We start from the raw sequence: 72,089 nt of genomic DNA, 5'->3' as shown, positions 1-72,089 counted from the left end.
CATATATCAAACTAGTAGAAAATATATATATACAATGGTAACACTTTACTTTAAGTGGTGACCATAAATCATTATAAGGCAGCTTAAGCACATTATAAGCACACTGCAAGTACATGATAATAATAATAATGAGAGCATGATATAGTAAACAATGTACAAAAAATGAACTGTATAGATAATGATATTATTAATTTGATAATACAGTTTGATAACAATATATTGATGTTTAAAACTGCTACACATAGCATTAAAGGTGCTATGTGTATTTTTAAACATCAATATATCGTTATCAAATTAATTGTGAAATCTGGGTATAATGACTGTAAACAAATGAGAGGATGATGGAAACGATTGGTCGCCTCTATCTCACTCCAGTAGTATTGTTAGTTCTAGTGTTTCTCCACATTAAGACTACATTTCCCATCAGCCCCGTTGCTTGTTTATCTATGCTTCTAATATCTGTATAATCTGCTTGCAATGCATCACATTGCTCTGTGTTACCTCTGAAATTGTATCTCCGAAAATGTTGTGAATATGGACATTTTTTGGCATCCTTTTGAATGCGTATTTTAGTGTGTGTGTGTGTGTGTGTGTGTGTGTGTGTGTGTGTGTGTGTGTGGTAAACACTAGAGTTAGAGCCCCAGATAAAACCGTGGGCTGTTTCTGGAAGACAAGAAAAGGGAAAAGGATGAAAGAGAAGAGTTGAGGAAAGCCTGAGAGAAGAAGAAGATGAAAAGAGAGAGAGAGAGAGAGAGAGAGAGAGAGAGAGAGAGAGAGAGAGAGAGAGAGAGAGAGAGAGAGAGGAAAACGAGGCAGTAGGGAGGAGGAAAAGGAGGGAGAGAGACATTGATATTGATATTGAGAGAGAGAGAGAAATTATATATAGAGACATAACAGAGAGAGCAATGGATACAGAGAGAGAGAGAGATTTGCAGATAGTACAGTGACAGATAAAATTTTCATAATGTGTGTATGTGTGTGTAAGAAAGAGACATATATTGAGAGAGACAGACAGACAGAGGGAGAGGGAGAGAGAGAGAGAGAGAGACAGAGGGAGAGAGAGAGAGAGAGAGAGAGAGGGAGAGAGAGAGAGAGCAGGACTCACGCGTTGCAGTAGGGCTTCTTGTCGTAGCCTTTGTAATTCTTCATGTTCAGGGTCATTTTGCAAACCTCGCAGTGGAAACATCCTTTATGCCAGTTCTGGACGAGACACACACACACACACACACACACACACACACACACACACACACACACACACACACACACACAAACACACACACAAAATCACATTTCACTATTGATTCAGATAAGTCAGTTTGGGTCCTAACCTCGCTCTCTTGTTCCTGAAGTACCTGCTTTCAGTCTGGGATCAGATTCCAATTGGATTATTAAAGGTTTCACAACTTAATTTATTTAGTCTCCATTAGGGCTGAACAATTAATGGAAATTTTATCGAAATCGCAATATGGCCTACTGCAATTTTCAAATCGCAGGAGGCGCAATATTTGTTAAAGGTGAAATGTGTCAAAATACCATTTTAAATGAAATATTGTGGTGCTGCAGAGATGTCCTGGCCTACACATCATATTCTACAGACTTAAGAAAACATCTTTGTTTGGTACAGATCCCTGCAAAAATCACACCAAAATCATTTTAATAAGTTTTTCAATGAAAATGAGAATAATGATGTAAAAATTATCATTCCCTCTAATATCGCAGATCATATCGCAATTGCAATATCAGTCAAAATAATTGCAATTAGATATTTTTTCAAAATCGTTCAGCCCTAGTCTCCATCTTTGTCCCTCAGCCTCACTGTGGTGTTTCTGCTCTGCACTGCCCACAGATCACCTGTCAATCAAACAGTGTGGGCGGAGCTTGGATTTTCTGTTGCTGCAGTTTGAGTTTCTCTGTTTTCTCTGTCTGTTCAGCCATGGTGGCTATCACTGCTCATGCTAACTACCCAGTTCTTCTTCTTCTGTTGATTCCAAACAAACCGGAAACGTAAAACGCATCACTTCCTGTGCGGCAGAGGAAAGAGCTACCAGACACCGGCTGTTTAGAACAGACAGTGGAGGAGATTTATGAACTGGATATAGGTTGGATCACTGTTGAAATTAGAGCAGGCAGAGATATAGAAAGCAGCAAACAGACATTTATTTAGATCAAAGTGTCATGGATTATTACTGTAAACGGCAAATTGGTAAGTTGGCTACCAGCCAAACATTTGCTGGTTCAGTCTCCAGTTCTGCCAAATCCCCCTCACCCTCCATCTGTCCTGCATTAGGATTATTCAGACAGTTTTAAAGAGCAAATCACATTTCCTGAGCTGTGGACATGCTCATATGGCTTCTATACAGTGAACGGCATTAATCCTGTATTTAATTTCAACCTTTTTTTTTCCGAGTTAAGTCCTGCATCTGCTTCCAGGGGCAGAAACACGTTGTTGCTCTGCTCACTGTGGGCTGAAACTTTTTGTGGCCACGCCTCCATCAGTGATGTCACAGCAGGTATTTCACCTTTAGCAGAGTCTAATGCTTTGCTTTGCGTCCCCAAGTGATCCGTTATCACAGAGCCCCACGCCCCCATTCGCCCTCTCACTCCCCACCTCACTTTTCCACATCTTTCAAAGTTGTAGAAGGAGACACAAGGCAGCTTCCTACTTCCTTGATACCTAACTAGGAACTTTCTTAATAAGGTTCCTCGTTTGACTATAGGTAGCAGAGTTATGAATGGTTTGAGACAGACAGCCTTCTTAGGCATCAAACTTATGTTTCAAAACCGCTAAAGGTCATTTCAGCAGCTTTCCAGAAACAACAGAGTGTACTAAAATGAAGTAAATTGAATCACTATTGACAGTTTTCACATAAAAATGGATTGAAAATGTTACATGTATATAATTTATTTTTTACAATCATATGTTCGATTTGGAAAACATTTCTCTAAGCGGTGACTTTCATCCATCATTCGTTTTAGTGGATGTCGGGGAAGTTTCGTTCGTCTTCTTTTTCACTGATGTTGCAAGGTATTGTGGGATTTCCTACTCCGCAGCGAGGAGCCACTGTATGCTTCATTCAAAATCAGCCAAAACAAGGAACCTTAAAAGGAAGCTTCCTATGTGTCCTACCAGAATGAGACAGGACTACAACTGGAACATTTTTGACTCCCTATACCTAGACATGCTTCTCTAAACCTGAAGCTTCCTTGGGTTTTTGAGATACAGACGTCTTCATCTGCCTCTAGTGGTGACCGATAGGAACTGCAACAACATCGATAGAACTGATCTCCAGTCTTCCCCTTGAGCTACGGTGGCCTGTAACTGACAAAAAACAATGAAGTCACTTTGTCCCAACAGAGAGGAGTACGAGTCCCAAACCGTCACAGCTGAAATGTGGAAAGAGTGACACACCGACTCTTGCAACCTGACTGGCAGCACAGAACCAAACTGATGGTGCCACTTTCTAAAGGACAGCAGGTGACTTTAGTCCTTGGATGACAAAACCATTTCTTTCTCTCGCCCTCACACTCTCTTTCTCACTTTCTCACCATCTACTTCTCTGTTTCTCTGTCGGCCTCACACCTCTCCCCTCTCTCTCTCTCTCTCTCTCTCTCTCTCTCTCTCTCTCTCTCTCTATTTCTCTGACACCCTCAGTCTCTTTTCAGGCAAATAATCAGTCAGGTTTTTGTAACTCGGGTCCTTGGATGACAAAATGGGAGATTTCTACAAGCTGGATCCTCTAGATTTTAGAGATATTGAATGATGAATTAATGATGTTTTGCTTTCAAAATGGATAAACAATCATGTAAAGCCTTGTGGAACAGGACTCCTCTTATTAAAGTGTGACTGATATGATGGCTTCATGTGAAACTTTAGTGTTTACTTGGTGTCATCTGATGCCTCATAGGACAGACAGTGAATGCATGACACTGCTGAAGATAAATGAATAATTGATCGTTATGCAACAGGCCATTATGGAAGTGTTACTGGCAGCAAACATACAAACCACCTATTAGTACTTGCCTATAGACTGAAGTAAAAAGGCGGAGACTTTTATCAAAATGTGTATTCCCAGCGGCCCTCGTGAGAATAGCTGCAATAATCAATAATAGTAATCAATTTTAGAAGGATACTACAAAAATATGCCAGGAAAACTATAAGTCCCTGTAGGATTATTATAGTGATACCATAGGAGATTAAAAAAAATAAAAAGTACCATAAGGATTGACTAACTCTAAACTCACAATTACCATACACACACTATAAGTGACTATAGGGATATTATAGGAATATTAGTAATACCATAGCATATGAAAAGGTACCATACAGTATTATAAGCTCCCACAGGAATACTGGGAATACTATTAGGATAGCATAAAAATGGAAAAAATACAATTAAATGCGATAAAGTCACCAAACTCACCATGGAATACCATAGACACACTACAGGTGACTATAGGAATATTGTAGGAATATTATAGGAATATTATAGAGATATTACGGTGATACAGTAGGAGATAAGAAGTACCATAAAACGTGATAAACTCAATATAAACTCGCTATTGAGTGCCACAGACGCACTTTAAGTCTCTGTTAAAGTTGTATAGTAATTTTTTGACAAGAAATGACAAGAAATCTACCTGGACGTCATATTTAAAAGAAAAAAAATAAATTACGATGAGGCAAACAGCCGCCAGTATGAAGGACAATCAACTCTAGGCTATTTTCAGTGCACCGAATCACTCATTTGTTCATTTATTTCCCCTGAAAGACGCTATCCTCATATAACTTCCATCAGTTTTATTCCTCTAATTCAGATGTTTACTATGAATTTACATCATGATGATTTCTGTAAGGCTTAAAAAAAAAAGGTGGTTAAAATGAGTTTGGATGCGTTTACACTAGATAACATCCCTGCCTACGTCTCTAATAATTTATTCCATTGACCAAATAGGCTAATAATAATATATTTTCAGTTATCAATTTGTCCCCAATTTAGTGGATATATAAGCTGGTTTTGAAGTTTTTCTGGCAGATGATATTAGATGCAGGGTTTGGTGAATTGATTTGGTGATTTCGGATGTTTGTGTGTTTATTTGTTTACAGAAACAAAGTGTGCAGCATCTCACCTTGTCCAGACAGCTGACTTTCTCCGTCGGGTAGACGATCTTCCCACAGCGAGCACACTGGGGGTTCATCCTCCAAACCTCCTCTTTGGTTTCCAACGGCTAATTCCCTTTCAAAAGCAGAGCAAAAATGTTGTCCAAAACGCGCCCAGGGGTCCTCACCGAGCCGCCCGTAACCCTCCGCGGACATAAACAAAAGTGACGGAGCTGAAACAGACAGGGAGACCAGCTTTTACTACTCCAGTGCGCCCGTCCGGTCTGGCGTTAGATGCTGCGTTGGGAATGACAGCTGCGACAAGCTGGCCGGCGTTAGCTCGGACAAGACCGGAAGTGAGATGTTTTCGCCTTCAAAATAAAACCCCAAAGTGTGGCATGTTAAAGGAAAAATCCACCCTCATTTATTATTACACTGTTAGATCTCATCAATATGTGATGAATTCCAGCTGCTATTTTGTGATGAAGTGTTGTAACACTTTCCCTCAACCTGCCTCTTTACTTCTGCTGCAGTTAGTGATTTCCTACATTTCCCAGAATGCCTTTCGACAACGCTTAGAAAAGGGGTGTGGACTTATAATCAAAGGTGGTTTCATGGGCATTTACCTATAGTTAGCTAGCCAACATTTTGTGAACAATGGGGTGTGTCTATGATCGTGGCCGAGTCCCTTACCAACCCCAACCTGTCTCTCTGCTTGCATTGCATTCTGGTCTCTCTCCTGCTCCTGTGGGTGGAGAAACTGGTCTCTCTCCTCTTCTACAATGGATCTCTCCCTGTATGATTGTTGAGCGTCTCTCGGTGCAAAATGGCGGCTCTAGAAAGAAGCCCTCGCTCTTTGATTCTGAGGGACTGACACCAAAAACCTGACGTTTACCGCTGAGGTTTTACATCCTGAAACATTTTCTCATATCAAACTCCACTGGAGCTGCTGGAAACATCTGGAGGTGACGTCACCTCGTCTACGATTGGCCGGTTATCCACCAAGAAGAGAAACACAACAAACTACTGAATGGAAAGTATAGGCCTACATGCAAAGTAGGCCTACAGAAAGCCTATACGTCACCAATAGTTGTTTGTTTTTTTTGTTTTTTTAACAGTATTTAAGTGTTTTAGGGTGGATTTTTCCTTTAACTATCAGGACATACAAAACGAAAATCATGTTGAAATAAAGGACACTTGGAGGGGGGAAAACTATTTTATTTTCATTTACCACTGATCAAGTTTATTATAGTTGACTAAAACAATGCAGTTGAATAAACAATTATATTGTAAGTAAGCCAATGCATACATTGATGGCTGCATATGTTAATGTGTTTATATAATCCCACAATTGTAGTATTTTAGTGCTTTTATTGTTTGAATTGTTATAATTTTTATTGCTTTATTGCTTTCATCCTGCATCCTGTCCCATTACTTTTGCTGCGGCAATTTCTCCATGAGGATCATGTTCATCTTATCTCAAATCTGATTTTGTTGTTGACAAAAAATAAAATAATATAAAAACTGGAGTGATGAACAAACTGAAACTAAATAACACTATAATCACTTCTTCCAAAACTAATAAAATAAACAAATAAAATAAAAATGTTAAAATATGAGCCTACTTTCAGTTTAAGTCTTCCAACTAAAGCCAAATTAAAAGTTGTTTAAAGGAGAATATAATCTAGAAACGAGTAAAAGCCCAAAATGAAATCTATAGCAATAAGTTATTGATACTGAAATGTTACATGTATCACCTTTAAATGCACTAAATATTCTTCATGTTCACTTTGGTGTTTTGTAGTCCTCAAAAAGGTGCAACACATCATGTTCAGCAATACGGATTTTATTTTGAAAATGGTCACCGGAAGTCTTCTATATCATTCTGTCTATCTTGACACTGGTAGAAGTCTCACCGTCAGACTGGAGCTCGGCTCGGCTGGGGGAGTCTGACACGGAGTTTGGAGGGTATGAAGGCCAGTGGAGGAGTTAAGCCGCCGGACACACCGGGATGACAAATCAAACCAACCCCACCTACACCTGCCCCGCCCCCCCGCCCCCATGTTTCCGACAGGTGACCAGGTGTGTGTCCAAACGAAAATCACTGTAAGCTATAGTGAATATCTGTATTAGAGACTATAATCTTCCCATAGAGTCTTATAGTGAGTTTATAGTATTTTATGTTTTTTTTTATGGCATCACTTTAAAAGTCTTACAAGGACTTACTGGTCTAGTTTTGCTGTGATATTTATATAGTATACTGATAAAAAAAATGTTTTATGGGATATTTAAGCTATTTTTCGTTAAGGTGCCCAGAGAGAGAGAGAGAGAGAGAGAGAGAGAGAGGGAGAGAGAGAGAAAGAGAGAGAGAGAGATGCATACTTACATAACACATGCAGTGTGAAAAGATCAAAGGGATTCTGTGTTAGTGTGTGTGTGTGTGTGTGTGTGTGTGTGTGTGTGTGTGTGTGTGTGTGTGTCACACCAAGCCCCAAAACATCACGGTCTCTTACATAAACTGTGTTGTCCGTTGCTGCTACAGACTCCATCATTTGTTCTGTTGTTTTGGTCGACCGCTCACTCTTAACATAAAGAAGCCAAGGACGCCATCTGCTGGTTACTAAAGGTATTAAATCAATTTATTTCAGTTTTATCTCATTCAGTCGAGAATACTATATTATATGTGGACAGCAGAATCCCCATCATTACATAAAACAGGTATTTGTAAAGAGAAAGAAATAAATTCACTTGAAAGAGGCTAATTATCTACTTAAATAAATATTGTCCATTCACAGGACTTATGTGCAGGCTGTTTTGTATTGTCTCCTAAAAAAAAATCTCTGTTGAAATTCTTTAAATCAAACATGAAAATGATAGCTAAGAAAAGATGGGTGGGAGGTTCCAGTGAGTTAAGGTGCTCCCCGGATGTCAAGGCACATGATTTATTTATATTATTTATCATCATGAGAGCAAGAGCTGGGCTTCCTGTGTATTTTGCATTTGGAAAATTCCAGACTTTTTCCTGAACTTAAAGGAATAGTTCACCCCAATATGCAGATATTAGCTTGGGTACTGAGGCACATGAACACCTTATCTCAAGTATTTTTTTGGTCAGTCCAGTTCTACGGTTATCAGATTATTCTGTAAATTCATGTAAATTGTTATATCTGTGAGCAAGAAGATGCATATAATCCAAAAAATTCCCAAATATGACCTCCACACAACTCCAGCTCAGAGCTTATTTTTCCACCTTTTTCCATGATACTGGTGAATTCTCCATTGACACTCACTCTGCTATGAGATATCTATATATTTAACTTTCCATATATCCATGTCCTGACAACTTTCACTATTTATTTTGCACAACTTTACACAGTGGCACATGCAGTTAGGCAGCCAAAGCTGAAGCTGGCCGGCAAAGAGGAAACAAGGAAGTGTTAAAGTAATGGCAAAAGTAGCATCAGAACTGTAGTGAAAAACACATGGCTACAGATAATTTCTGTTTACATCTTTTCACCAACATGTCTCATTACAGAGCGAGCATCAATATGTTGAAAAAGATGAGTGTTCGTTGGCCCGTTAGGACTGGAGAGAAGAGCCACACACGGTGAAGGAATTGATGAGATTTTGGTCAGAATCAATCAGTTATGTTTTAACCAGGATGTGAACTGGTTACCATATTATTCTTTTTAAATGTTCACTCTGCTTAATATTATTTTCTTTACTGAGAAAGGAGTTGAAATGTACACAGAGTGGAAGAGAAAGATCTGGTGGGATTTGATCGAGTGGATGAAGAGGCAGGCTTGAGCAACATGAACTGTAATACTGTGATTAAATAAATTTACCCACTGTGAACTTTAAAATTTTATTATTTAACTGCATTAGTTATCTAATGAGTGTGGAAACATGTTCTCTTTGACCCTCTGCAGGGCAGGTCAGGTTTTATACAAATATCACTGTCTGAAGTGTCTGATCACTTATCAATCAGCCCTGAAGAGAGGGAAAACTGAGCACAGAGTCGTTCCGATCTGGACTGAAGACTATATACTGGATCTGAAGGACTGCTTTGAATGTACTGATTGGGATCTATTTAAAGTCTCATGTTCTGACTTAGATGATCTTGCAGACACGGTCTCTAGTTACATCTCTTTTTGTGAAAATATGGTGATTCCTCGCAAAACATGTACTATTTTCCCCAATAATAAGCCCTGGATTAGCAAATCACTTAAACATGCTCTTAATCAGAAGAAGCTGTCTTATTATGAGGGAGATAACAATGAAAAGTGGGAGGCACATAAACTTGTTAAAAGAGAGATAAAGCTTGCTAAAACCAAGTATAAAAGAAAAGTGGAGGGTGAGCTGAATAAAGGGCACTCCAGGTTGGCTTGGAAAGGAATCAAGTCCATGGTGGGGATGCAGAACAAGGACAGAAGAGTATTTTATCCTGAGAAACCTGATGCTGAATTGGCAGAAGAGTTAAACAAGTTCTACTCTAGGTTTGATATCTATGATTTCAATGATGAGCTTTCTAATTTTAGAAATGGGCCTGCAGGCTGTAAGATTAAAATTGATGAGGTGATTGTGTGTAAATCTTTTGGTCGTATTAAAGAGAGGAAAAGCCCTGGTCCTGATGGCATAGGGGGGAAATTTATTGAAGTGTTGTGCCTGGCAACTTGTGCGGTATTTTTTCATATATTTTCCAGTCCTCCTTGGAACAACAGAAAGTCCCTAGTATGTGGAAGGAACCTATTGTGGTGCCAGTGGCAAAGGTCAAGTCTCCTAAGGCACTGAATGATTATCGCCCTGTGGCCCTTACGTCCCTTGTCATGAAAACATTTGAACATATTGTAAAACCTGAAATTTTACACACAGTGCATGACACACACGTTGGACCCCTTACAGTTTGCCTACAGGGCAAGGAGGGGAGTGGAGGATGCTACAGCTACTCTGTTAAATCTTGTACTGAGGCACCTGGAGGGAAATAAGAACCATGCACGTTTGCTTTTTATTGACTTTTCTTCTGCTTTTAATTGTATTCAGCCACATGTTCTTGCACACAGGCTCTTATCTAATTTTAATATGGATTTTAGTATAGTGTGTTGGCTCACTGACTTCTTGACGAACAGATCACGGAGGGTCCGGGTTAATGGAACCCTGTCCAGTAAACTCTCATCTTCCACTGGATCCCCTCAGGGCTGTGTGCTTTCACCACTTTTATTTGTTTTATATATAAATGAGTGCCAGAGCAATCATGTATCAAGATTTGTCTTGTGAAGTATGCCGATGACTCTGTGATCGTGAGTCTTCTGCAGGGTGTGGAGCAAGATCATGGCCCAGTCCTTGATGAATTTGTTAACTGGTGTGACCAGTCTTTCCTTCAAATAAATGTGGCCAAGACCAAAGAAATGTTTATTGATTTTCAGAGGAGGCCCCTTCCCCCTGCCCCTGCACTGTGTGTGATTAAGGGTGAGCCAGTGTTAGCAGTGCAGCAGTATAAGTATTTGGGCACTGTTCTAGACAAGAAGCTTAATTTTGTTGCAAATACAGATGCCATATGTAAAAAGGCAAATCAACGGTTGTTCTTTTTAAGGAAGTTGCAAAGCTTTAATGTGGACATGACACTGATGAAAATGTTTTATTCTTCTTTTATTGAGTCTGTCCTTTCTTTTTCTATAATTTGCCGGTTTGGTAGTCTTAGTCTTAAAAATAGGAACAAACTGGAAAAAATTGTCAAGCTGTGCCGTAAGATTACTGGTGCTACCCTTACTGACCTTCAGCACCTGTATGAAGTGAGGGCCATCTTAAAGGCACAGACTGTTGTTTTGGACCCTCAACATCCTTTACATGTTGAGTTCCAGATGCTTCCATCAGGGCAGAGGTTTAGTCTCCCCAAAGGTAGCACTAATAGATACAGATTGTCCTTTGTTCCATCTGCTATTGGTTTTTTAAACAAACTATAATTCCGGATGTCATCGCGTCTTTCTTTTTTCCATGATTCATGGTGACAGTGTAGGAGATATGGATCTTGTGCTGTGTTGTGTTTGATGTATTGTATGTATTGTATTGTATTGTGTTGGACTACTGTCTGCAAAGCAAATTGCCCCTCGGGGACATTAAAGTTTTTGAATCTGAATCTGAATCTGAATACAAATTTGCATACAAACACCAGTTTATACGGAAACTACATGTTTTTGCTGATCAAATTCCTAAAGTTTTCGATGAATATTCTATGACATGCAGTATAATTTCCATGACTAAATTTGCCAGCAACATGGTCAAATGTTCCTCATTTCCCTGAAGTCCTCCAGATTTAACAGGATATTCCACCCTCCTCCAGAAACTGAGATTATGGGTGCAAACCTGCTGTTGGAAGTAGGGTTACTTTAATATTTGAATTTTTCAAATGCCTAAATGCAAGTTGCACTTGATCAAAATAAGACTGAATTACACCTGAAATACTATCCACACAAAGGGAACAGTAACACTTTAGTTGGATAGTCCAATGTTGATACTCATTTAGTTATCAGGTGACAAAATGTAGTTCATCAAAGTGTCTGTTGTCTATTTGCTGCATCTCTACAGACTATGTAACCTTAAACCAGACGCTGAATATCTGTAACTAAATTTCACACTAGTTTAAGTATCACCTGAAAGTCAGCAGAGTTTCTTTTGTCATTTAATAGTGAGCTGAGCATCAGGATTGGGCAAACCAAATAAAGTGTGACCAGAAGACCTTTAAACAGAAACACAATGTTCAGAAACAAACACCACTGGTGACTCTAATATCCAGGTAATCAACTATTTGGAACATATGGTCTATCATTTATCTGGATCAATTCCAAAGAGAAATAGCCACATTTTACCCGCTAAAAACAAAGTGCTTCATTCCAGTGAAGTTCTACTGAAGTTTCACTTTCACTATATAATGGAAACTCCCCTCAGCCACAGAGACAGAGACCTTTAAATGCACACACACATACAACAGACACAGCAGACAGCAAATTCCCTTAATTTTGTTAATTTAGAGGTAGCACTGGTGATATCTTTGTAGCCTTACCTCCAAATTGAAATCTACTTAACAGACAAGTAATATACATATAAGATTCACTAGAGCTAAGCACATATTTCCATCTGATTTGCAGTTCTACAACACTGTGCATGGTCTATTGACATTTCCAATCAATTCAATCCTGTGTCTCTTCTCTTCTGCTCTGTTATTGGCTATTTGCACTTACGATTGTCCCTTCTGCACAGGATCATTCTGTACTAACATCACAACATGAAAGCAAAGTCCTCTCATAGTTCCCTCCCTCAAATGGGCAGGCGTAATCAGCTGAGCAACATCAGGAAATACAGTCATGTGAGACCAAGTGGTGTGGTGTGCACTAACCGTTTAACAGACATCTCAGAGAGTGACAAAATGCATGAGAAGAAAAAAAAAAACAGTCTGTGTGTCAACAGCCTTGAAGCAGTTTTCCTGTCTGTTCTGGATTATGGGGATGTGAATCAAAGGCATGGTGCTGCTTCCAAGAGACGTGATAAGCACTGGTATTCATTTATCTATAAAGCCCTTAGTGGAAAATTACTTCTTATGCTTATGCTCCAAGTTCCTCAAGTTAATTCTGAACTTGGAAAGACTGCTTTCATCTTCTGTGCTCCAGATACATGGAACGATCAACAACGCATCCTAAAAACCAATACTCTTGTAACCTTTGGTCATTTTAAAAACATGATCACTACCCTTTCTGTATGCACTTTTTTTTAATCATTTATTCACCCCTTACTGTTTATTCAGTTTTGGTTTTGTTTTGTCATATCTCACATCAGCTGTGAAGAGCAGCAGGCCTCACAATCCAGACACTTTCATTCAGGCAAAAAACAAGGACTTGGCCATCAAACGACAAACCATGATGTTTCTCCAGTAGAACAGACCTTAAATAATAAAAATATTACAAAACGTATGAAAATAGTCAGAAATTCTTAGTGCCAGAACTTCCCAAAAACATGCATGACTGTGTGGTTGATATGTCTGCAAAGTAGAACCCATGACAAACTGAGTCAGCATGATGGGGTTTGGTGTTTGAGGGAAATAAGGGGGTAATGACGTCAGTAAAGTTGTTGAGATAATGTTGAGAGAAATTATATTATTTAATTAAAGCAAGTTTCACCATAAACGGACATCTCAGCCGTACGATAGACCTCTATAGTAAATGTCAAAATGAAAATAAAATTGTTGGACGTTGATATTTGCTAGTGATGGGAATTTAAGGTAAAATAATTTTTTCCTTAGCTCTTTTCAGGTGTGACTGAAAAGAGTTTCATTTCAAGTTCAAGTTCAAGTTTCATATCCATATGCTCTTGCAACAAAACCACTGAAAGTAGCGTGGGAAAGAAACAGTCCTGTGAAAAGAGGTTCTCTGATCCATGCACTTGAGCAAGAACGCACTTTGTAAACCCCAACTGCCCAGTGAGTAACGTCATAAAACTGCTGTTGTACTGAGCCGCACCCAGACAGTAGTGTGTTTTACTGTATGAGTGTGCAGCTGGCATCGAGTGCTCAGTCAACCTCCTCTGGGTACATAAACGTAAAAAAAAAAAAAAAAAAAAAAAAATGATAACACTTTATTGGCAGAATACAATGCTGATAATCAACTATCAACTGAGATTACCCCTCACCCAGAAATTGAATATCGATAGATTATTTTTCATACTTATGTATCACCTGAAAGTCAGTAAACATTTTAGTGACACATTATAGTCACTTGATAGTAGTTGGACTATATGAAGTGTGACGAGGATCTATTTAATAACAACAGAATACCGAATATGACAAACTCTTCTAATGACAGTCGTCTTTCACCATGACCATATACATTGTGGAAAGGGAGGTGAGCTGGATTTCCCCATTGCCGGCCATTTTCTGCAAATCATGTGATCTGCAGTATAATTTCAGCACTTACACATGTACCACAGACCAACCATAGAGGAAGCTCCCTCTAATTTGGAGTTTCTCTGGATTTTCTTTCTTTCATCCTTTATTTACAGTAACCTAAGGCAAGACAAGTTTATTTACTGTATATTGCACAAAGTGCTTTACATTAATAAAAGAAAAATAAAGACAGGTATAAAAAGTGAAAGCACATTAAAATCACATTTAAAAAGACAGTGCAAAAAAAGATGCAAAAGATATAAAGCTAGTTAGAACCAAAAGTGGTTCTTTATGGTGATGCCATAGGTGAACCTTTTTAAGTTCTACAGGGAAACTTTTACTTACTGGTTCTTCAAAGAACTAAATAAAACAAAAAGTAGACCTCAGCATGTGAACATACCCTATACCTATAGGCCTGTCAGGCCGTCCAACCAAAAATTCATCCTCAACCTAGATTGTCTTGGTTAGAAGCAGCACAGACAATGCACAATATCACTCTTTACCGTTACAAATGACACCATAACAGACTTTTCGACACACAGCCACAAGTTAGTCAGCAGGCTAGGCAGAGAATAAACCTGTCTGCAGCCAAGGCTACCTTCTTTTAGTACAGGTTCACCAAGTAAGCCTGCAGACTTTAAACTGGCCCTTAAGCTTTTATCAAAACCAGGTCACATTTCTGCAAAGGGTGACTTAAAGAACCTTTTTGTGCATTCAGTATCACAAAGAACCTTAAATAGCAAGAAAAGGTCCACATTAATTCATCATTAATTCATCAGTAATTCACTGTTTATAAAGAGCTTACAGACATTCATTATTTGTTACCCAAAATGGTCCTCGCCAGCCTGAATTTCAACAGAGGAGGTTGAACAACATTTTAACAAACATGCAGTATGTCCATTTGGGTCATAAGAATAGAATACACTAGGCCATATTAATTTGCAAAGAGGAATTTATTCATAGCATACAAAATATAATAGTAGGCCTGTAAAGTGCGGATTGGTAATAAATCTAAGTCCAGTAAACACAGTCAGTCTCATTGAGATAATGTCAAATATTAAGGAAAACCTTGTAAAAGCAGTCAGTTACTCTGGTGAAAAAACATATGTAGTTATATACAATCTAGAGCTAGACAAGTTAGAAAAGTGCATTTCCAGTAGAAAATGTATGGACTAAATAAAACATCTGGAAGTATGTTTGCTTCAGCTTGTTCAACATGTTCTCATGTTGACTACCATATCCACTGTTCACTCATTAATTTCTATAGGAAAAATTAAGAATACATACTAAATATCATAAAAAGTATAAAGTATGAAGAGTATAAACTAAATGTCTTAAAAAGTATGAACAGTATCACAAAGTTGAATACTTTCACACATCTTCTACAGTACTTGAACATTTTAAAGTTGGACGGAAGACTAATACTATTAATTCATATTATTAACACTGAATATGTTAAATCAGTTGCAACTGAAATTAAAAAAAAATATGACAATACAGAAATTAGGCATATTGTGCAGACTTTACATAAACCAGTACAGGACACTCATGCTATATCATTATAAAGAGCAGTTACATTCATCAGCATGTAGAGTAACGGTTGGTTTGACAAATGTATAGGGAGAGAGGTTAACACAGGACCTTCATATATCCACACAGACAGATATTTCATTAATTTGCAAGGGGGAATTGGGATGTCATTGGCAGCATAATAACATACAGGATAGTAACGATAAAAAAAGACATAATAAAAGATCATGAAAAGATACATATATATACAGTATATACATAGAAGTACTTAAAATGATTTGACTGGAATGATCACAATGATTTGTATGGATCTAGTTATAAAGATCCTAGTTATGTGTTAATGTTTCATCTTTATGACAAATACAACAGTCACATAAAAATTGGATTACAATTCTTTAAAAGCTGTATCAGTTACCTGAAGGTAAATTACAATCCCCATAATCAAGCCAAGTACAATGGACTATTTATTCTCTACACCACATGTTTGTGTGTATGGACACAAACACACACATTTACAGATACACAGAGCACATGGGCAAGCAGTGTCCAGGTGCCTTGCTCAAGGACACTTTGTCAAGGAAGAATACATTGGCTGTTGCAGGAAAAAAAAACTCCAGTTACAGGACAATCTCTCTAACCACCAGATCAACATCCAGTACTTTGTCTTTGTTTTTTGTTTTTTGTTTCATATCAACCCAAGATGCCCACTAAAGAAAGGGTCTACCTTGCACAGAAATGCGATCATCTCTGAGCTTGCAGCTTCCCCTTTCTTCCTTACAGCGTCAATGACAAAACGAGCCTTGTCACTTTTCATTTGCATCTCGTCCGCTGACTCCCTCTCAGAGTCAGTTATCACAGTTTTCTCAAAAAGCTTGTCCAGCAGACTTTTGAGCACAGGTCCTGATATGCCATCGATGAAGCTGCTCCGTATGCGTAACAGTCTCTCCTTTGAAGGGAGACTCAGACCAATCTGAACCTGGGGCTTTCTTACGGCAGCTGACGAAAGACAAACTTGCCTTTCCCATACACACTGGGAATCATTACTGTCTTTCAGAAGGAGCCTGATATCTTCAATGATTTTTTTAAAAGTCACCTGGAATGTGGGGACATAGTTGTTGTCGGATTCACTGTCAAATTCTGCCTCATCTGGTTGTATTAGAATTAAGTCATCTTCAGGAGAAGTGGACAGTGTGTACTCCTGCTTTGGGTGAAGTTTACAGCGTGAGGATATCTCTATATACCTCTCATCTCTATTTTGTTCCCTCCTTCCGTTCAACACCTCACGGAGCACAATGTTTCCAGGAAGCAACAACACATTGAGCACAGATCTGAGATCAGGATCAACTGGGGGGGTGTAGAACAGCAACACTAACGCCCGGATCGGTGCAGGGGGCGAGTTTTCATCCTTGACATTACCAAAATCAGAAAATCCAGTGATGTTTATAATAACATGAGTTTCTGTTATCTTATGGGGAAGGATGAACTCAGTTCCCTCGTCTGTCACATGGGCAACTGACAAGAATTCACATCCACCTGTAGAGCGGATCTCACAGTGTGGGAGATGAAGTTGACAAACAGACTGCTGGTGGCATTTTATGTCAAACAGCGGTCCTGCAGGCTTCTTACTATGGTGGGCTAGTAGCCTCCGGTTCCAAGGGACAGTCCTGTACACCACATCTCCTTCTCCCTCCATGTTAAACACTAGACCTGTCACACTGCACTGGTACAGGCCTGGGTAGGTGCACTGGAACATGTAGGTTTCCTTGTTTTCATGGACAGCAATATCAGGTGTAAACCTCTCATAGCTGTCTTTTAACAGGTTATCAGGTAAGCTATGAGACCGCATTGCTCGTTTATATTTCTTACTCTTTGTGACAGGATCTTGGGAGTGAGAATAGACTGGCAGGATGTCAGGGGTTGAGGGATGGCCGGCTGTGGCCTCTGGCACCATTTCTTCTGTCGAATTGTGGTTCTGCATTGACATGGTTAGTGACACAAGTTCCTTGAATGCATCTGGGCTTTCTTCAGTGCTGATGGGGGAGTCCTGGAGGTGGAGGTGAGAATGGGCTGGCAGGGTGTCTGTGGTTGGGTGGTGGCCAGCTGTGACCCGTCTCTGCTGTTCATAACCACCAAAATATATTTTCCCTGACTGGGGTTTAGGAGAATAACATTGCTGGGAGGCCTCTTGTGGAAGGGAAGAGAAAGTAATGTTGGTGGGAGGTGTGGAAAGAGAGGCAGAACAAACAGGCGGTTCAGAAGGACAGGTACCACTTTGGCCCTGGAAGAAGAGTGAGGATGTGGAAGGGGGGGCTGCAGCCAATCCAATATTGTAGTCTGTCAACTGATCCCAAAGATCCTCGACCACCAAATCTTCTTTGTCCTCATCTGGAGTCATTGTTTTTTCTGAGAGGAAAGTCTGGCTTCTGGGATTTTTCTGTACTGGCTCATCTCTGTGTTCATTTGACTCTTTCTTCTCCTCCTCTGGTGTTCCTGCCTTGCTACAACTCCCTCCATCCACAGAAGGGGGCAATAGTTTGGTTTTTCTCTTATTACATTTCATCTTTTTTTTTTAACTTATCCTGAAATAGGATGTTTAAAAAATTGTTCCTCTACCTTTTTCTCTTTGACTCTTGAGTTTTTCACCTCATCCCAGTCCCTAAAAGAGAGCAGACAATGTTAAATGCAAATCCCCATGGTAAATAAATAAAGGTTTCATATTTATTTAAATGATAAAATACATCTCCACATCGGTCCACTAGAGCACCCATGAGGTCATTTTTGCCTCCCCCATCTTTTCAAATGCATATTTCTGTTTGAATAGAAACCCTGAGGCTCTCAGTCCTTGAGTATGTACTAAGTATGTAAGTATGTATACCTAGAACCGTCACAAGGTCATTTTACCTCCATGCTTTTTTCAATACAAAAGCCTGTAGGCTATTCACGCGGTTATTATTGTTGTTGTATCATTTATATTATATATAAAAACTGTATGAATGTCAAAGAATGAAAGCCTACCAGTCTGGTACCGTCGATTCTATTCTAATCTATTCTATTCTATAAAGTCATTCAATTCAACTTTAATGTGAGCGAGTAGGCTACAACGAACGTTCTTGTGTTAACACAAAGGATAGTTACGATTAGTGGATTAAATAAAATCCACTGGATAACGAAACCAGGAAGAGAAAATTCTCGGAAACAGGAGTTACCGTTTAAAGCAGCTGTCTGTGATGGAGGGGAGGCAAAAAGGTCTCAAGCTACCTGGACTTGCTGAATATGGAACGGGCATCCTGCCTGTTAAAAGACTTTGATAAGGGCCTGGAGGACCACTGGGACATTGTCCGCAAGTTCCTTGTTTCGCCCTAGCAATTAAGTCAATTAAGTGTGGCCTGTAGGAAAATCCTTGCTTATTCTCTGACCACTTTCTTGTAGGCTTGTATAAAGAATGTATAAGAAAGTAAAACCTGTCGAATGTTGTTGCGGGCTCTGGGTGTCACCCTTGCACCCCCCCCCCCCCCCCCCCCCCTCCCCTGTGTTATTTCTGTTTTGCTGTTGTTGTTTGTTTTTGTTGCTTTGTTTTGTTTTTTTGTTGTTTTTATGCAGTGTTGTCTTTTGAATTTTCCTTGCCTATTGTTTGTTTTGTATAATGGTAAAAATGAACAATAAAACTCTTAATATAAAAAAAGGACCCTAGTGTAGGGCTGCAACTAACGATTATTTTCATTGTCGATTAATCTGTCAATTATTTTCTCTGTTTGGTCTATAAAATGTCAGAAAATGGTGGAAAAAAAAAAGGTCTCAAGCTAAAACTAAGTTCTTTATTACCCCATATGGATTCATGAGATGCTATAAAATTACGTATTCATCCATTTACTCATTAATTCATTAATTTATTTATTCGTGTTTGCCACTGCTATTGGCCCTGTTCAGTTATACAAAAGAAATGTCTACCTTGTTAACATTAACTTTAGATAGTGATAGTGATTTCCAGGGGAGTAGCCATAATTTCAGAAGTGAGGGGGACAGATTGTTCAGGACGATTTTTATTGAATGATTTATTGAAAGATCCTCTTATTTTATCTCCCATTCGATTTTCCACAATCATAAATCAACAGATTTCAAATAACTCACAGTATTATGGCCTATTCATCATAACATAGTATATACACAAACTAAAGTCTACAGCCTGTCTTATTTGTTGAGCATAGTATTAATGGTCATGATCTAGCCTAAGAGAAGCACCCAAACGTGTTTCTGCGCCTCTCCTTTGCCGCAATGAATTGCTGAGCAATCAGTCTCCTATTTAGGTTGACCAGTTTATCTTTAAGTGTTGGTGGCAGAGAAAACCCCAAAGAGTTGCAGAGAGGACATGTAAACAGTCACTCTGGAACAACATAAAGTGAATACAGTTGGGCACCACAAGCGCGATTTAGCGGAGGTAAAAAGCGCTGGTATGATATGAGGAGGTGAAACAAAATGCTGACCACAAATACAGCCAAAGAGGAGCCTTGGCTCCCTTGGAGGAGCAGCAGGAGCCTGACTGAGACGCAGGTGCCAGTGTGGGAGGGATGGAGACCTGGTGAAGGTACGGTTACATAGAAGCCACGCACACACCTGTCCACTGTCCTGACAGTTATTACGCACACATGTTTTAGCTGCATTGTGTTCATCAAGGCAATGACGCGGAGACATTGGCTCATAATCAGTGGTGTAGTGGTGCCTGGAGAAGTGGGTATACTCTTAATTTATGCCCAATGTTTTTTTTTTTAAAGCGGCCCGTCCAGCAAAGGATAAACGCCCTGTGTTATAAACAGTGACATGTAAGACTACTCTGCATATTTAGTTCACCCAAAAATGGGCCAGTAGGCTAGTGTTTGCACATTGTCACTTAACTTCTGCTGCTTGACTTCAGGGAGTAAGGATCATTATGGAATTAACATTAGCCACAGAAGAGGTGCAGATTTTGCAATCAATACTGGCCCACAGACTATGAGACAACTACATAATTATGCATGTTGAGTGAACTATTCCTTATTCCTTAGTCCATCCACACATGAAAATTGGAAAACTATTCTCTCACCTTGCAAGTAGTCTATGGGCCAGTAGTTTATTTTGTAAACTGTCACTTGGAACAGCTGATTTGCAACAGATGGAGTAGGCCAGAGTGTGCCACCATTATAAATGTAACATTATTTGTCAAGGGGCAGTTTGCAAATATTATATATTTTTTTCCTAGAGTTAAATTCCACCCGCCGTCTGATTCATCTATCCCACACAGCCTCCATTCCCTCATGCCTCTCCCACCGAAAATATAACACAAAACACTATAGTATTCTTGTAATATTCTTATATGAAGTCAAGTTAATTTATTTCTACAGCCTTTCATCCCGACATGCCTCAAAGGACTTTACAGAGAACAAGCCTATATCAACAATCACAGAACAAGATAAATAATGGAATAGCTCACATCCTGCAACAAAATGAAGCATAAGGAAACAAAATAAAGCAATTAAAAGACACAAAGTAACATGATAGAGAGATATAACAGGCCGACCTACCCCACATCACCAACCTTAGAGCCTCAGTGAAGATAAGGACTCCCCACCACCCCAACAAAATAAATAGAATAATTTAAAAAAAAAAAGAAGCCTACCTCCTTGTGTCGTAATTTCGCAGTAGGCGGGTGGGCTGGTCCGGGAGGGGGGAGCCACATCTAGGAATAGCACTACAACATACTAGTAGAAGAAGGCTACTGTTACTTTGCTGAGATTTCACTTTAAGTTGAAGTAAAATTACTAGTGTAAAAATTGACTGAAGTAAAAGTAAAAAGGTAGGCTAGCTCATTTTATCTGTGTGGATTCATTTCGGTCATCCGGGTAAGATGTCCAAAGAATAAATAGGCTAAATAAATAAGTAAATAAAAAAAACCCTAAATATTAAGTCCAGTGGATTTTGTTTTTATTTTGGACCACTTATTAATTATGAGTTGAGCTGAAATGAGTCAAACACACACACACACACACACACACACTATTTTTACTCTGCATATAAAAAGAATAACTAAAAACATAGACTATTCTATTTTTACAACAATGTCTTTAACATCTACATTTCGTTTTAGTTTTAGTTTTCATTTACGATAATAGGCAGGTTACTGCTGGTTCTCCCAACCAATTCCCAGGCTCCAGTACACAGACTTGATTTATCCAATGAGCACTGTATCTCTGCAGGTGACAAGCGTGATTATTGCAGAAGAAGGAGACGGCAGATATTCAAATCGCTGCAATCTAAGAAAAACATGAAGTTGTCTTACAGTAAGTAACAGAAGGATCTGTATGGTGAACTCAACAAGACACAAACACAACACTTCAGATTTGATTAAAAAGCAAGCCGGGTGTGTTTCACTGACTGGTTTTTATTGGTAAATTTATGTCGCTCCTTTGTCACAAGTTGGTTAACAGAAATGGATAAAACAGCCTTTCCCCATTGTGTTTGTAGGCTACTCAATGCTCAATTTATTATGACATTATTATGACATGAAAACAAAGCAATGCCCAGTCAAATGCCAGCTAGTAGCATTTTCCATAAATGGTAAGACAAGCAGTGGCGAAATCATAAAGCCAAAAACAAACTGAAATTCAGATCAAACGAATCAAAGTCAAATGAAACAACCACTTCAAACTATTACATAATCTAATAGTCTATCATATTTACAGCAGCAAAATTCACCACCCGATATTTTATTCTCCAGTTTTGTGATATATATCAGTTTGTGTGTGTGTGTGTGTGTGTGTGTGTGTCTCTGTCTGTCTCTCTCTCTCTCTATCTCTCTCTCTCTCTCTCTCTCTGTGTGCGTGCGTGCGTGCGTGCGTGCCTGCGTGTGTGTGTACCCGTGAGAGAGTTGAGTGCATTTCTGGACTGAACAATCTAGTTAATTTACAGAAGTTGATGCTGACAGATCTGCTGTATCTGAAATCCCAGATTGATGTATAATTTTTCAGAACCCAATTTGAGTTCGGATCTCAAATTACTACTTTGAAAAAGTACCAACAGTACTTATATTATCAGCCTAAACTAATATAGACTTAGTGAATTTATGGTGACCTTATTGTACTTTATGGTATACATTTTATTTTGTCCCCCATGGTATCACAATAATATTCCCATAAAATCCTTATAGTAGCTATTCTTATAGTGTTATTATAGAATCCGTCCCTCTACCGCAAAATACTGAAAGTACAGAAATCCCAGATTGTTATAATTTTTCAGAACATAATTTGAGTGCAGTACTCAAGTTACTACTTTGAAAAAGTATTAACACTACTTTTATATTGATTGATATTACTATAAAGACTTATAGTGTCTCTGTGCTACTCTATTTATAGTGGATTTATAGTGACCTTATTGTACTTTAATTAATTATATCTTATCTCTAATGGTATCACTATAATATTCCTATAGTATGACAGTATGCCCATTACTTTAGACGACAACCACTGTCTTGTTGGCCTGTCCTAAAATGTACATGTACTGTCAATATTTTGCAGTAGAGGGCGCCCTAACGACAAAGAACTTTCAGAAGGATATTACAAATATCACAGTAAAACTATATGTTCCTATAACCCCCCCCCCCCCCCCCCCATCCACTGTGTGTGTGTGTGTGTGTGTGTGTGTGTGTGTGTGTGTGTGTGTGTGCGTGTGTGTGTGTACCCTAAGGACTGTCCCTGTGTGAATTTATAGTGACCTTATTGTACTCTTTATAGTAGGCTATTCACTTTTACCTCATATCCCAGGGTACTACTATGATATTCCTATAGGGACTCATAGTTTTGCTGTGATATTTGTAGTATCCTTCTAAAAGTGATTAGAAGATCAGTTCTTTGGCGTTAGTGCGCCCTCTGCTGCAAAACTTTGACAGTTACATTTACATACCTCAACTTGGACCTGCAGACAATATTAGCTTCAGAGTCAGCTGTCAGTTGAAAGAGCGAGCTCCGTTGTCTCTTGCTGCTAACAATAAGTCCAAATAAGGTTTGTGACCCTTAACTACAATACTTTACATTCTGTTTGTATAAGTGATGTTAGATACTTTTGAGTGTCCACTTCCATGTATTAGCTAACTTCATTGACTTGTAGTAGTGAAGAAAATACTGTTCCTCAAATGCTTAGAGTTCAATGCAGTTTATACTATTTGAGTCAGGTCTGCATTGGACTTATTTTAAATACATTTAGACATAGGCATTTTGTTCATGCGTCTGTTTTTCAAGACAGATTGTTTATGAACATTCATCACACAAAACAGAGTGAACACACGTTACACATGGAACAATCATGGACAAAGAGTGCAAAACAAAAGAGTGAGGAAGGTAATTATTTAAAACAGTTGCAACTCTCATGGAGAACATGCATATTCAAATCCTCACTTGTGTTTTTAAAGCCATTCCATGACCAAGAGGGACAAAATTACACTTTGTTTGAGAGCTTTGCATGAAAATACCAAATGCAGCAACTGCACTGGACAGAGTTGAAAACGACAATAAGCCAAAACAAATCATTGAAGTTATAGATAAATGGAGGAACATTTTAAATCCTATAACAGGGACCCTTTAAGTTTTGGACTCAACAGAATGTTTTGCAAACATTTGTAAACATTGTGTCTTGATATCATTTGTTAGCCTGACCTGGTAGGTCTGAGACCACAGCTGATACTGGTGTGCGTTGTCTTCAGGGAACTATGCTGAAATGGTATATGTTGGTTTGACAAATTTATAGATCAAAACAACAGTGAGGAGAGAGGTTAACAGAAGACCTTCATACTGGAAATTGATGTAGATAGATGATGATTGTAGATATTTATTTTATTTTATTTATCCTTTATTTAGCCAGGAAGGTCCCATTGAGATACAGGATCTCTTCTTCCAGGGAGTCCTGGTCAAGATGGCAGCTTAAACAGTTTCACATAAAAAAGAAAAAAAACAAAAAATTGATGTATATAGCTGATGATTGTAGATAAGAGGTCCACTCAGACAGACAGAAAGATATTTCATTAACTCCTAAGGGGAAATTGGGATGTCATCGCTACCATAATAAAGTACAGCATAGCAAAGCTAAAACACATATTTAAAAAAAAAAGTATGGATCCACCTACTAAACAACAGTGAGGAGAGAGGTTAACAGAAGACCTTCATACTGGGAATTGATGTAGATGATGATTGTAGATAAGAGGTCCACTCAGACAGAAAGATATTTCATTAACTCCTAAGGGGAAATTATGTAGAATGGATCCGCCTATTAAGATCCCAGTGATATATAAATGTTTATCATTGTAACAAACACAATAGTCACATAAAAAATGGATTAGCCTACTTCAAAAGCTTTATCAGATAATTGAAGGTAAAATACAATCCCCAAGTCAACTGAGTTTTCAACTCATGAAAAGTGCACATGTGCATGCGCACACCCAACTACACACACACATTTACAGATACACAGAGCACATGGGCAGCAACATGCAACATCCAGGTTCAGTGCCTTGCTCAAGGACACTTTGTCAGGCGGGGATACATTTGCTGTTGTGAGGAAAAAACCCTGACCTTCCAGTTACAGGACAATCTCTCTAATCACCAGATTAACATACAGTACCCAGTTGTAGGGGTTTCAAATCAACCCAAGATGTCCACAGAGGCATGGGTCTACTTCGCAGAGAATCGTAATCATCTCTGAACTTGCAGCTTCCCCTTTCTTCCTTACTGTGTCAATGACAAAACGAGCCTTGTCACTTTTCATTTGCATCTCGTCCGCTGACTCCCTCTCAGAGTCAGTTACCACAGTTTTCTCAAAAAGTCTGTCCAGCAGACTTTTGAGCACAGGTCCTGATATGCCATCGGTGAAGCTGCTCCGTATGTAGAACAGCTTCTTGTTTGAAGGGAGACTCAGACCGCTCTGAACCTGGGGCTTTCTTACGGCAGCTGACAAAAGACAAACTTGCCTTTCCCATACACACTGGGAATCGTTACTGTGTTTTAGAAAGAGCATGATATCTTCAATGATTTTTTTAAAAGTCACCTGGAATGTGGGGACATAGTTGTTGTCGGATTCACTGTCAAATTCTGCCTCTTTTGGTTGTATTAGAATTAAGTCATCTTCAGGAGAAGTGGACAGTGTGTACTCCTGCTCTGGGTGTAGCTTACAGTGTGGAGATATCTCTATGAACCTCTCATCTTTATTTCGTTCCCTTCTTCCGTTCAACACCTCACTGAGCACAATGTTTCCAGGTAGCAACAACACATTGAGCACAGATCTGAGATCAGGATCAACCGGGGGGTTGTAGAACAGCAACACCAAGGCCCGGATCGGTACAGGGGGTGAGTTTACATCCTTGACACTGCCAAAACCAGAAAATCCAGTGATGTTTATAATAACATGAGTTTCTGTTATCTTATGGGGAAGGATGAACTCAGTTCCCTCGTCTGTCACATGGGCAACTGACAAGAATTCACATCCACCTGTAGAGCGGATCTCACAGTGTGGGAGATGAAGTTGACAGACAGACTGCTGGTGGCATTTTATGTCAAACAGCGGTCCTGCAGGCTTCTTACTATGGCGGGCTAGTAGCCTCCGGTTCCAAGGGACAGTCCTGTACACCACATCTCCTTCTCCCTCCATGTTAAACACTAGACCTGTCACACTGCACTGGTACAGGCCTGGGTAGGTGCACTGGAACTTATAGGTTCCTTTGTTTTCAGCAATATCAGGTGTAAATGTTTTTAAGCTGTTTTGTAGCAGGATATCAGGTAAGCTATGAGACCGCATTGCTTGTGTATATTTCTTGTTCTTTGTGACAGGATCTTGGCTCAGTGAGAGCATGCTGTGAGAATGAGGCAAGGAGGAATATGAAAGGTGGGAGTGAGAATAGACTGGCAGGATGTCAGGGGTTGAGGGATGGCCAGTTGTGGCCTCTGGAACCATCTCTTCTGGGGGATTGTGGTCCTGTGTTGACATGGTAAGTGATTCAAGTCCCTTACATGCATCTTCTACTGTGCTTTCTTCGGAGTCGATGGAGGAGTCCTGGAGGTGGAGGTGAGAATGGGCTGGCAGGGTGTCTGTGGTTGGGTGGTGGCCAGCTGTGACCCGTCTCTGCTGTTCATAACCACCAAAATATATTTCCCCTGACTGGGGTTTAGGAGAAGAACATTGCTGGGAGGCCTCTTGTGGAAGGGAAGAGGAGGTAATGTCAGAGGGAGGTATGGAAAGAGGGCCAGTCCAAACAGGCAGTTCAGAAGGACAGGTACCAGTTTGGAAGAAGGGTGAGGATGTGGAGGGGAGGAATGCAGCCCCTTCTTCTCCAGTGAGTTGCTGATGATGAAGACGAGAGCACAGATCTTCTTTCCCTCTCTCATTTCTCTTACTTGCAATTTGTATTTTGTCCTTGGTGGGGTGGATGTCACTGACAGATGTGCAATAGGAATAGGATGAAGAGGATGAAGAGGAGTCTGAATCATAGCCAGCAGCACATTCTTGAGAGGAGATATATTCAGGCCAGTGACTTTGCTCTGCAAGTCTGTATTTATGTATTTTCTTTCTCCTGCTTGATATCTGTGTAATGGGGCCAGTGATGGGTTTTTTGGTACTACCGAAGGTAACAGGAGGAGAGGGAGAATAATCCAGAGGTAGCATCACCTGCAGAGAAGGGAGCTGTTGAATTGTACTGGAAGAGAGGGGTTCACACTGAGGGACGGTGATATCACTGACATTAGCTGCCGTCCGCATCGATGAACCTGAAAATACCCTCCCAGAGTGAGGGTCAGAGTTGAGGGATGTTTGCTGATACATGCCTGGGGCTTTGGTCCCTGTTGTGCCTTTGTCATATTGGGATGCCATACCAGAATATCTCTTGGTAGCTCTCACATGAGGTGTGTCAGGATTAGAGGAGGAATAGGAAACTGGCCTGGTTCCTGCTGAAGAGTGCAGCATGAAGCCAGTGTCTCTGACTTGTGTCAAAGACACTGGCTTTGACACAAGCCAGTGTATTTTGTCACGGAAATGGAGTCTGAAGATTCTAGCATTCTGACGGTGGGTCCGTTGTAATCGTCCACATCGGGGCTGAGGATGTCGTAGGCCTAATGGGCCACCATGGGAGAGTGGCCCTCCTTCATCCACAGAGGAGACGGACAATTGCTTGACTTTTCCCTTGACTTTTCTCTTTTTACATGTAATCTTTTCTTTTCTTTTTTTTAACTTATCCTCAAGTACCATATTTAAAAAATTGTTCCTCCGCCCTTTTCTCTTTGACTCCTGAGTTTTTCACCTCATCCCAGTACCTATAAGAGAGCAGAGAATGTAAAATTAAAATCCCCTGGTAAATGTATTCACAGGATTACATTACATCCTGTGGATTAAATAAAATCCACAGGATAATGAAACTACATGGCAATAATGCATCCAGGAAGAGAATCCTCGCAAACAGCATTCACTGTTTAAAGCAGCTGAATGTGATGTAAGGGAGGCAAAAAAGTTGGTCTCAAATTCTTTATTACTCCATACGGACTTATGAAAATTTCTTATTCATCCATTCACTCACTCATTTATTAATTTACCTATTTGTTCATGTTTGTCACTGATATTGGCCATGTCATTGTTCAGTCACAAAATGAATGGTTAACCTACCTTGTTGACATTAACTTTAGATAGTAATATGTATTTCATACACACGCGTGACTATACGAAAATAATTCAACAGTATCATGCACAATGCTCAACTTTTCCCTTGCGTTCCCTTTTCGGAACGCAATTCTAAGCGATACAGGAGACTCAATGCCGCATTTTATAGACTTGTTGGGACACACTCACTCACAAGCTCACAAAAACTTTTCTACTCATTATTAAAGCTATTATTAACATCAGAATAATTTCTGACTGACCCGGTGAGCTTCACAGGATGACTTCAATCTCCAGGTATAATCTTGAAAATGTCGGAGTGAATGTTTAGCTCTTCCGTATGCACTGTGATTTTTTTCCTACAGTTAAATTCCACCCGCCGTCTGACTCATCTATCCCACACAGCCTCCATTCTCTCATGCCTCTCCCACCGAAAATATAACACAAAACACTATAGTATTCTTGTAATGTTCTTATATTAAGTCAAGTTAATTCATTTCTACAGCCTTTCATCCCAGCACGCCTCAGACTTTACAGAGAACGAGCCTATATCAACAATCACAGAACAAGATAAATAATGGAATAACCCACATCCTGCAACAATATGAAGCATAAGGAAACAAAACAAAGCAATTAAAAGACACAAAGTAACATGATGGAGAGACATAACAGGACGACCTACCCCACATCACCAACCTTAGAGCCTCAGTGAAGACAATGACCACCAAAATAGATGAATAAATAAAAAATAAAAATAAACAAACCTTATAAGGAAAAAAACTGGAGGGAGGAAACCTAGGCGGGAGTGGCTGAGGATGCAGAAGGTGCTGGGACAAAACAAAAAAGTGGGCAGTAACACAATTATTATGAGATGAGAGAACAAATAAGGCTGTCACAATCTGTCACAATCTGTCACAGAAGGCTGACAGATAGCCTTCAGACACAACTTTAAGTTTGTACATAAAAGATTGTTTTCTTCACAACTTATATGGTTAGAATTCTTTGGGGAAAAAATAATTCGTGTGTAATGGTGGTTTGCACTATTTTTCATTTTAATAGCCTACCTCCTTTAGTCGTAATTTCTCAGTATTTGCGGGTGGTGTGGTCCAGGAGGGGGGAGCCACATGTTGGCCTAGAACTAAAACATAGAACTGAAGTAGAAGAAGGCTACTGTTACTTTGCTGAGATGTCGCTTTAAGTTGAAGTAAAATTACTAGTGTAAAAATCGACTGAAGTAAAAGTAAAAAGTAGGCTAGCTCATTTAAATTATCTGTGTAGATTCATTTCGGTCATCTGGGTAGTAAGACGTACAAAAATAAATAGGCTAAATAAACAACAAATGTGAATATGAAGTATATGAGTTGAGCTGAAATGAGTCAAACACACACACACACACACACACACACATACATACATACATACATACACACACACATAAACATAAGAGTGCATGGGCCCTAACTTTTTTTTTTTACTCTCTGCATATTAAAAGAATAACTAACTAAAAGAAAAACATATAGGCTCATCTATTTTATTTTGTTAGTTTTACAAGTAGCCTTTAGACGAGGTAGTTTTTCACAACGTCGCATTTCAATTTTAGTTTTAGTTTTAATTTACAGTTTTAGATTTAATTTACGATAATAACCTTGTTAGGCAGGTTTGACACTCCTGGATCTCCCAAACAACGCCCAGGCTCCAGTACAGACTTGATTATGTATCTACGGCCGCATGTAGAGCCCTGACAAGTGTGATTATTGCAGAAGAGAGAGACGGCAGGTATTTAAATCGCTGTGACTGCAATCTGTGAAAAACATGAAGTTGAAGGATCTGTATGGTGAACTCACCAAACCACAAACATAACACTTCAGATTTGATTAAAAAGTAAGCCGGATGTATTTCACAAACTTGCATTTATTGGTAAATGTAATGTTCGCTCGTTTATCACAAGTTTCCTTTTCCCCTATTTTGTTTTTACTCAATGCATTTTAGTGGGGCTTTTTTTTTGTGTGTGTGTGTGTGTGTTTTTTACAGGGTAGACACATTTCAGAGCAGTCAAACTAGTAGAGATATTGTTGTCTCTTTTAACAAACCCCACACAATTATCCCAAACAAACATTATTATTTTTTTGTGATCAACATTTTTTTCAAACATTATTATGACATGAAAGCAAAGCGATGCCCAGTCAAACGCCATGTAATAGCTAGTAGGCTATTTTCTATAAATGGTAAGCCAAGCACTGGCAAAATCATACGGTAACCCCAAATAACAAGAAAAGAAAAACTGAAATTCAGATCAAACGAATCAAAGTCAAATGAAACAACCACTTCAAACTATTAGGCTACATAATCTAACACGCTATCATCTATCTATCACTCTATGTGTGTGTGTGTGTGTGTGTGTGTGTGTGTGTACCCGTGAGAGTTGGGTGGGGCATTGCTGAATTGAACGATCTAGTTAATTTAGGTTGATGCTGACAGATCTGCTGTAGGCAGAAATCCCAGACTGATGTATAATTTTTCAGAACATAATTTGAGTGCAGTACTCAAAATACCACTTTGAAAATGTACTAACAGTACATTTATATTAGATTGATATGACTATAAAGACTTATAGTGTCTCTGTGCTACTCTATAGTGAATTTATAGTGACCGTATCGTACTTTATGAAATTAATTCTATCTTATCTTTAACGGTATCACTAAAATATTCCTATAGTATTCCTATAGTATTCTTAAATTGACAGTATGCCCACTATTTTAGACGACAACCACTATACTGTCTTATTCTAGACTGTCCTAAAATGTACATGTACTGTCAATATTTAGCAGTAGAGGGCGCTCTAACGACAAAGAACTGATCCTAGAGTAACTTTTAGAAGGATATTACAAATATCACAGCAAAACTGTATGTCCCTATTACCCCCACACACACACACCATCCGCTGTGTGTGTGCGTGTGTGTGTGTGTGTGTGTGTGTGTGTGTGTGTGTGTGTGTGTGTGAATTTATAGTGACCATATCATACTCTTTATGGTAGGCTATTCACTTGTATCTCATCTCCCGAGGCACAACTACGATATTCCTAGTTTTGCTATTATATTTGTAGTATCCTTCTAAAAGTTATTATAAGATCAGTTCTTTGGCGTTAGTGCGCCCTCTGCCGCAAAACTTTGACAGTTACATTTACATACCTCAACTTGGACCTGCAGACAATATTAGCTTCAGTCAGCTGTCAGTTGAAAGAGCGAGCTCCGTTGCCTCTTGCTGCTAACAATGAGTCCAAACGGGGTTTGTGACCCTTAACTACAATACTGTACACTTGCATGTATAAGCTAACTTCATTGACTTGTAGTAGTGAAGAAAATACTGTTCCTCAATTGCTTAGAGTTCAATGTAGTTTATACTATTTGAGTCAGGTCTGCATTGGACTTATTATAAATAAATGTAGACTAATAATTACCACCATATGTTATATCAATTGCAATTAAAATTAAAAAAACATGATGATACAAGAAATTAGGCATATTGTGCAGTAATAATCTGAGTAATATTCAAGCCCTGTATTTATAAGGCATGTTGTATTGAGATGTGTGTCTGTTTTTCAAGACAGACTTGTTTATGAACATTCATCACACAAAACAGAGTGAACACACGTTACACATGGAGCAATCATGGACAAAGAGTGCAAAACAAAAGAGGAAGGTAATTATTTAAAACAGTTGCAACTCTCGTTGAGAACATGCATATTCAAATCCTCACTTGTGTTTTTAAAGCCATTCCATGACCAAGAGGGACAAAATTACACTTTCTTTGAGAGCTTTGCATGAAAATACCAAATGCAGCAACTGCACTGGACAGAGTTGAAAACAACAATAAGCCAAAAGAAATCATTGAAATTATAGATAAATGGAGGAACATTTTAAATCCTATAACAGGGACCCTTTAAGTTTTGTAAACATTTGTAAACATTGTGTCTTGATATCATTTGTTAGCCTGACCTGGTAGGTCTGAGACCACAGCTGATACTGGTGTGCGTTGTCTTCAGGGAACTATGCTGAAATGGCAAATGTTGGTTTGACAAATTTATAGATCAAAACAACAGTGAGGAGAAAGATTAACACAAGACCTTCATACTGGAAATTGATGTAGATGATTGTAGATAAGAGGTCCACTCAGACAGAAAGATATTTCATTAACTTTATGTAGTATAGGAAATTATGTAGTATGGATCCGCCTATTAAGATCCCAGTGCTATATAAATGTTTATCATTGTAACAAACATAATAGTCACATAAAAAATGGATTAGCCTACTTCAAAAGCTTTATCAGATAATTGAAGGTAAAATACAATCCCCAAGTCAAGTGAGTTTTCAACTCATGAAAAGTGCACATGTGCACACGCACACCCAACTACACACACACACATTTACAGATACACAGAGCACATGGGCAGCAACAAGCAACATCCAGGTTCAGTCCCTTGCTCAGGGACACTTTGTCAGGCGGGGACACATTTGCTGTTGCGAGGAAAAAACCTGACCTTCCAGTTACAAGACAATCTCTCTGTTAACACCAGATCAACATTTATAGGGTTTTTTTTCAAATCAACCCAAGATGCCCACAGAGGAATGGGTCTACTTCACAGAGAATTGCTATCATCTCTGAACTTGCAGCTTCCCCTTTCTTCCTTACTGTGTCGATGACAAAACGAGCCTTGTCACTTTTCATTTGCATCTCATCCGCTGACTCCCTCTCAGAGTCAGATATCACCCTTTTCTCAAACAGCTTGTCCAGCAGACTTTTGAGCACAGGTCCTGATATGCCATCGATGAAGCTGCTCCGTATGTAGAACAGCCTCTCGTTTGAAGGGAGACTCAGACCGCTCTGAACCTGGGGCTTTCTTACAGCAGCTGAAGAAAGACAAACTCGCCTTTCCCATACACACTGGGGATCGTTACTGTTTTTTAGAAGGAGCTTAATATTTTTCATGATTTGTTCTAAAACCACTTGGAATGTGGGGAAGTAGTTGTCATAGGATTCACTGTCGAATTCTGCCTCATTTGGTTGTATTAGAATTGAGTCATCTTCAGGAGAAGTGGACAGTGTGTACTCCTGCTTTGGGTGTAGCTTACAGTGTGGGGATATCTCTATATACCTCTCATCTCCAATTATTTTCTTCCTTTTGTGCAGCACGTCACTGAGCACAATGTTTCCAGGTAGCAACAACACATTGAGCACAGATCTGAGATCAGGATCAACTGGGGGGTTGTAGAACAGCAACATCAACGCCCGGATTGGGTCAGGGGGTGAGTTTTCATCCTTGACATTACCAAAATCAGAAAATCCAGTGATGTTTATAATAACATGAGTTTCTGTTATCTTATGGGGAAGGACGAACTCAGTTCCCTCGTCTGTCACATGGGCAACTGACAAGAATTCACATCCACCTGTAGAGCGGATCTCACAGTGTGGGAGATGAAGTTGACAGACAGACTGCTGGTGGCATTTTATATCAAACAGCGGTCCTGCAGGCTTCTTACTATAGTGGGCTAGTAGCCTCCGGTTCCAAGGGACAGTCCTGTACACCACATCTCCTTCTCCCTCCATGTTAAACACTAGACCTGTCACCCTGCACTGGTACAGGCCTGGGTAGGTGCACTGGAACCTGTAGGTTCCTTTGTTTTCAGCAATATCAGGTGTAAATGTTTTAAAGCTGTCTTGTAACAGGATATCAGGTAAGCTATGAGACCGTATTGCTCGTGTATATTTCTTGTTCTTTGTGACGGGAACTTGGCTCAGTGAGGGCATGCTGTGAGAATGAGGTAAGGAGGAATATGAAAGGTTGGAGTGAGAATAGACTGGCAGGATGTCAGGGGGTGAGGATTGGACAGTTGTGGCCAGTCCTTCTCCAGTGAGTTGCTGGTGACACTCTGGTTCACCATCAAAGAGCAAAGGAAGAAGACGAGAGTGCAGCTCTTCTTCCACTCTCTCGTTTCTCTTACTTGCAATTTGTAATTTGTCCTTGGTGGGGCGGATGTCATAGGAAAAGGATGAAGAGGAAGAGTCTGAATCAGAGCCAGCAGCATCTTCTTGATAGGTGGTATATTCAGGCCTGTGACTTTGCTCTGCAAGTCCATAGTGCTCTTTATGTATTTTCTTTCTCCTGCTTGATGTGTGTGTAATGGGGCCAGTGAAGTTTTCTTCGGTACTATGTCCAGAAGCATGAGAGAGAGAAAGATCCAGAGGGGGCATCTCCTGCAGAGAAGGGATCTGTTGAATTGTACTGGAAGGGAGGGAATGACCCTGGTGGACGATGATATCGCTGGCATTATCTGGCATTTGTATCGATGAACCTGAAAATACCCTCCCAGAGTGAGGGTCAGAGTAGATGGATGTTTGCTGATACATGCCTGGGGCTTTGGTCCCTGTTGTGCCTTTGTCATATTGGGATGCCATACCATTATTGCTCTTGCTATAGTGTCTCCCATGATGTGTGTCAGGATTAGAGGGGGAAGAGGAGTCTGGGAAACAATCTGGCATGGATCCTGCTGAAGAGTGCAGCATGAAGCCAGCGTCTTTGATATGCAAGCCTTTGTGGACCGGAGAAGCAGGATCCTTGGATGTGAACATGGGGTGGGAAGATTTTCTGGCCACTGCACGTCGTTGTCGGTACTCGTTGAGAGTGGATTGAGAATTTAAGTCTTGATAAATGTCTTTTCCCCTCATCTCACTGTTGAGGGCACAATATGTATCGAAATCGCTACGACTGTGGCACTTTGTGTAACAAGCCTGAGTAGGAGGAGAGGAACGAACACAGAGGCACCATCTGAAGAATCTGGCAATCGAACAACAGGCTCGTCGTAATGGTCCACCTTGGGGCTGAGGACGACGTAATGGTTCACCTTGGGGCTGAGGACGATGTAATGGTCCACCTTGGGGCTGACGACACAGAGGAACATAAAGTCCTATGGGTTTTAGCTGCTGATTTTGCTCACCACAGTAATCTGAGGTGAAAAGAGTGTATTCAGATCCCCTTGAGGAACAAAGTGGAATCAATTGTTTTTCTGAGAGGAAAGTCTGACCTCTGGGATTCTTCTCTCCTGACTCATCTCTGCATTCATTTGACTCTTTCTTCTCCTCCTCTGGTGTCCCTGCCTTGCTACAACTCCCTCCTTCAACCACATCGGAGGGGGGCAACAGCTTGGCATTTCCATTTTTACGTTTCATCTCTTCTTCTCTTTTTTTAAACTTATCCTCAAATAGGAAGTTTAAAAAAAATTGTTCCTCCACCCTTTTCTCTTTGACTCCTGAGATTTTCACCTCATCCCAGTACCTATAACAGAGCAGAGAATGTAAAATTCAAGTCGCCCATGGTAAATGCATTCTGCCATAAAGGTTTCAAATTTATTTAAATCATAAAATACAACTCCACATTGGCCCACTAAGGCACCATGAGGTCATTTTTACCTACCCCATCTTTTCAAATGTAAGTAATTCTGTTTCAATAGAAACCCTGAGGCTGTGAAGTGGACAGCATGTGAAGTGGAATTCATAATTTTATCATAATTTTTAGTTATGCGGTATCTGGAATAAATAGAAAAAAAATATGTTGAGTATTTATACATTGAACCGCCACAAGGTAGCCTAATTTTACCTCCATGCTGTTTTCAGTACAAAAGCCTGTATTCGCACGGTTTGCTATTATGCCTCTTGATTGCCTAGCAGCGCCATTGTTATTTTTTGATTAGCCTATTTTGAATTCCTGTTTTCTGCATTATATTTATTGTTATTCTCGTGTCACCAAAAGTGTCATAGGCCTACTCCTAGGCCTGGCCTATCATAAAAAGTAAAAACCAAATGGCCTACAGATAAGAAATGGAATGACTGAAAAAAGTGTATGAATGTCAAAGGACGGTTATATCTGTGAAAGGAATAGCCTACTAGTCCGGTGGGTACCGTCGATCCAATTCAATTAAATTCAATTAAATTCAATTCTACTAGTGCAGTGCTGTTCCCTTGTTTATTCAAAGTTTATTAATATTGAACGTGTCGCGCGTCCAAATTGCACCAAATCCGACACTGCAATCCTTGGGTCCCCAGTAATACACCCGCCAAGTGTGAAGTAGATCGGACGAACTGTTCTCGAGATATGCGAAGGACACACACACTCACTCACAGACAGACAGACAGACAGACAGACAGACAGCGATCCTTTATAGTTAAATTCTATTCTATTCTATTCTTTAATTGAATTGAACTGAATTGAATTCAACTTTATTGTCAGTGAGTGCTACAATGTACTTCTTGAGTTAACACAAAGGATGGTTAGCCTGTGGATGAAATAAAATCCACAGAATAACGGAAACTAAAATTACCATTCACTCACTCATTTTTCATTCTTTTATTCACGTTTGCCACCGGCCATTGCTCAGTTATAAAAAATAAATGGTTGCCTTGTTAACATTAATTTTAGATAATGATATGTATTTCACACACACGTTTGACTTTACGAATGTAATTCAATATTATCATGCACAATGCTCAACCCTTCCCTGTCAGCTTTGGCTTTTTGGCACGCAATGATAAGTGATACAGGAGACTCAATGCCGCATTTGACAGACTTGTTAGGACACACTCACTCACAAACTCACAAAACCTTTTCTACTAATTATCTATTATTAACATCAGAATAATTTTCGACTGACCTGGTGAGCTGTGCAGGATGATTTAAATCTCCAAATATTATCTTGAAAATGTGGAGTGAATGTTTATCTCTTCCGTCTTCCGTGTCGTACTTTCTGACATTTGTTTTTCTAGGCTAGAGAAAAACGTCAGTAGCCTATAGGAGCGTCGACTCTTAGCCCAGTTTCATTTTTACTGTTAAAATCACACCCGCCGTCTGATTCATTACAGCCTCCGACCCCTCCTCCCCTCAACCGCGCTCTTTATGCATCTCCCTCCGAAAATATATAACACAAAAAACACTATTCCTGTAATAAAATAATATTGAGTCAAGTCAAGTTACTTTATTTTTACAGCCTTATGTCACAGCATGTCTCAAAGGACTTTACAGAGAACGAGCCTACCTATCTAACTGATCAACAATCAATCATAGAGCAAAATAATGGCATACTGTAGCCTACATCCTGCAACTAAATAAAGCACAAGGAAACAAAACAAAGCACAAGACAAGACACAAAGTAGCATGATGGAGAGACATGACAGACTGACCTAACCTGCAGCCTAACCCTGACCCTACAACATCAGCAATCTTAAGCATCGTTGAAGAGAAGGAAAAGAAAACCTCATTAGGAAAAAATGGAAGAAACCTAATTGGGCGAGCAGAGTGGCTGAGGGTGCAGAAGGTGCCGGGACAAGACAGAGAGAGATGGGTCTATGGTTTTGCTATAATAGGCTACTCTTATGATATCACTATGAGAGTCTCCGTGTCGTTAGGGCGCCCTCTACCGTACAGAGCCAGTACAAGTAGCCTACATTTTAGGGCAGGCAACAAGCCAGCACAGCAGTGGTGTAGTGTGCAGACTGCCAATTTATCAAAGTAATCTGAGTGCAGTTTAACTACCTTTTCAAAGTAACGTTACAACAGCGTTTGACACTGTTGTTGTTTAGTTTGATTCGTTTTTTTTAACAGCAGCAACATTGTGTTTTCTTTGTGAACTGCATTTGACCAAATTACTGTAATGTATGAGCAGCCTATTTTCTCCACTGGCGACAAATGAAGCGCTATTGTGCCACAGCAAAATCGTCAGTGTTTTGTGTGTGTGTGTGTGTGTGTGTGTGTGTGTGTGTGTGTGTGTGTGTGTGTGTGTGTGTGTGTGTGTGTGTGTGTGTGTGTGTGTGTGTACCCCTGAGAGAGTTGGGTGGGGCATTGCTGAATTGAACAATCTTGTCAATTTACAGAAGTTGATGCTGACAGATCTGCTGTATCTGAAATCCCAGACTGATGTGTAATTTTTCAGAACATAATTTGAGTTCGGACCTCAAATTACTACTTTGAAAAAGTACCAACAGTACTTTTGTATTATACTGATATTACTATAAAGACTGAATTAATAGTAACCTTATTGTACTTTATGGTGTAAATTGTATTGTATCCCCCATGGTATCACAATAATATTCCTATATCCTTATAGTATTCTTACAGTGTTATTATAGGATCAGTTTTTTGTCGTTAGAGCGCCCTCTACCGCAAAATACTGAAAGCACAGAAACTGACTGATATCATTTTTCAGAACATAATTTGAGTACAGTACTCAAAATACCACTTTGAAAATGTACTAACAGTAGCCTACATTTATATTAGATTGATATGACTATAAAGACTTATAGTGTCTCTGTGCTACTCTATAGTGAATTTATAGTGACCTTATCGTACTTTATGAAATTAATTCTATCTTATCTCTAACGGTATCACTATAATATTCCTATAGTATTCCTATAGTATTCTTAAATTGAGAGTATGCTCACTATGTTAGACGACAACCACTGTCTTACTGTCTTATTCTGTACTGTCCTAAAATGTACATGTACTGTCAATATTTTGCAGTAGAGGGCGCCCTAACGACAAAGAACTGATCCTAGAGTAACTTTTAGAAGGATATTACAAATATCACAGCAAAACTGTATGTCCCTATTACCCCCACACACACACACCATCCGCTGTGTGTGTGTGTGTGTGTGTGTGAATTTATAGTGACCATATCATACTCTTTATGGTAGGCTATTCACTTGTATCTCATCTCCCGAGGCACAACTACGATATTCCTAGTTTTGCTATTATATTTGTAGTATCCTTCTAAAAGTTTTTATAAGATCAGTTCTTTGGCGTTAGTGCGCCCTCTGCCGCAAAACTTTGACAGTTACATTTACATACCTCAACTTGGACCTGCAGACAATATTAGCTTCAGTCAGCTGTCAGTTGAAAGAGAGAGCTCCGTTGCCTCTTGCTGCTAACAATGAGTCCAAACGGGGTTTGTGACCCTTAACTACAATACTGTACACTTGCATGTATAAGCTAACTTCATTGACTTGTAGTAGTGGAGAAAATACTGTTCCTCAATTGCTTAGAGTTCAATGTAGTTTATACTATTTGAGTCAGGTCTGCATTGGACTTATTATAAATAAATGTAGACTAATAATTACCACCATATGTTATATCAATTGCAATTAAAATAAAAAAACATGATGATACAAGAAATTAGGCATATTGTGCAGTAATAATCTGAGTAATATTCAACCCCTTTATTTATAAAGCATGTTGAATTGAGATGTGTGTCTGTTTTTCAAGACAGACTGTTTATGAACATTCATCACACAAAACAGAGTGAACACACGTTACACATGGAACAATCATGGACAAAGAGTGCAAAACAAAAGAGTGAGGAAGGTAATTATTTAAAACAGTTGCAACTCTCGTTGAGAACATGCATATTCAAATCCTCACTTGTGTTTTTAAAGCCATTCCATGACCAAGAGGGACAAAATTACACTTTCTTTGAGAGCTTTGCATGAAATACCAAAAGCAACTGCACTGGACAGTGCTGAAAACGACAATAAGCCAAAACAAATCATTGAAATTATAGATAAATGGAGGAACATTTTAAATCCTATAACAGGGACCCTTTAAGTTTTGGACTCAACAGAATGTTTTGCAAACATTTGTAAACATTGTGTCTTGATATCATTTGTTAGCCTGACCTGGTAGGTCTGAGACCACAGCTGATACTGGTGTGCGTTGTCTTCAGGGAACTATGCTGAAATGGCAAATGTTGGTTTGACAAATTTATAGATCAAAACAACAGTGAGGAGAAAGATTAACACAAGACCTTCATACTGGAAATTGATGTAGATAGATGATGATTGTAGATATTTATTTTATTTTATTTATCCTTTATTTAGCCAGGAAGGTCCCATTGAGATACAGGATCTCTTCTTCCAGGGAGTCCTGGTCAAGATGGCAGCTTAAACAGTTTCACATAAAAAAGAAAAAAAAGAAAAAATTGATGTATATAGATGATGATTGTAGATAAGAGGTCCACTCAGACAGACAGAAAGATATTTCATTAACTCCTAAGGGGAAATTGGGATATCATCGCTACCATAATAAAGTACAGCATAGCAAAGCTAAAACACATATTTAAAAAAAAAAAGTATGGATCCACCTACTAAACAACAGTGAGGAGAGAGGTTAACAGAAGACCTTCATACTGGGAATTGATGTAGATGATGATTGTAGATAAGAGGTCCACTCAGACAGAAAGATATTTCATTAACTCCTAAGGGGAAATTATGTAGAATGGATCCGCCTATTAAGATCCCAGTGATATATAAATGTTTATCATTGTAACAAACACAATAGTCACATAAAAAATGGATTAGCCTACTTCAAAAGCTTTATCAGATAACTGAAGGTAAAATACAATCCCCAAGTCAACTGAGTTTTCAACTCATGAAAAGTGCACATGTGCACGCGCACACCCAACTACACACACACATTTACAGATACACAGAGCACATGGGCAGCAACATGCAACATCCAGGTTCAGTGCCTTGCTCAAGGACACTTTGTCAGGCGGGGATACATTTGCTGTTGCGAGGAAAAAACCCTGACCTTCCAGTTACAGGACAATCTCTCTAATCACCAGATTAACATACAGTACCCAGTTGTAGGGGTTTCAAATCAACCCAAGATGCCCACAGAGGAATGGGTCTACTTCGCAGAGAATTGCTATCATCTCTGAGCTTGCAGCTTCCCCTTTCTTCCTTACAGCGTCGATGACAAAACGAGCCTTGTCACTTTTCATTTGCATCTCGTCCACTGACTCCCTCTCAGAGTCAGTTATCACAATTTTCTCAAAAAGTCTGTCCAGCAGACTTTTGAGCACAGGTCCTGATATCCCATCGATGAAGCTGCTCCGTATGTAGAACAGCCTCTCGTTTGAAGGGAGACTCAGACCAATCTGAACCTGGGGCTTTCTTACGGCATCTGACAAAAGACAAACTTGCCTTTCCCAGACACACTGGGGATCGTTACTGTCTTTCAGAAGGAGCCTGACATCTTCAATTATTTTTTTAAAAGTCACCTGGAATGTGGGGATGTAGTTGTCATAGGATTCACTGTCAAATTCTGCCTCTTTTGGTTGTATTAGAATTAAGTCATCTTCAGGAGAAGTGGACAGTGTGTACTCCTGCTCTGGGTGTAGTTTACAGCGTGAGGATATCTCTATATACCTCTCATCTCCAACTATTTTCTTCCTTTTGTGCAGCACGTCACTGAGCACAATGTTTCCAGGTAGCAACAACACATTGAGCACAGATCTGAGATCAGGATCAACTGGGGGGTTATAGAACAGCAACACTAATGCCCGCATCAGGTCAGGGGGTGAGTTTTCATCCTTAACACTGCCAAAACCAGAAAATCCAGTGATGTTTATAATAACATGAGTTTCTGTTATCTTATGGGGAAGGATGAACTCAGTTCCCTCGTCTGTCACATGGGCAACTGACAAGAATTCACATCCACCTGTAGAGCGGATCTCACAGTGTGGGAGATGAAGTTGATAGACAGACTGCTGGGGGCATTTTATGTCAAACAGCGGTCCTGCAGGCTTCTTACTATGGCGGGCTAGTAGCCTCCGGTTCCAAGGGACAATCCTGTACACCACATCTCCTTCTCCCTCCATGTTAAACACTAGACCTGTCACCCTGCACTGGTACAGGCCTGGGTAGGTGCACTGGAACTTATAGGTTCCTTTGTTTTCAGCAATATCAGGTGTAAATGTTTTAAAGCTGTTTTGAGGCAGGATATCAGGTAAGCTATGAGACCGCATTGCTTGTGTATATTTCTTGTTCTTTGTGACAGGAGCTTGGCTCAGTGAGGGCATGCTGTGAGAATGAGGCAAGGAGGAATATGAAAGGTGGGAGTGAGAATAGACTGGCAGGATGTCAGGGGTTGAGGGATGGCCAGTTGTGGCCTCTGGCACCATTTCATCTGGTGAATTATGGTTCTGCATTGACATGGTCAGTGATACAAGTTCCTTACATGCATCTTCTACTGTGCTGTCTTCAGTGTTGATGGGGGAGTCCTGGAGGTGGAGGTGAGAATGGGCTGGCAGGGTGTCTGTGGTTGAGTTGTGGCCAGCTGTGACCCGTCTCTGCTGTTCATAACCACCAAAATATATTTCCTCTGACTGGGGTTTAGGAGAAGAACATTGCTGGGAGTCCTCTTGTGGAAGGGAAGAGGAAGTAATGTTGGTGGGAGGTGTGGAATGCGGGCCAGACCAAACAGGCAGTTTAGAAGGACAGGTATCACTTTGGCCCTGGAAGAAGAATGAGGATGTGAAAGGGGTGTCTTCTTCACCATAGTAATCTAAGATGTTTGGGTAACAATCCTGAGTAGGAGGAGAGGAACGAACACAGAAACACCGTCTGAAGATTCTGGCAATCCCACAACGGGCCCGTCGTAATGGTCTACCTTGGGGTCCATCTCTGCGTTCATTTGACTCTTTCTTCTCCTCCTCTGGTGTTCTTGTCTCGCTACAACTCCCTCCTTCAACCACATGGGAGGAGTGCAAGAGCTTGGCTTTTCCCTTTTTACGTTTCATCTTTTCTTCTTTTTTTTTACTTATCCTGAAATAGGATGTTTAAAAAATTGTTCCTCTACCTTTCCTCAGTTTTTCACCTTATCCCAGTCCCTAAAAGAGAGCAGAGAATGTTAAATTAAAATCCCCATGGTAAATCCATTTTGGCATAAAGGTTTCATATTTATTTAAATGATAAAATACATCTCCACATCGGTCCACTAGAGCGCCCATGAGGTCATTTTTACCTCCCCCATCTTTTCAAATGCATATAATTCTGTTTGAATAGAAACCCTGAGGCTCTCAGTCCTGAAATAGAAAAAACTTGAGTATGTATACCTAGAACCTAACCCTAGCTCCTTTGTCACAAGTTGGCTACTCAGTGCATTTTAGTGTTTTGTTTTTTACAGGGTAGACACATTTCAGAGCAGTCAAACTAGTAGAGATATTGTTGTCTCTTAACAAACTCCACACAATTATCCCAAACAAACATTTTTTTTTTATCAATATTTTTTTTAATCAAACAAACATTAGGCTATTATGACATGAAAACAAAGCAATGCCCAGTCAAATGCCATTTTATAGCTATAGGCCAGGGCTATTCAATTACAAATTCAGTTGGGCCAGATTTTAAAACCGGGAAATGTAGATGGGCCAGACATTTTCAGCAGCCTATTTAAAACCTTTTTTTTTTAGCTTTTGGTAATGATAAATTTAAACAAACGCAAATGAATGTAGTAAAAAATAGCAATGTTTATTGTTTCACTTTTGAAATAAAAAAATATATTTTTGGTCACATATCTGACCCAGGCACATCACAAAGTGCAGAAACAGATTAAAAAAGAGCTCAATGCACAGAATCATAACAATAACAGTAACCAAGAACACACTCTATTGTGGTGGAAGAAGTACTGAGATGTTTTACTTAAGTAAAAGTAGCAATACAACAATGTAAATATACTCCATTACAAGTAAAAGTCCTGCATTCAAAATCTTACTTAAGTAAAAGTACATAAGTATTGGCAGCAAAATGTACTTAAAGTATCAAAGTAAACGTACTCATTATGCAACTGTCCCCATTTAGAGAGTTATATTTTTCCTAAGTTATTGGAATATTAATACTGATTTCTTGACATACATGTACATGTAAGCAGCATTTTAAAGTTGTCAACGTGAAGCTAATCTTAACAATTTTCTTAACAAATTTTTAACAAATTTTGGGTAGTCTAATCTATAACAATGCTATTTTATAGTTATTTTATAAAGATGATCAAATGTTTTAAATATAAAATATTGATCTGAAAAGTAACTAGTAACTATAGCTGTGAAATAAATGTAATGGAGTAAAAAGTAGACAATATTTCCTTCTAAAATGTAGTGAAGTATAAGTACAAAGTAGCATAAAATGGAAGTACTCAAGTAAAGTACAAGTACCTCAAAACTGTACTTCAGTACACTACTTGAGTAAATGTACTTACTTACTTTCCACCACTGATTACACATAACTACTATTTGCTAGTCCAGGCAGGTTAAACCGACGCTTTTCATTGTCAATTTTACGTTTCAGGGTTGACAGAGACATATTTTCAGAAAAAGTGGGGGTCGTCTTATGTTCGAGGACTAGACAAACGTGTTCACAACATCAGATATTCTTTTTGAATGGATAAAGTGCCGGTGTAAAACCGACTCCTACACGGAGTGTTGCATTATGGGTTGTTTGTAGCCTTAATGTTGCTAGGCTAGCGAGTGTCTTACAGTCTGTTTATAGTGAGTCTGTTAGAGTCAGTCAGCCCCAAAAGTGTTTCGTTAGATCAGTTTAACCTGCAGGAGTTTCTGAAGGCTCGTGTAACGTGTTTTTCTGCCACGGAGGAAATAAATTCATGACGAGTGAAAACGAGTCAAAATTTTTATAAAAACAATATTACAATTAAAATATTAAAATCGCTATTAAAATAGCCTATTTAATTCAAGCTCGCTGGGCCACTCGGAGGTTGCTTCTGGGCCGGATGTGGCCCGCGGGCCGCCAATTGAATAGGCCTGTGCTAGAGTGACCGACACAACCACGTTGGCTGACTTGTGACAAATCCTGGTTGAGGAGTGGAATGCCATCCCACAGCAGTGTGTGACCAGGCTGGTGACCAGCATGAGGAGGAGGTGCCAGGCTGTTGTGGCTGTGTATGGTTCTTCCACACGCTACTGAGGCTCCTGACTGTTTGTTAAATGAATAAATTGTAAAATTGCCAATATGTCTTGTTTCTTCCTTGTTACTGATAGACTTCAATCATCCAATCCACCAAACAACAGCAAACAAGAGTCAATAGCAACAGCAGAATAAGCTGTTTGGCATTGGCAGAGAAGATTTGGCAAATTTTACATGAGCGCAACCCACATACTCAGCTGTGCTGCTCATCTACCAAACACAAATTTCCGAACTTTTTGTTCGATGTTTAGTTAGATGGCTTCTAGTGCCCACACCGCCAGATAAGTTAAAAGCTTATATACTCACCTTTGTGATATTTGTCTCAATTTCCAGGCTGAAGTCCAAAAATTGTTATTCCATAACTAGATAAGATACACATGTAATCGGAACTTTACAATATTTAGAGCTGAACCAGCCACTTAACTGATATAAATGAAGTTTGAGTTGAAATGAGTCAACCAGTCTTTACATGGAAAACCCAGGACTGCCTCAACCAGTTCTGCCACATCTCTTAAAGGAGAATCTCAGCATAAAATGCACTACATAACCAGCTACACCTATATAAATAGCAGCTGGTAAACTCAACTGTGACGTTACCATCATCTAATGAGGAAACATCCAGATTGTTGTGGATGTAATTATCTTGGGTGTGGCAGAGGACAAACGAGCTGATTGTGTGTGTATGACTCAGCTGTCATGGTTTCACATGCCAGAATTTGGACACTTGAAGTTAACCATGTTTAATTTAATATGTAAGATGTTTTACATTTATTTGAAAATTCCAAAAACATCCACAAATTCCTAAAAATGGAAAATTGGTATAACATTTCACTCAATTTCTCACATTAACCATGATACAGTTCTAGCCAGAGAATGTTTGCCTAATTCATCTTGCCTTATCTGTATCATATTTTATTAAAGATATTGTCACTGGTTTTTGTGATTCTGTTTGTTTTAATAATAATGAATGGACAAGGCAATAATGATTTATCAATGTGCTGCTTATCATTTACTGGGAAACTGGTCTCCCATCATATTTATATAAATATATTAAGCAGCATGCTGCTGCCACATTGTATATGGACCATTTGATCAATAGCAATCCTGAAAATGCCCTGGAGAATGATTTCTTCGCAACAAAGGGAACCCTGACATTATGTACTATTTTGATTATTAATTGAAACCACATTTTCATGTGTTTAATAACTTTAGGAGATTAATAAGGGTAAAGGCCCTCCTGCCACCCTGGCCTAAAAACTCTTCCCCAGAATACTGCTGCCTACCAAGTTAACTTAGCCCACACAATGGGTCTGATTGATATGAAACATGCTACACAAATCCAGCTATCTTTACAAATTGCATTGATTGTCCAAATGGGGTCGTTGTAAGTCATCTAAAACTTTGAAAGACCATAACTGCTACAACACTAGTCTAATTTTGATGAAATTTGGAGGGATGATGCATCAAGGTCTGGAGGATGTCCAGTTTGCTGACAATAGGGTGCCATCTGTTTGCAGATGATGTCATCCTTTTGGTTTCATCAGGCCATGATCATCAGTGTACACTGGAGCGGTTTGCAGACGAGTATGACACAGTCGCAGTGAGGGTCAGTACCTCCAAGTCTGAAGCCATGGTCTACTCCTGGGAAAAGGTGGCCTGCCTCATCCAGGTGAGAAGTGAGCAGCTGCCCCAAGTGTAAGAATTCAGGTATCTCGGGGCCTTAGTCATGAGTGAATGTAAGAAGGATTGTGAGATTAAAGACCGGTTGGGTGCATCGGCTGCAGTAATGCAGGCGTTATATCACACCACAATCAGCCAGCAAGCAAACCTCTCGATTTATCCGTCAAGTTTTGTGCCAATCTTCACCTATGGTCACTGGCTTTGGGTAGTGACTGAAAGAATGAGATTGCAGATACAAGTGGCTGAGATGAGGGTTCTCCGCAGGGTGGCTGGTCTGACTCTTTGTGACAGGGTGAGGAGTTCAGCGATCTGGGAAGACGTCAGTGTTGAGCCGCTGCTGATCCACATTGGTGGATGCCACCCGAATGCTTCCCTTTGGAGATGGGGCGAGTATGACTGATCAGGAGGAGACCCCACAGCAGAACCCGAAACCGAGGTGAAGAAAGTTGACAGGGAAAAGGACATCTGGGCTGCCCTGCTGCCCAGTTGCAACCGCAACCCTGACACAGATGAGTAGAAGATGGATAGATATTACTCTCTACAGTAATATGACATATTACTGTAATTTTGGGAATATGTAATACCTACTTTATTGAAGTAACTTGCGCAACACTTGTAACAAGTAGCTATACAGCATGGCAGGAGAGTCCAGTGCATCATGGAGCAAGACAGATGTGTTGATACAAGAGCTGACCAAATATGACAGAAATTTGAATCATGATGTGGAAGCTAATATGCTTCAGTTACCAGCAAAGGGGTTTTTCTTATCAACAGATATGTCACCTCTTTAATGTAAAATATGCTACAAGACTGGTATCTCTGTTCAAAAACATGAAGATAAGATGGTTTGCTGTTGTTTCCAAACCTCCTTGTTGTTATTGGCAGAGTCTTTGCACGCTACAACATTCCTTCACACAAAAGGTAATACTATAGTACATTTAAATGTATTCTGTAGTCAAGTAATAATAAATACCGGAACTTAGGACATTAATAGATCATAAAAATCATATTATAATGAATCAAATTTTAATGCCAAGGTTAAAATTGCTATGCAGTTCTTATTTCAATTAATAGTTGAGAGTTTTTAGTTCCTAAAAATGGAAAATTAGCATAACATGTTCTGCAATTTCTATGATACAATCCTAGCAGGATAATGTTATATATTTTACTGAAGATATTGTCACTGGATTTTAATTTAGACCGTTTTACATTTCCACGTCCAATTAGCCAGTAGTGATTCTGTTTGTTTTAATAATTATTAAATTAAACCACATTTTGTTGTGTTTAAAAAATTTAGGAGATTAATAGGGGAAAAGGCCACATTTTTTGTTAAGCAGCATGACTATATCTACTGCTGCCACATTGTATCATAAAGATTTGATACCATTGATCACAGTATCCTGATAGATTGAGGCATTGGGTTGGTATGTCGGGGACAGCCCTTAACCTGTTAAGCCCTAGCCCTAGGAAAAAAACGCCTAAAATAACATACCCAAAATGAATCAGGAATAGCTTCTCAACCATAAGGCTTATTTGCATATTTTTGGACTACTATATATACATCTCCCAAAAACATTGAAATAGTAATAAACACAGTGAATATTGATCAATATTCATATATGACTGAAGAGCTCCATGCTATACAGGCAGATTAATGGAGAATGCAAGGGTCCTCAGTGCCAAGTAACCTATCCTCAGTTTCGTCTGAGCCAGAGCAATAGACCACCAGATGGCGACAAAGAGCCAGAGCTCCCACCATAGAGCTCCAGTCTGTCTAGACTGAAATGGCTGGTGAAAATCCCCGGAAGATCACTATGAGTCAGAAACAGTCTCAAATTTACGGTAGAAACATGAGTAATTCAAATCTGCTGTTTTTGGCGAAAATAACATAAGCCTTGGTGAAATATTTTGGCAAGAACATCGATTTTTGTCAGTATGACTGTAAATGTGAAGTTTGACTGCTACGTTTCAGAATTTCTAGTTTCCAGTGATACCAAGCATGTTATTGTAGACTGACAAGAAAATTATCCTGGATCTTTTGATCACAACTTGCTCTTATATTTACGAAGTTTATATTTGTACGACTTTATTGTTAAAATACTTAGTAATAAGACATAGTTTGGACAACATACAATTGGTTTACGGATTCTGAAAGCTGAAGACCCCATGTTTTCAAAACAGTATAACATTCATATCTTCTATTAATAGACCATCTTCCATCGCGATTTTTCGTAACTAGGGGGGTGGGGTGGACCCGGTACCAGGTCCGTCAGGCTTTGGTCTTCTTACCTGATGAACAGAAACTTGTGTCCATTACAGTTTTTTCTGAATGCTTAAACACTATCAGTGATTCTTGAAGCACTATCTCTGAAACCATTAACACTTGTAGCCAATGCATTTACCAAGTGTGCCAAACTGAATGCACGTTCTCTGCTTTACACTCAGTTTGCAATTTACACACTTCTAGCAACACTGTAAATTGATGGCCAGATAGATATTTTTTTTCTGTTCTGTTCTGTATCTAGCACAAATGTTTTTGTTTTCTTCTACTGCGCTTTTGTTGTTTGAGGAGTGTTACTGTAGAACATTTTGAGAAAAAAAAACAACTTTTTCCCCTTATTTGTATTGATAGTGTGTTATGTTCGGAATACACATCCACACTTTACACATTTGGATACCTGTGTGTATGTATGTTTACTACATGTATGACAAAACTTTATTGCAAACTGCCATGCCCTGCACACAGAAAAAGCAAAAGCCACAAGTGTTTTTCTTTTATACTATCAGTGTGTAGTTGGTGCTTCATGTACTTATTCAAATGATGGTTTGTGTGTGCTGTATTGACGCAAACTGTACTGTATTTTTAAAAGTTTGAAGAGTTTTGCAAGAATTGTTTGCTTTTGCAAGAGATGTATAATGTTTTGCTGGTTTGGTGTAAGGTTTTGTGGTTAGTGTGTAGAGTTTTGCAAAAATAGCCTGTAGTTTCAAAGATAGTGCCTAAGCAATCAGAAAAAACTATATCTCCACTTCCTTGTCCTTGATTAAGCATGGTGTGCAACAAGGGCCAATTTTGGGACCAATGTTATACTCATTGTATATGTCACTTTGTCATCTCTTTTCATCATTATGCACCCCGCTGTACCTTCCAGTAAAGCCTACTGACCTTAGTAAGCTGGGTTCACTGCATGACTGCCTCGCTGATGTGAAAAATTGGATGTCAAACAAATCCAGATTAACTGAACCTCGTTATTGGCCCTCAGCACATATGTAGACAAATACTGCCATCTCTTGGTTCTTTACACAACATTATTTGTTGCAAGAAATTTTGGAGTCCTATTTGATCCCAACTTAAACACGTTCAGTCATGTTTAGAGTAACAGGTTAATTAAATTTTAATGACACAGAGATCATGCATACCTTTATCTCCTATATTTTAATGCCCTTTTTGCTAGTCTTTATTAGAAAAAAGAAAATCTTTAGACTCCAGATGGTCCACATCTCAGCTGCCAGGCTTCAACAGCAACAGTAACGTATGCGTTTCAGTCCTCGGCCTTCCTCAGCATTTCTATTTCCCTAGTGGGAGTGACCCATTTTTATAAACAACCAGGGTCTGCAGTAACTGTGCATAGAACATAAAGAACAGATGAGCGGTCTCCCATTGCCAGACATTTCACTGCTACTGGACATGAGGTCTGTAGACTATGGGTGCATCCCAAGTCTCTTAAATTGCATCCACGTTTCCCTCACTTGCGTCTTTCCCTTGCGTCTTAGTCCCTCCCACCGAGGATGCATGGAGAGATGCAAGGAAACCATGCGAGGAGAGAGGAAACAAGGAAATTGTATGTTTTTAGAGAAATGAGACGTCCTTTCCTCTGAAGTGTCATGTGAAGCGACGTCCATTTCTGCATGACAACGGGTTGTGGATTAAATAAACGTAATTTAGGTTCCCCATGTTCTTGCATTAACGTTATATATCAAAAAGCATAAAATAACGGGCATTTACACTTGTACTGTTTCTCTGCCATCTCGTTCAAATTTGCCAGATGTAGGGGCGGAGAATTGACGTCATGGCGTTCAGCTGAAAGTCTTCTGGGAAGGCTGCTCTCGTGTATCCTCGCTCATAGCTCCTCAGAGATCCCTCCTCGCTCCTCGCTCCTCGCTCCTCGGAGCAGAAATAAGAGCTTTGGGACGACCTTCAAAATGACGGACCAGAACGACTTCCGGTTCAAGCGAGGATCGAGGAGCGAGGAAATATCAAATAAGAGACTTGGGATGCACCCTATGTTTTCAGGGCATTGAGGTAGTTCTGCCTCTGAGGGGAGGAGACAGAAAACCTCAAAGAGAAGCTTATTGGAGCTACAGGCCGAGTATCCCAAAGGCTTGAATGAGGAGTTAACATTGTCCTGCTTCTATAAAATGTGACCGAGTGTTTTCATATGGATGACTGTATATGTAAATATATTTAGTGCATTTTATGTTTTATGCATGATTGATAATTGAGGGAAATGATAACGCTCAGGAAGGTTGAGGGCTGAAATGCGTACGTTACTGTCGTGCTCTTATACTGGCCTTAGATACTGATGAGGGAGACCGTATCATCATGCAGCATATAACCCTTTTATTGAGCAGAACAAGAGGCTACCAAAAACATACACACAGCTCACAGGTGTACCCCGGAACATCCACACTGAAGCATCATCGCTGGGCGGGGTCAAACTTAAAGCAACACCATCAGGTGTAAAGACTGTAATATCACACAGCTCCCTATGTTACAGTTACTGTTGCTGCACAAAGACTGATATACACATGTGCAGACATTTTTCTATATAGCTTCTGTTCCAGTCGGCACCTTAAGAAGTTGAAGTTTTGAGGTGAGCATGCCTATTCTTTGTTTTAACAAGAGATCTCATTATCCATGTTAACATCCTACATTGGGTGCCTGAATGTTTTAGAATTGATTTTACCAATAATGTTTAAGGCAATTCATGGCCCAACATTTGAGCCTTTAATCCTGTATGAGCCTGTGCGCATCCCGAAATCCTCAGGCAGGGGCCTCTTGCCTGGTCCAGAGTCTAGACTAATGACAAAGGGTGACCAAGCCTTTCCGGCCAGGAAAAAGGCTCTGGAACAACCTCCAAGGAGGTCAGGCTAGCCAAGTAATGTGACAAAAAAAAAAAAAAAAAAAAGCCACCAAGTAGAATGCAAAGTGGATTTTATTCGACAAGAGATTCAATAAAAGGCTCATCAGTTGAAGGAAGTCTTGGAAGTATCTCCAATGTTGTAGTGCCTAAACAGAAAAGCAGTGATTAGTTTCCAGTGGAGAAACTGAAGGCTTCAAATTCATGAGATTTTACTTGCATACCCTATCAATTGCTCTGCTGGTGATGCAAATTTTGGCTGGTTATAGTAGAGCCCTGCATTCTGGCCTGACCCTTTTGTGTGCATAGAAAAAGTCTTAGATCTTTTATTTCAGCTCATGAAAAATGGGAACAAAATCAAAAGTGTTGTGTTTATATTTTTGTTCAGTGTAGAAGCATCTCAGCGGCTCTCCATGGATAACTTCATCTCCATCATACAGTATATTTAAGCAACATATTGATTCATGTAGGCCTATCCTCTATTTTCTTAACTGACATGGTGATAAATGACTACAATAAGCAAACTATTATTTATATACATTTATATTGCTAAAATATGTAACAGACGGATGCGTAGTAGTCCGTCAAAAATAGAAGTCATGCGTATCTCCAGAGTTGTGGCTCCGATCCTCTTAAAAAGCTCAACCGTTTGAACTGACACATTTAATACTGGTAATGCTTTGGAAGTGTTTTGTATGGTGTTGATTTAATAAGCTATTCGAAATTGATCAAACACATTAGGTTTATATGTAGTAAAAAAAACAACAAAAAAAAACACTCGGGCTGAGAATTCTCATAAACCTTAGGGCCCGGACCGGGCTTGGGCCTAAATTTGAGGCCTGAGCAGGGCCATATCCACTCCCCCTGTGGTTGTAACCATAAACTTCAGCCAGTCCAAACGTGGAGGGAAAGAAGCCAGAGTCATTTTTGGCAACCAGTTTAATCAAGCAATGTGACATTCATGCCATTTGGAGCACATCTTGATATTGGACTCTGTCAAGAATCTTGCTAGGCTGAGAAACCTGCGGCTGCTTGGGCTGGCAGCTTGGCTGCTGCGGAACCTGTGGCTGGTAGCTGGGCTGCTGGGGCACCTGCTGCGGTTGGTAGTTAAACTGCTGGGGATAGCTAGGTTGGTACTGAGGGTGTGGATCCCACTGGGTATGTGGTTCTTCAGATTCATGTTCAGGCTTGTAGCTGGCAACAACTCCTCCATTATAGCTACTTCCCTCGCTAGCATATGAACCCGACTGGTCAGAAAGGCTAGCGCTTTTAAGGGTGTTAATTCCAAAGTCAGAGGAGATATAACTTCCAGAGCTGGCTTCAACTGCTGGTTTTATGTCATTGATTGAGCTACTCAAATGTTGTAGACATAACCATTTTGAGACCCTGAGCTTGAACCATAAACAGGAAGTAGCCCATTATTCCATGAGGACTCCTCTTTCGTGTCACCAGAGCCACTGGAGTGAGGCTGGTAGCCTGGAACTGGTTGTTGAGAATCTCCATGCTTCTCAGCATAGGCCCAGGATCCAGGATCCAATGCTATATATATATATGTATGTATATATATATATATATATGCACACACCTTTAGTGACAGTAGACAGTTTTGATGCATTACAAAACAGTCCTTCAAAAATGTTACCTTAGGAGAAAGAAAGCCCATGGCTTCAGCCACAGCTGTAATCTGATGTGAAAAAGCAAAGAACCTTTACCCAGCTCCTACCAACCTATAGAAGTGGACCAGTTTAATAAAAAAAAGTGAACTCTGGAACTCTTTTTAAACTGTCCAATCTTTCCTCATTGATTAATTTGAAACAGGTGGGAGCCTTAAGAGAGGTGTGGTTAATTATTGGACAAGCGAGCTCTGTTGCATATGGAATGTGGCCATTGGAAATTGTAAATTGTGTAAATTTTAAGATTTTTCATTCCTTTTTTTTTGTCTAAAATATAGTATGACATAAAAAACATTCACCTCTACATTAATTCCACAGTTTTCTTTTAAGGATATTGATTTTATCAATCCAGAATATTCTGGTGTTTATACAGTGAAAGAAAAGGTGCAAAACACTCTTTTTCTAGATCACAAAAATCACACAATCAGTATCAAGACTTTCTTAACATTTAATAGGACAGATGATAGTCATAATGAATAAATACTAATACTACTATTACTAGCCTACTAGTACCACGAATACTACTACTACTACTACTACTACTAATAATAATAATAATAATAATAATAATAATAATAATAATAATAATTGCAGCCAAACATAACAATAGTAAAAAAAATAAAAAAAATAAAAAAAACAGCAGGGAAAAAGGAAAACAATGGAAACAATATTGCACAGTAAGATCAATAAAACCAACAGTAGACTATATAATAGTAAACGTCAACAGATGGCGATATAAGACCAGTGCAGAAGTAAGAACAATAAAATAATAGCCTATGTAATGATAAAATGTAGAGAGAAGACCATAAAAATCAGTCTTAAAAGGGACTTAAATCTAACATATTTAACTATGCTTCCTTATACAATATAACTGAATGTGGCATCTAAGGAACTACATTTCCCTTTGGCAACTACCGCTTTACGCAACACTCAACCCTGCGTCACTTCCAGAAATCGCACGTCAAAGTCCGCATTTCAAAATAAGACCACTTTCTCTGCATACCGGTTATGAGGCGCCGTGGGAAGGCCGACGGTAAACGGCAAACGGACTTTTATTTTGAAATCAGGGTTCACTACTCTGCGTTTCTGGGTCGATCCCCGAGAAAACCGACGCGATCCCTTGCGAAACTACCGACCGCCGGGGGCAGGTATCCCGTGTCTGGTACGGTACTGGCCGCCGTGATGAGGCTCCGTTGGGTCGGTACCGTGCTGCTGTCGGCGGCCGCCTACTACGTTTACCTCCCGTTACCGAGCGCCGTGAGCGAGCCGTGGAAGCTCATGCTGCTGGATGCGCTGTTCCGGGGCTTCATGCATGCGGTGAGAAAAGACGCACCAACTGTAGAGAGACAGGAGATAAACAGATTTACCGGTCGGACAGGTTGATGGTGTTGGACGGTTACAACATGTGTGGTGTTGGTTGGAAAAAACAAATAGAAAATTAGAAAATTAGAACAGTCCATAGAGAGACACAGGAGGAGAGACTGTCAGAATATATCGGTCTATTCACTTAGAATAGAATAGAATAGAATAGAATAGGATAGGATAGGATAGCCTAGACTAGCACAGAATATAGCAGAGTATTAGAACAGAACAGGACAGAGAACAGTATTATAGAATAGAGCAGAATAGACTAGCATAGAATAGAGCAGAGTGTTACACAATAGAATACAATACAGTAGAATTGAATGCTGCAGGATAGGATAGAATAGAATAGAGCAGAGTTGAGTATTACATACTGGAGTAGAGTAGAATAGAACAGAACAAAATAGAGCAGACTATTACAGAAGTAGAGATGAGTATTGCAGAATAGAACAGAATATAATAGAATACCATAGAGCAGAGCTGAGTAGCCTATTACAGATTGGAATGGAGTAGAATAGAACAGAACAAAATAGAGCTGCGTAGTACAGGAATAGAGATGAGTATTGCAGGATAGAATAGAATAGAATTGAATAACATAGAGCAGGGCTGAGTATTACAGATTGGAATAGAACAGAACAAAATAGAGCAGAGTATTACAGAAATAGAGATGATTATTGCAGAATAGAACAGAATAGAATAGAATAGAACATAATCTTTATTGCCACATGAGCAGGTCACTGGTCATGGTCAAAAACTGAACCGACAACACACAGCAGTGCAAAAACATACTCAGAACATAGAAGAAGAAGACAGGTTTCCACTGTAAACTACTACAGGGATAGTAATCTTTGTTCACGGTAATAAATGATGGCGTAATCCAGTCTAATGTTACGTTGGCAGTAGTTGTGAACTTTGACCCCGCTACACGCCTCGTGCACAGAGCGGGGGGGGGCTGCACACGTGTGACCATAAGCTGTAATTCCTCAATAACCTGCTAATTTCACCAGAGTTAGACAAAAGTGTTTCCTCAACATAAGCTGCTCTCCTTAAGGCTGCACTACCAGTCCACACACACACACCCGACTAACACACATGAATGCAGTAGGACAAGTTTTGACTCACACACACACACACACACACACACACACACACACACACACACACACACACATTCACACTTTTGTCTTGTTTCTTCACCTTATACTGTTATGCCACTGGTCTGCATAGACGCTTATCTTGCTTACACAATGGCAGGGAGAGGCTTAAAAGTTCAATCACCATCAATTTAAAAAAAATAAATCTGAAGATATATGTAGGCCTAAGTAACAAGTCGATAATAAATAATAGGAGGCTCAAATTGCACTATAGGCAAAATATTCATGCAACTAGAAGGCACTCGGAGAGCACAAACATCCGCCAACGTGAACAATTCTCTATCTTGCTGTTACACCTGAACACATCATTCCTATCACTTAAAGTTCAATTAATTAACATATCCTTAGCATTTGGAACCAAGTCTCTATCTCTGTTAGTTTCATAGTTATGGGTAAAAAAATGATAATCCCAGATTCAGATCATCACCAACAACTAATGAATTGTTCCTTGGTCCAACGCCGGTCTGTCCACCAAATTTCATGGAAATCCATTCCAGTTTCAGAAATTCTTTACTTATGATTGAAGAATAGGTAATATTTTCCAAGTAGTTGTAGTACAGTAGTAGTGGTTTCAGTCTTGGTTGTAGTAGTAGTAGTATGTAGTTTGTATAGCAATTTTCTAAAAGCAATGTTTACAAAGTGCTTTGCATACAGTTAAACACAAAGAGACAGTGATGTAAAAGGGTAAATAAAATAAAGTTGAATGAAAAGTATGTAAAAAAAAAAATCTTTATTTATCCTTTATTTAGCCAGGAAGGTCCCATTGAGATACAGGATCTCTTCTTCCAGGGAGTCCTGGTCAAGATGGCAGCTTAAACAGTTTCACATAAAAAAAACAAAAAAAACAATCTCACATGGTAGAACACATATAATACATAAAAGCTACACAAGGGAAACAGTAAGGGAAGAGAAGCATACAGGCCATACCATCGATATCCGTAACACAGTCCATCACAAGTCAAGGTTATATAAAACAGCAACATTTTTCCTTCAGGCCAGTTTGTAAAAGACCTTTAAAGGTATTCCAAGAAGGGAGTGCTTCTAAGGTAATGGGATGTTGCAACTCATTCCATGCCCAAGGTGCATAAAAGGAGAAAGCGGTTTTATCAAGCTCTCAAATATATATATAAATGTGTGTGTGTGTGTGTGTGTGTGTGTGTGTGTGTGTGTGTGTGTGTGTGTGTGTGTGTATCTCCAGGGCGACGTGGCCCACGCTCTGGGCGTGTGTCACCGCGTCCACCTGCTGAACAGGGTGGTGTCGTGGGTGGAGGTGATCGAGGCTCGCTCCTGCGCCGCCGTGGGCGTGTCCGACTCCGCCCTGGGGGGCGTGGCCACCCGGGTGTTCCAGCCCAAGGGCGGGAACAAGACGAAAAGGGGCGTGATATATTTCCACGGTGGAGGATGGGCCCTCGGCAGCGGACGTGAGTGACCGCTCTGAATATTTTGGAGGCTGTGGAAAATTAGGAATGTATTATAGCATAGTTGCAAACATGTTTCAATTACTTTATTGTCTTTAATTAATATAACTGGAATTTATAACCTCCTCCTCTCCTCTCCTCTCCTTTCCTTGTCTCCTCTCCTCTCCTCTCCTTTCGTCTCCTCTTCTCCTCTCCTCTCCTTTCCTTGTCTCCTCTCCTCCTCTCCTCTCCTTTCGTCTCCTCCTCTCCTCTCCTCTCCTCTCCTCCTCTCCTCCTCTCATCTCCTCCTCATCTCCTCTCCTTGTCTTCCCCCTTGTCTCCTCTCCTCTCCTCTCATCTCCTCTCCTTGCCTCCTCTCCTCCTCTCCTTTCGTCTCCTCTTCTCCTCTCCTCTCCTTTCCTTGTCTCCTCTCCTCCTCTCCTCTCCTTTCGTCTCCTCCTCTCCTCTCCTTTCCTTGTCTCCTCTCCTCCTCTCCTCTCCTTTCATCTCCTCCTCTCCTCTCCTCTCCTCCTCTCCTCCTCTCATCTCCTCCTCATCTCCTCTCCTTGTCTTCTCTCCTCTCCTCTCCTCTCATCTCCTCTCCTTGTCTCCTCTCCTCCTCTCCTCTCCTTTCGTCTCCTCCTCTCCTCTCCTCCTCCTCCTCTCCTCATCTCCTCCCCTCCTCATCTCCTCTCCTTGTCTTCTCTCCTTGTCTCCTCTCCTCCTCTCCTCCTCTCCTCTCCTCTCCTCTCCTCTCCTTGTCTCCTCTCCTCCTCTCCTCTCCTCTCCTCTCCTCTCCTCTCCTTGTCTCCTCTCCTCTTCTCCTCTCGGGACACACAAACACACAAACCGCTCTCCAGTTATAGTAGTGGGATAGGTTTAGTTTTCTGTAGAGCGAACAACAGGCTTCGTCAGGTTTGTTTAGCAGTAATGGAACCAGGGATGTAATGAAAGTTTGTGAAAAGGAAAATGTGGTGTGATCGAGGAATGTTCTATCTTGTATAAAACCCCCAAAAAATCGCAGGTGCTCTTGAAGAAAAAAGGTTTTGAGCATCACATGACGAAAAAAAAAACTTCTGGCACAAGTCACCTTAGTTAAAATAAAAAGCCTTTATTGTAACACGGTTTCGACCTATACAGAGTCAGAGTCAGAGTCAGTAGAACCACATTGTAATTGGGGTGCAAGAGCTCAAAAACACATAACAAATCACACAGACAACATATAAAACAGTATAAACGGTTAGCCAGTTAGCCAGGCTAATAAACAGTATAAGTTAAGTACATAAAATAAAAAGAAACAGACAAATAGCCACAATGGGATAGTCCGACAATCACCTAACTCGATTTTAAAGTATGCAGGTCTTCATCAGGGTTCACATGATAGTGGAGTTTAAAAATTATATTGGCATTGTTTTAACACTAGACAGCGCAGAGTTTTCTGGGGGGTTTTTCTGTATTTCTGTATAACACACATTAATCATCATTTCTGTAAATTTGCCAGTGTTAGCCAGCTGGCTAATTTTCAACTGCAGTCCTTTGGCGAGATGTGTTAAAACCTATAAAGAACGAAGACAACAAGACGCCATAGAGACAGCAACAGCAACAAAACAAGAATTCTCAAGACAGAACACAAGCCATGCAGAGCAACAGGAAACAGCAAAACATCAGTACAACAATACAGCAACAACAAACACCATTTCGGCACATATAGCCATGCAAGCAACATGAAGCAACAATACACAGCTTGATAAAATGTTACCAAATTGTTAATAAAATACTAGTAGCTCAGGTCATCACACTTCTGGTGAGTCTGGCTGAAGTCACCACATCACTGTGTAGCAGGAGACGAGATGGACTCAGGCCAAACTGAAACTGAAGCACAGGTAGCAGTAGCAACATGCTGCATTATGTACAACCACATCACAATGCAAACCTCCAGTCATGGGTATATGGTTAAATGTTGCATTTGATGGTGCTTTTCTACTTTTGCACTGCTTTTCTAGTGAAAAATTTCCCTGGTTGTACTGTATACTTAGTGTTTTTACTCCTCAGGCTTATTTGGGGATGAATTTGGTGGAATTTGATAAATGTTATTTGAACTAGCATTAAAAAGGTCTTAAAATGATTTAAATTTAACTTACAGAAACCTGTAGTCACCCTGTTTATGATTTGCACTTTTGTTTTGCTTTCTGTCAGAAAAAAAGGGATTTTTTCAGTCCTAACTATCTTCATTCAGATTTTGCTTCAAACATCCTGATTATGTTGAGTCGTGAATCCATTAAAAGGATCTGAAGCTTAGGGTATTGGTAGATGAGTAATGCAATGTGAAGAAATCTAATTATAATATACAAATGTCTATGCTTCTCCTAATAATGAATCCAGTAAAACAGCGTGAAAAGGGAAAATAAAAATCATCATTTTGGGGTCAAAGTTCCCCATTCTGCATGTTTACGCCTGTAACAACAGGGGCTACGAGGAGACATCGCTTCAGTTTTGGGACGTGCCGAAACGGTTGAGAACCAGCGAGGTATAATACTCTAATACTCTGTATACATGATATCAGTATCACTCTGCATGTACCTGCTTTACAGGGATGCGATCCTACGACCTTCTTTGCCGGAAGATGGCGGAGGAGCTGGATGCTGTCATCATGTCTGTCGAGTAAGTTTGGGCATCTGTCCGATCAGAACAAACTGAATAGTTGGCACCGATTTTTGAAGGCTGATCTTTGCTTGGATTGAAGCTGCCAATATCTGATATTTTGTTCCAACGTTGGGGCAATCTACCAAAACTACTCTCTCAGAGAGAGATGTACTGGATTTCAACACTCAACACAATGACACCTGCTGGACTGAATGATGATTTCAGTTTCAAATGCTTCCTCTGAACAAGTTTCAAAATATGGAAACATAGAATGTATATCACAAAACCTGTAACCTCAGGAAGTTAATTACCATGTGACCCTTTAAGCCAATCACCTGCCAACTTCTGTATTTAAATGACATGACTTCTATTTCCTCCATGCTCTGATGAAGGCCACTAGGCCAAAACGTTAGCATGTTTGTTGACATGGCCAGAATAAATTGGTGAAATTGCGATTAGTCAACTTGTCCTGAAGATCTGTGTGTGTGTGCTACCTTTTTACCTTTGGGTATTCAACGTTGGAACTTATATGACTTTGGTTTAGCACCACAAACAAAATACTGGGAAGGCACATCCTTTCAAAGATCTAACTACATCTGATATTTTGTGTCAGTATTAATTATCTCAAAGTTTGACCATGCTTTTGCCGAATAATTCCAAAAAAGGACGAGGATTCAGTGTTTTCCCCTGAATTTTATACTCAGCAAAATGGAAAAGCCTCTGAAACAGCATTTGGATCAGTGGTTGTCAATCCTGTGTCATCAAAAGGCCAGAGAGGCTGCAGGTTTTTGCTCCAAATCAGCTGCTGTAGTGTTTGGTAGGAACGAAAACCTGCAGACTCCTTCGGCCTTGACAACCATTGATTTAGACCAGCATGTGACACTGCAACTCTCCACTGAAACCCATCAAAAAAACTTGTGGCATCATTTCTATGGTCACACATGACTGGGTGATAACTGATTTTTAGTAAAAGGCCAATATACAGTATCAGCAAACACATATCGATCTAACCCTACTCTCCCCAAATGGGTCAATAATCATATCGGTTATTTGTGTTCCTGTGTTGCCCCACAGGTAGAGCAAAGCACCAACACTGCCAGGGTTAGGGGTTGTGGAGCCATACGTAATGTAACCGTGCTGTCTTCTTATGGCGTCTTGTTGCTATAGTTACCGTCTCGCTCCGGAGGCGGTGTTCCCAGACCAGTACCATGACGCGTTGGCGGCGTCGCGAGCCTTCCTGTCCGCCCGGGTTTTAGAGCGCTACAGCATCGACCCGGAGAGGGTGTGTGTGTCCGGAGACAGCGCCGGGGGGAACCTGGCTGCCGCCGTGGCACAGGAGGTACGCCCAAACACACACACACACACACAGCATCACTGCTCCTCTGAGCGCCGGGGCCGAGGTGGGAGAGGGAAAGAGCCAGCTTGCACCATCTGCTGGTTGCGTTCAAAGAAACATATCTACTTTGGGAAAACAGGAGGTATGGCCAGGCTAGTTTCTAATAGCAGAATTCCCAAAATAATAGGAAGATACAAAGGTCTGGAAAGGAATAAAAGGTTTTGTAATTTATGCAATGACAACTGTCTAAGGGGATGAATATCACGTTTTGTTTGAATGTAAAAACACAAGCATTGTTGAGAATAGAAAGAAGTACCTGCCAAAATACTTTGTAAACCAACCGTCTATGCTTAAACTTATATTGTTATTGCAGACAGATAAACCAAGGATAGTATGTAAACTGGGTGCATTTTTTAGTAATGTTCTGCCTCTCTTTAAATGACTTAATTTGTGCTAAAGATCTATTCTGGTTGTTTACCATTGTACTGCTGTTTTGTTTTATGTTTTGTACTCCATACCATGATGTGTGGTCTAGAGTAAATAAAATCTGACTCTGAATCTGAATGCTACCAGATCATTTGAAACACAGAGATATTGATCAATTTTATAGGAAATAGAGGTATAATCACAACTAATGTAATGTCATTCGAAATGTGCAAACCATCCCATTCAGTTGGATGGCCAGTTTTGAACACAAACAGCAGGGGGCGACATGATGACTTCCCCCCCCCACTGGCCTTCTTTAAGATAACAGATATCGTCCAGTCATGTCATCCTCTGCTGATATGGCGGAGGTTACTTCCAGACCACAGCAATTAAAGTTTATTTTATTTTAACATTTTATTTATTCATTTAACAGTTCAATTATGTGTTTTATGGATTCATTTATTTCATTTACATGCCTAATGTATCCCAGAGTTTCCCCTACCAGTGAATAGGTATGGTGGTCAAAGAGCTGCCAACACTAAAAAACCTTCATTAGTCTGGTTTTAGTGGAGAGTTTTAGTGTCCGATGATGGTCTAAATGCTGTTTCAGAGGCTTTTCTACCCTGACAAGAGTAAAATTCAGAGGGAAACACTGAATATTTGTGAGTTTTTTGTTTATATTAGCTATCAGCGACTGCAGCCTAAAAGTATTGGTATCGATATTGGCCTTCAAAAACCCATACCAGTTTAACCCTAATCTAAATCCCCATTGTCTCCGCAGCTTGGATCAGACAGCAATGTAACAGTTAAGTTCAAGGCCCAGGCGTTGATCTACCCTGTTCTCCAGGCGCTGGACTTCCACACCCCGTCCTACCAGCAGAACCAGGCGGTGCCCATCCTCTACCGGCCGGTCATGGCTCGTTTCTGGCTGCAGTACCTGGGCGCCGACGCCTCCCTGGAGCCCCTCCTGCTAGCTAACAACCACAGCTCCCTGGACCAGCCGACCATCGCCGCCCCGACCCGCTCCAAGCTGGACTGGACCGCTTTGCTCCCGGCCAAACGCAAGAAGCATTTCCGGCCGGTCGTCAAGGAAACAGGGTCGCCGGGGTTGATGGGTGAAGTTCCAGGGCTGATGGACGTGCGGGCGGCACCGCTGCTGGCAGAACAGGGGGTTCTGGGTAGGACGCCCAAGGCGTACGTGATGACCTGCGAGTTCGACGTGCTGAGGGATGATGGGCTGATGTACGCCAGGCGCCTGCAGAATGCTGGTGTCACGGTAACCAGCGATCACTACGAGGACGGTTTCCATGGTTGCATGGTGTTTGCGTTCCTGCCGGTGCGGTCCAGTGTGGGACAGAGGAGCATGGACAACTATATTCGTTGGCTGGACCAGAATCTCTAGACAACCAAACATTTTCTGGGACCAAAAATGTTCTGGAGCAGAATCTCTGGGTCCTTCACAAATCCTGTTGAATCTACAGGGAGGGAAAACCTCTTTGAGTATTAGAAACATAATCCATATGGTGGCAGAGTGGCCTAGAGAGAGACCGTCCTGTAACCTGGAAAGTCACAGGTTTGATGTTGAAGTGTCTTTGAGTAAGACACTGAAGCCTGATTGTAAGCTGCTCTGGATAAGAGCATCTGAAAAATGCTTTAGATGTAAAAATATGGCAACACAATCAACAAGACAAATGTGAGTTGTAAATGAAAATCTGTGAACCTCTAGCCAAATGGCCTAAGAAACTATAGAGTCATGAAATCTAGATGGCGATAGATCTAGAATCAAATAGACCACAAAGCGTCCTCACCGCCAAAACCAAAACCAAAACCAAAACCTCTCCAATCTAATGAAACCAAAGACAGTGGAGCTTACATACAGCGATATGAGCTTAATTCAACCGCCACACATTCAATGCAACTTTTGGAGAATGATATCATACTACCTAACTGGCTCCCAATCTGGACGGTTTTGGAATTCAAAGGCATTCATTGAGAATATCCTAAACTTGTATCCAATGTACTGGAACCAAACAAGGTTACAGTGTGTGAGTGTGTGTGTGTGTGTGTGTGTGTGTGTGTGTGTGTGTGTGTGTGTGTGTGTGTGTTTGTGTGTGTGTGTGTAGTGCAAGTAAGCCAGAGTTCACAGCTGTGTATACTCAACTGGGTTGTGCAATATTGTATGTTTGACAGTATTCACCATTCCTGGCTGTTCTCTAGCATTACTCTCCAAAGACCACTGTTTCGCAGGGTGAGCACTGATGATGATGATAGCTGTGAAAATGTATGCAAGATTTACTGTATTTTCATGAGAGAAGAGGCCGCAGACGGAGTATCATGTATCCCTAACCCACATCTAATGTAATGAACTGACAGCCTCTGCACATCAGATCAGCTTGGCATTGGGCCCAAGATACAGAGCAAAGAGTGTAGCAGAAACACTGCACAAATCACACTGGACTGAGAATATTCATTACAGGGCTTAAAATTATTAAAAACATACACTGAAATATTGAAACCCTAACCCATTCCAAATATCAAGAGGCTGCAAATTTTTGGAAACGGAAATGGTTTCACACAGCTTCCTAAGATGGGGCTTTCTGAAAGCAATGTAAGCAATGCAAACTCAGTATTTACTCAGTAAGTATTTCCCTTCCACACACACATACACTCACAATATATATATATATTTTTTTTTTTTTACTTTTTTTTAAAGCTACATTCACTAAGACTGGAATGTGGACCGTGTAGACTCTGCTGGAACGGCAAATTATGTCCATATTTGACGTAATGTGTATTGTGGTTGATTCTACATGGTCTGCATTCCAGTCTTAATGCAAGGTTTAAGTGTTGAAAAAGAAATTATGTAGAAAACCTTGTGTCCACATGTATCGCAAAACCCACATCGCAATCACAAAACTGAAAGCTGAAAATTGCAAAATGATTATTTTTGTCAATATCATGCAGCCGTAGGTCTTTGCTTTGCTAGGACAGGAGGTGTTTGTATAATGGCTGCTGAAGCAGAACTTGTTGCCTTTGTGGTTGATTACACTGACAGAGTGAGAGAAAGTCATCGATGAATCAGGATTTTAAAATTAGGTATAGATATAGGACACCAATGGTGTTGCCTGTTGAGAGTGAATGTACCATGAATGTATAGTGGTGTGATTTTAATAGTTTCTGTAATGTTATGGCACTAAATAGGGTTACACTATAAAAAATAAGGTTATAATACATAAATAGGGTTATAAAACAGGTAGTTTCATCCAAGCAATCACACATGACTGATCTAAGATGCATTCCAGCAGCGATGATAAATCCCATAAAGTGGCTAACTGTGATTTATTGGCTGCTATGCCAGTTGTTGTGGTACCTAGGGAGCTAGATAGCAATATTTCTTGTTTTCTCCTGTTTTTATTCTCATATATGTATACTATTTCAATGGAAACATTTCTGTCAGTACATATGCATTGGTGTAACAGCCATGATAGTCTAGAGGATATTTTTAGTGTGATTATGGGGACTTTGGTGTTGCAGACAGAGCTCAGCTGTAGCTACAGACGGCTTTCAGGTGATGTACCCTGGCGGCCATATTGGAGGTCTTCAGCTCTTCAACAACAGTGCCAGAGTGCAGCTAATTGTGTTTCTAAACAGATACAACTTGGCCGTCTCGACAATATCAGACAGACATGGTTAATTTCTGTTTTTGTCTGGGAACTGATCATTTCATCACTGATCCATCTGATTTTGATTGATTAGCACACTAGCCAACATTCAGTCAGTGGCTAATAGCTAGCATTAGCAGTGGCTAGTTGTGTGTTAACATTAGCATTAGTTGCTTTCACAAAATTATTTTCCTGTTAGCTAGCTAACAGTTTGTTCAGGTTAACTAAGCTGACTCTTCTCAAGCTACAACTCTTCATGTTTTGGAGTAGAGACTAGGGCTAAAGACAAGACAGTTTACTGTGTCACAGTAACCTACATTTGGAAACAAATCCACCTTATCACACTATTCACTTTTAGTTACTATGCTACTGTATGGATCCACACCAATGACTTTTTCTAGCCTGGTTGTTATACTGTATATTAAGTCATAATTTTCATACAGCCAGTTTTCCAAACGACCTCCAAAATGGCACCAGGCATGGTTGCTAGGAGATTTGTGACGCAACTGCAAAGCCTGTACTGCATCACCATCACACTCATAATCACAGAGAAGAAAGTCCTCTTGGGTATTGGGTATTATATTTATTGATGAATGTGATGTAATGGGGTTAAATGGGGTGAGCGGAATTTATATTTTAGCAGGAATTTAAATCACTTTGAATGAGACCATCTACTGTATCTGCACAACATGTATCATGTGAAATGTTTATTATTTTGTGATTTATTTATGAAATAATATATTTATAGTGACATGTTTTTTTTGGTTTGTCTCTTCTTTTTGCATTAGCCACTAGAATATCAGCAATCACACACTAGAAAATGAAGAGTTTAATTTCAAAATGATATATATATATATTAGTTAGTCAATATCTCTAAAATATGGATCCAGGCACAAAAAGTGATATTTTATCAACTTATTAACTTATCCACTATCCTTTAAAATATAGTATGTTTCATAATGTGTTCCATAAATTATGTTTTAGGGGTAGCAGTCTCTATTTTGTGGTTGATATCTCATTTTGGAATAAATGTCTTCACATACTGACAGGAGATGGCGCCAAATCCTCATCAGCGTCCATCACACTGCTGAAGCAAAATGTTATGAATACTTATAAAACATTATTTATCCTATGAACCATCTGTCTTGTATTCCCTTTCTTCCCTTTTTAGTTTCTAAATTTTATTACCACTCTAAATCTTAATAGTTTTTATATGACGGATTTACTGTTTAATATATTTTTTATATCCTTGGATTCAAAGTTTCATCCTCTATCAGGAGAGGGGGGATGTTTTGATTTGTGATTGTGTTTTGTGAGCCTGCTATATTGGAGACGAAGACATCAAGACCAGAGTGGAAGATTTTTGCCAATTTTCCTCCATCCATCATCCTGGTGAAGAACTGGTTTTACTTTCAGCTCGACTTTCTCTGTTCTACCTGCATCTTCAGCAGTGCCGGCTATTGGAACTAGAGAAACCTGTTGGCTCTCTCACCGGCTTTCTGTTTCTTTCTTGGTTTATTCCCTCTCCCTCTCTCTCTCTCTCTCACACACACACACACACACACACTCATTCTTCAAGTCAAAGCCTGCAGAGAAACAGAAACCAAACCCATCAAATGATTGCGTGACAAACCGTAACATACCCATCAGATCACATGATCAGAAATGGTAAGAAGAGGGTGAGCAGCAACATGCTTCTTGCAAGATAGACAGCTCTGTGTGTGTGTGTGTGTGTGTGTATGTGTGTGCATGTGGCTGTGTGGACGTGCATGTGTGTATATGTGTGCAGATGCAACACACCAGTGGTGGAAAGAGTACTAAAATGTCCTACTCAAGTAGAAGTACTGTTACTTTGCTGATATTTTACTTAAGTAGAAGTAAAAGTACTGGTGTAGAAATCTCCTTCAGTAACAGTAAAAAGTGTCTGATTCAAAATGTCCTCAGAGTAAAAGTTCCTGAGTTCCTCTTTAGAACAGAGAACGTTGTCAGCTGTGATCTTTTCCATGTGGTTCTAACAGGAGAGAGGACAGAGTTCAGACTAGATTCTTTTCACTGGAAACATTAGAAATGACAAAATAAAGTGCAGAAACAAAGTAAAGTCAGATTCCTCTTCTCACTGTGAATGGATCCACAGTTTGTCAGTTTATGTTGATTTCTGTTGCTGATGGAGAGACACACAATCTGTTCTGTGATGGATGGGATTTAAAATGGAGTGAAGTACAGTAAAAACATACTTAATTAAAAGTAAAATTACTGGCTTGAAAAACTACCTACACAAAAAAGCAACTCAATTACAGTACATAAGCAAATGTAATTAGTTACTTCCACCCTTGCAACACACATAGCTGTGTTTTCGTGTGTGTGCATGTTACTGCGTACATGATTGCAACATACTGTACACAGCAGTGTGTGTGCGTGTGTGTTTGCCCACGTGTTTGAACTTAAGTAGGTTAAGGCGTGAGCGTGTGTGTTTGCATGCCATCGGTGGCCAAACCTGCATCTGGAGTGCCACAGGGCTCGCCTGCTATTTGTCTGCTCTAATCTAACACACTCCATTAGTGTGCGATTGGCCATCAGGACTTGATTAGCTGAAGCTGTGTGGGCGGCGGATCACTGAAGCAACAACACATCAGCAGCACTCACAGTGTTCGCTGCCAAACCGGCCGTGTTTGGCTGTGGGAAATTAACCGCTCAGCGGGGTGAACATGCACATGTGGATGCACAAGTTCTGTATATCAGAAGTGGTACAAGTACACACATTCTTTACTCAAGTAAAAGTGCAAATACTCATCTGAAAATATACTCTGGTAAAAGTTGAAGTACCATTTAAAATCCTTTACTCTCACTACGAAACCAAACCTCTTAATTTTCTACCTGAAATGTCCTTAATTTCTCCATTACATAAACATTAATTATCCATTAAAAATAACAATGGCTTGCAAAAAAAAGTAAGGGCTAGTACCATGGGTTTTTAAGGAATCTATTCATGGGTTGATGGCACTAGTAATTAAGGGATTTTTTATGCCTTTTGTGTATGGTTAGGGTTATTCCTGAGTTATTAATGGAAAGTTCCTGTCTCCCTGAATTTGTCATTATATTAGAGCGTAAGGAGTCAAAAATGAAGTGGGTGTTTAAGGAGGTTTTCATTGGGTCTCCTCCATTAATAACTCCCTTAACCAATTTTAAGGGGATTTTGCATGAATTAAGGGGTGAATTCATGTAAATTAATGAAAATATAAGGGATTATGGTTCGTAGTGTCAAGTCAAAGTATAAAAACACATGATGTTCAACTGACTTAAAGAATAAAAGTAAAAGTAGCCTAGCCCTCTAAAAAGTAATTTTTAAAGGTAAAAGGTAAAAGGTTTTCAGATGAGAGTCTGCAGCTCAAATCACTAACATTAATTCTAGCAGCTGAATTCACTAACATTAATTCTTTGCTCTCTTGTTGCTTCTCTCTTCTTCCTGTTTCTTCTCTCTCTCTCTCTATGTCCCTTTCCCTCCTTTTTGGTGTCACTTTGCTGAACAAGCAGCCAATCACATCTGGCTCTTGATCAGCTGTTTCTGGGATGGAAGCCGTCTGATGCAGAAAATTTGACTAAATAAAAAAAAATATATCAAAGTAATCCAGCACACACCAGGATTGTTCAAATCGACTTTTTAGTTTAATTCATATAAAATATTGGGGCGAACAACGCGTTTGGTATTGTGGCTTCTTCAGGTTCGCTCTTCACTTGATTGGCATCAGGTGTGGGTTTACTAAGACTTTCTGTGCCAACAGGTGGTGATAATTACAGATCATGTGACAACATTAATTCATTAATTACTTAAGTAATGTAAAACTGATGTTGTGATATAAACATCGAACAAAAAGTTCGGAACTTTGTGTTTGGTAGATTATTTCTCTGTTGTAACAATGCTTCATGGCAATACATTTTATACCGTTGGAAAGCCTGTTTATTTCCCTTTTAAATGGTGCCCCATTTGTAAGGAACATGCATTTCTGGGATGAGCAGCACAGCTGAGTATGTGGGTTGCGCTCATGAAAAATTTGCCAAATCTTCTCTGCCAATGCCAAACAGCTTATTCTGCTGTTGCTATTGACTCTTGTTTTGAGCTTCCGGTACCCCAAGGTGCTGACAATCAGGTACCTGATTGGCACCTGCACTGGAACCTGAACATGTGGAGGAACGTTATGTTCAGCGATGAGTCCAGATTCTGCCTACGGAAGTTGGATCGTAGGGTCAAAGTGTGGAGAAGACGGGGAGAACGCTATGTTGATTGCTGCACCGATAGAGTAACACCTTTTGGTGGAGGCAGTGTGATGGTGTGGGGCGGCATTTCCATCACTGGAAAAACGAGGCTTGTCATCATTGGAGGCAATCTCAATGCAGAGAGATATCGAGATGAGATTCTGCAACCGGTGGCAATCCCATATCTCCACAGTCTGGGACCGAACTCCATCCTCCAAGATGACAACGCTCGCCCCCACAGAGCGGGGTTTATCAGAGACTACCTCCAGAGTTTGTGAGTAGAGAGAATGGAATGGTCTGCCAACAGTCCTGACCTCAACCCAACTGAACACTTATGGGATCAGCTGGGGCGTGCTGTTCGTGACCAACACAACCACGTCGGCTGACTTGTGACAAATCCTGGTTGAGGAGTGGAATGCCATCCCACAGCAGTGTGTGACCAGGCTGGTGACCAGCATGAGGAGGAGGTGCCAGGCTGTTGTGGCTGTGTACGGTTCTTCCACACGCTACTGAGGCTCCTGACTGTTTGTTAAATGAATAAATTGTAAAATTGCCAATATGTCTTGTTTCTTCCTTGTTACTGATAGACTTCAATCATCCAATCCACCAAACAACACCAAACAAGAGTCAATAGCAACAGCAGAATAAGCTGTTTGGCATTGGCAGAGAAGATTTGGCAAATTTTGTAATTATCACCACCTGTTGGCACAGAAAGTCTTTGTAAACCCACACCTGATGCCAATCAAGTGAAGAGCGAACCTGAGGAAGCCACAATGCGAAATGCGTTGTTCGCCCCAATATTTTATATGAATTAAACTAAAAAGTGGATTTGAACAATCCTGGTGTGCGCTGGATTACACTGATCTTGAATGTTGTATTGTTCCTGCTCTAGCTGCACCCTGGATGAGTAGCGCGGCTGTGCACAGGGCACCCATAGATTCTCCAAAAAAAAAAAACTGTTGATGATTTCCTAAGAGTAACACGTTTGTTTTGAAAATGTAGTGAATAGAAGGTATAGATTTTTCTTTTGAAATGAGGTGAAAAACCTGAGTAAATCTTACTTACAAGTACAGTAATTAAGTATTTTTACTTCCCACCTCTGGAGTAGGCCTATATATACAGCAAATATATTCCCACAGAATTTCATGCATAATTCTGAACTGCTGCTCATATCTGATGTCTTTTTGGTGACTGTCCATATCTGTTCCAGGAAGTAACCCACATCCGAGACCGATGTGAACCGACAGTGATGCCGCAAAAGAGTGTGCAGAGTAACAACCGCAAAAGACATAACATCGGTTTCTGTAGCTGCGCTTTTACCGCTTGTTTTGAACAGATTTTGAAGAAGACATTCTGTCCATAGGAGTGAATGGAACATATCAGAATAAGTGTAGCCAGGGAAAGATTTTCAGGAGTCATTCCTATGTTCCCAGGGTCCTATGTTCCCCAGATTTATATGGCACATAATGGGAACATGACAAAGGGTCCTATGTTCCCAGGGTCCTATGTTCCCAGGTTCCTATGTTCCCAGGGTCCTATGTTCCCCAGCTCTATATAGCACATAATGGGAACCTGAAAGAGATGTTCCCCAGCTCTGTATTCGCTTAATATGGTTAGTTAGGGTTAGGGTTAGGGTTAGGGTTTAGGGTTAGGGTTAGGGTTAGGGTTTAGGGTTAGGGTTGGGGTTAAGCATAGGACCCTGGGAACATAGGACCCTGGAAGAGCACATATGTAGAACTGGGGAACATAGGACCCTGGGAACATAGATACGCTCCCAATTTTCATGCTTGCGGTTGCACAAGTTTAGACTTTTTTTTTTTTACATTGGAAACGTGAAAGGAAACCCTACATCTTTAATAGAAACGTATAATTTTCTGTATCCCTGTTGTTTATGTTCCAGCAAACTGGATTTTGCTATCGCTTGTCATGCGGGCTTCAGGCTTGCTGAAGCTGATGCTTCTCCTGCTTGTTTTGAACACATTTGGGTCACGGTCTGTACGGTCCCTCCAGTTCTGACCGAATTGAGGCGTCTCCCAAAATCCCAATCGAGTCGCCTATTTGTCTTTCTTTCCACTGTTGTGTCTCGCTGTCCTCCATGCTAACGCTGGTTCTCTCAACCAGCGTTCACGCCTCGGGATCCGCTTTTGTAGCTCATATCCATGTGGTCCAGATTAGAATTTAAAATAAAGCGACTCCATGCAGGTTTCTGCTGGTCACACTGACTAGAAAACATTAGATATGAGTCATGTGTGAGGGGAAAAACAGAATTAGGACACTTTGTGCTGCAATTTCAACATAGTCTAAGTGCATATATATTACATGTGTGTGTGTGTGCGTGTGTGTGTGTACGTGTGT

At 40.0% G+C, this 72,089-nt stretch overlaps 5 protein-coding genes across 6 annotated transcripts; 1 reads left to right on the top strand and 4 right to left on the bottom strand.

Annotated features, from left to right (window-relative positions):
• Window positions 1-15,067: 15,067 nt before the first annotated feature.
• Window positions 15,068-17,955, bottom strand: LOC139662210 (caspase recruitment domain-containing protein 8-like). The gene has a single exon (XM_071540847.1). The coding sequence runs from the start codon at window positions 17,953-17,955 to the stop codon at window positions 16,246-16,248; it is 1,710 nt and encodes a 569-aa protein (XP_071396948.1). The 3' UTR covers window positions 15,068-16,245.
• A 7,259-nt stretch (window positions 17,956-25,214) lies between these two features.
• On the bottom strand, window positions 25,215-26,956 carry LOC139662209 (caspase recruitment domain-containing protein 8-like). The gene is made up of 2 exons (XM_071540846.1): window positions 26,849-26,956; window positions 25,215-26,762 (listed from the first exon to the last, which is right to left on the bottom strand). The coding sequence occupies exons 1-2, from the start codon at window positions 26,954-26,956 to the stop codon at window positions 25,215-25,217; spliced, it is 1,656 nt and encodes a 551-aa protein (XP_071396947.1).
• A 4,817-nt stretch (window positions 26,957-31,773) lies between these two features.
• Window positions 31,774-34,330, bottom strand: LOC139662212 (caspase recruitment domain-containing protein 8-like). Its single transcript, XM_071540849.1, has one exon. The coding sequence runs from the start codon at window positions 34,018-34,020 to the stop codon at window positions 32,812-32,814; it is 1,209 nt and encodes a 402-aa protein (XP_071396950.1). The 5' UTR covers window positions 34,021-34,330; the 3' UTR covers window positions 31,774-32,811.
• A 5,145-nt stretch (window positions 34,331-39,475) lies between these two features.
• On the bottom strand, window positions 39,476-42,580 carry LOC139662211 (caspase recruitment domain-containing protein 8-like). Its single transcript, XM_071540848.1, has one exon. It carries the CDS (start codon window positions 42,249-42,251, stop codon window positions 40,908-40,910), a length of 1,344 nt encoding a protein of 447 aa, XP_071396949.1. The 5' UTR covers window positions 42,252-42,580; the 3' UTR covers window positions 39,476-40,907.
• A 4,411-nt stretch (window positions 42,581-46,991) lies between these two features.
• Window positions 46,992-66,537, top strand: LOC139662208 (neutral cholesterol ester hydrolase 1-like). Of its 2 annotated transcripts, none has more exons than XM_071540845.1 (5): window positions 46,992-47,128; window positions 57,218-57,440; window positions 60,008-60,077; window positions 61,227-61,398; window positions 62,603-66,537. In XM_071540845.1, the coding sequence occupies exons 3-5, from the start codon at window positions 60,010-60,012 to the stop codon at window positions 63,221-63,223; spliced, it is 861 nt and encodes a 286-aa protein (XP_071396946.1). In that variant the 5' UTR covers window positions 46,992-47,128; window positions 57,218-57,440; window positions 60,008-60,009; the 3' UTR covers window positions 63,224-66,537. The 2 variants fall into 2 exon arrangements, with proteins under 2 accessions (XP_071396946.1, XP_071396945.1); XM_071540844.1 differs by lacking the exon at window positions 46,992-47,128 and adding an exon at window positions 54,254-54,820.
• Window positions 66,538-72,089: the final 5,552 nt, after the last annotated feature.

The sequence above is a fragment of the Centroberyx affinis genome, unplaced genomic scaffold (genome assembly GCF_046629955.1).
Source record: "Centroberyx affinis isolate AG114_WGS23_722 - 3 ecotype Tasmania unplaced genomic scaffold, CSIRO-AGI_Caff_v1 ptg003733l_1, whole genome shotgun sequence".
Classification (NCBI taxonomy): domain Eukaryota; kingdom Metazoa; phylum Chordata; class Actinopteri; order Beryciformes; family Berycidae; genus Centroberyx; species Centroberyx affinis.
This window is presented reverse-complemented; position numbering and strand designations above follow the sequence as displayed.

Bases quoted from the DNA above. Each gene is read 5' to 3' on its own strand.
- LOC139662210 (XM_071540847.1), bottom strand. From the start codon at position 17,955: ATGACTCCAGATGAGGACAAAGAAGATTTGGTGGTCGAGGATCTTTGG.
- LOC139662209 (XM_071540846.1), bottom strand. From the start codon at position 26,956: ATGAGAGAGGGAAAGAAGATCTGTGCTCTCGTCTTCATCATCAGCAAC. The intron at 26,763-26,848 runs GTACCTGTCCTT...CTTCCACAAGAG, and splicing joins CTCACCCTTCTTCCAAACTG to GCCTCCCAGCAATGTTCTTC.
- LOC139662212 (XM_071540849.1), bottom strand. From the start codon at position 34,020: ATGCCCTCACTGAGCCAAGTTCCCGTCACAAAGAACAAGAAATATACA.
- LOC139662211 (XM_071540848.1), bottom strand. From the start codon at position 42,251: ATGTCAATGCAGAACCATAATTCACCAGATGAAATGGTGCCAGAGGCC.
- LOC139662208 (XM_071540844.1), top strand. From the start codon at position 54,512: ATGAGGCGCCGTGGGAAGGCCGACGGTAAACGGCAAACGGACTTTTAT. The intron at 60,078-61,226 runs GTAAGTTTGGGC...TTGTTGCTATAG, and splicing joins GCTGTCATCATGTCTGTCGA to TTACCGTCTCGCTCCGGAGG. The intron at 61,399-62,602 runs GTACGCCCAAAC...TTGTCTCCGCAG, and splicing joins CTGCCGCCGTGGCACAGGAG to CTTGGATCAGACAGCAATGT.